The 72089-nt window shown below is 42.6% G+C and overlaps 1 protein-coding gene and 4 long non-coding RNA genes across 11 annotated transcripts; 2 read left to right on the plus strand and 3 right to left on the minus strand.

The window, feature by feature from the left end:
• Positions 1-287: 287 nt before the first annotated feature.
• Positions 288-2946, plus strand: LOC102079908 (uncharacterized). Its single transcript, XR_002059751.2, has 3 exons — positions 288-464; positions 2261-2415; positions 2498-2946. It is a non-coding gene; the product is annotated as an uncharacterized LOC102079908 (long non-coding RNA).
• Positions 2947-8137: 5191 nt separating this feature from the next.
• Positions 8138-14524, minus strand: LOC109199325 (uncharacterized). Of its 4 annotated transcripts, none has more exons than XM_025905958.1 (4): positions 14255-14524; positions 13874-13960; positions 9410-9739; positions 8138-8985 (listed from the first exon to the last, which is right to left on the minus strand). In XM_025905958.1, the coding sequence occupies exons 2-4, from the start codon at positions 13947-13949 to the stop codon at positions 8816-8818; spliced, it is 576 nt and encodes a 191-aa protein (XP_025761743.1). In that variant the 5' UTR covers positions 13950-13960; positions 14255-14524; the 3' UTR covers positions 8138-8815. The 4 variants fall into 4 exon arrangements, 3 of the variants coding, with proteins under 3 accessions (XP_025761743.1, XP_025761742.1, XP_019210170.1); XM_025905957.1 differs by having other exon boundaries at positions 14060-14524; XR_002059745.2 differs by lacking the exon at positions 13874-13960.
• A 118-nt stretch (positions 14525-14642) lies between these two features.
• On the plus strand, positions 14643-16032 carry LOC106098959 (uncharacterized). Its single transcript, XR_002059754.1, has 3 exons — positions 14643-14695; positions 15646-15795; positions 15880-16032. It is a non-coding gene; the product is annotated as an uncharacterized LOC106098959 (long non-coding RNA).
• Positions 16033-28653: 12621 nt separating this feature from the next.
• On the minus strand, positions 28654-40820 carry LOC106098962 (uncharacterized). Of its 4 annotated transcripts, XR_003219388.1 has the most exons (6): positions 40469-40820; positions 39383-39724; positions 38306-38376; positions 32510-34045; positions 32229-32302; positions 28654-28793 (listed from the first exon to the last, which is right to left on the minus strand). It is a non-coding gene; the product is annotated as an uncharacterized LOC106098962 (long non-coding RNA). The 4 variants fall into 4 exon arrangements; XR_001225286.3 differs by lacking the exons at positions 38306-38376; positions 39383-39724; positions 40469-40820 and having other exon boundaries at positions 32510-32580; positions 33816-37504; XR_003219390.1 differs by lacking the exons at positions 38306-38376; positions 39383-39724; positions 40469-40820 and adding an exon at positions 35099-36354 and having other exon boundaries at positions 32510-34930.
• Positions 40821-41255: 435 nt separating this feature from the next.
• Positions 41256-41860, minus strand: LOC109199332 (uncharacterized). Its single transcript, XR_002059753.2, has 3 exons — positions 41817-41860; positions 41543-41743; positions 41256-41462 (listed from the first exon to the last, which is right to left on the minus strand). It is a non-coding gene; the product is annotated as an uncharacterized LOC109199332 (long non-coding RNA).
• Positions 41861-72089: the final 30229 nt, after the last annotated feature.

The following is a 72089-nucleotide window of genomic DNA, read 5'->3' on the forward strand; positions in this document are numbered from 1 at the left end:
AGAGTCCTGTCCTCCCTGTGATGGAGGGAGATGACGTCACTCTGCTCTGTAAAACAAAGACCACTCCCTCCAACCTCCCAGCTGCTTTCTATAAAGATGGCTCCCTCATCAGGAAGCAGCCTACAGGTCACATGACCATCCAGCATGTTTCCAGGTCTGATGAAGGCCTCTACAAGTGTGACATCAGCGGTCATGGAGAGTCTCCATCCAGCTGGATCACTGTCACAGGTGAGGAGCTTCACTCTTATATTTTATTTTACTCTTATTTCATCATGTAGGAACTGTTGGAAAGGCTGTCAGCTGTGGGAGGGGAGCCCCCTTGTGGTGAGAGAGCACAGTTGCTCTACTGAGCACATGTTCCAGTGATCAGAGTTGGAGCTAACACATAGCAAGAGCCACCTGACAGACTGACTCAGCAGGGGATGTGTACACACGGTGTGAGTTGTGTGCGTCGCTAAAGAACTGTGAGTAGACGTGGAGCCCTGCCTGGAAAGGACAGTTTTAGTCTTTTATGCCAGTTAGACATTTAGTGGATGTAGAAGTGCAATGTGTTTTGACCTGTTCACTATGTGGCTAGTTCATGCTACTAATGCTACTTGTTATGCTACATGCTTGCTAGCTGTAAGCTAAAGCCATTTGGTGTTTTGTGATATATTGTTGTTGGGTGTATTGGCAATCAATGTCATGTACTGTAAGGGTTTGGGAGTAGTGTATGAAACTTGTGCATGTAAACGTTCATATAGGAAATCCCATTTGTAGTTCTGGTTAAATTCGAAGAAAGCTAATGAATCATAATTCATGACTTAGATGTTTATTACATTCAGTATTCTGTATATGTTCTGTTCACAGACCACACCTACACCCCTCACCACCAGTGTTGGTCAAGTTACTTGAAAAAAGTAATCAGTTACTAATTACTGATTACTTCCCCCAAAAAGTAATCCCGTCACTTTACTGATTACTTATTTTCAAAAGTAATTAATTACTTAGTTACTTAGTTACTTTTTAAAAACACGATTTACAACCCGAATAGGTGATAAAGCGATAGATCTTTCAGCCCAATTCTACTTTTTCTGCATAATCCATCATACAAAATGTAATCAAATGGAAATGTCTCTTTTTAAAACTTTTAACTTTAAATCTTTTAACTTTATGCATCAAGCAAAAACTTAATTATATGCAACATTCTCTGACTGGAAGAAATTTGTTTAACATTTAAACCTATTTTCTGCACATTCCAGCACATAAAATAAAATATTTTTTTGTGTTTACACTCACTCTTTCAAATAGATGCAAGTAAAACACAGCAGAAAATAAATAAAATCAAAGACTCAGCGGTCCTGTTGCTCTATTTTCACCTGTAAAGCAGGACTGGGGTAGGCGGAGGTTTACCCTGGTGCAGGTGTGCCGCGGCGGTCAGTGGAAGAATCCGCGAGTTTCTCTGTGAATTTCACATTACGTCATAGTACACTCGGTGCTTGCTTGGAAGTTTAGGGTTTTTTTCACTGTAAAAAGAAGTTTTCTTCCCACACACAACGGACACTAATGTTTTTGTCACTTTTTATGGAATCAAACTCAAAATAAGGTCAGTACTTCCACGCTTTAAACGCTGCATGCTACACTCTGTTCCGCACTCGATATATTATGATCTGCACACAGCTGTTGTCACGAACGTCGCACTCGCTTACGTCACTGTCATGAGACGTTCTCGCAAAAAATCACGGTTTTAGTAACGCAGTAACGCAGCGTTCCTACGTGAAAGTAATGGTAATCTAATTACCGTTTTTGCAATAGTAATCCCTTACATTACTCGTTACTTGAAAAAAGTAATCAGATTACAGTAACGCGTTACAAGTAACTCTCGGCCATTTCACCTTAGAACTGAAGAAGCTTCTCGGATGAGAGGTGAAACGTCTTCAAGCAACTCAAAGAAGTCCAGACGCTTTTCTTTGCAAACTCCTTTGACTACAAGTAACGCGTTACTGCCCATCTCTGCTCACCACTTTGTAAGCCTGCAGTTGCATTACTGTGTTGCTGTACTGTGCTGTTAAGCTGAGGAATCACAGTAAAGACGGTATAACCTTTAACTGTGCGTCCTGTGTGTTCTGACCGACACCCCAAGGTGAACACCACTGCTATTCAGCCAACGCCTATACAGTCCTGGGTACAACCCAAATTAACAGGAACTCCAGCAACACTTAGTTGCTGTACTCTTATTTCAGCCACATATTCACTTGAACAGGTGGGATTCTCTCTGCAGGTACACTTACAACCACAACCTTACCACCTACCTCAGCTCTGCCCCCTCACTCATTCTCCCTCCACCGTGTGTTCAGAGTGGTCCTCCACCTGGTGGTGTTCCATACCTCATCTCCACTCTCCTCATGGTGTCTTTGTATCGACACAGAGCCAAAGGTAACACTGAATCATTCACTGATTAATCAAAGTGCTGATGATTAACTTCTCTCTCTGTCTGAACTCTTCTTTTTTTTTACAGGAAATTACCTGCATCCTTCAGTCTCACCCACTCAGCAGCAGGGATTGGATTATAAGAATAATGATGTCACCACAGAGCATCACTCCTGAATCAGAGCTCTATTGTTTCTTGGCGGGTCTCATTTACATTGTCGTCGTCACCTCTGTTGTGGAGATGACTTGAATAAATGGACTCTGATGTACATCTCTGGATGTTTTTATGTAGAATAAATAACAGTAATTGTAAATATTCCAACTCAAAGGAGGATATTCATCATGCGCTGTCTATGTATCACTGCAGCTATAATGTGTTGTGCAAAGCATTCCTTTTATTTCTCGACTGATTGATGGGATTTTCTGTTTTCTCTTTGTTGCTTTAGCTTCTGTACCTTATGATATGAAACGCACTGAGGTCACTGTTGTGGTGATTTTTTGCTATATAAATAAAATTGAAAAGGTGCTGGATCAATACTAGTGAGAGCAATACTTTTTTCTATCCTTTAAAATCAGTATGTAGCCCATTGAATTGTGTTATTTTTAAAAATGAAAATATATACTTCAAACTTTACTATGACAAATGTTTGAACCTTTTTGTGTTGACTGTCATGTCTATTTGATTTATAGGCTATATGAGATTTAAACAACAGAGGAAGTTGACCCAAAGTGCATTAGTGACAGATACATTTACATTCTATGTCTCAAAAAAAAACCTGGCTTCAAAATACATGAAAAGCTGAAGGTGTGTTTTGTTGTGTTCAGTACTTACTGTAGAAAATAATCACATAATAAGAAAATAATCACAGTAGTTTAACGATCATTAAAATGTGTTAAGAATTTGCAAATTGAGGATTTTTGATCTCAATTGTCATGATACACTGCTCTCCCCAGCGTAAGCTACCCTAATGGGTTAAAAATATCAGTATCTGCAAAACTGAAACTGTATTTACTTGGAATCATTAATCCAAGCAATCTATAATCCAAATCTATAGTACTGTGCAGCACTACTCTTAACTAAAATGCTCATGTAGGCTATAACGAATTTTGGTTGCAATAAAACCTGTAAAACTCATGGACACATCTATCCAAAATTGATCCAGCTTTTTGAAGGCTACAATTTTTTTTTAAATAGCCCAGCTACATAACAGTACAGGTAATGACTTGTTTATGTTACGTATATGGTTTGTAAACTTACAGCCTGTATAGCAGGATGCAGACAGACAGCAGAGAGACGCAAACCTCCCAGCACTCATTTGTGAGCCTCTTAGTGAGGACATCAATGTGCTCACTGAGTGTATCGGTGATTACATAACCTTCTGCACCGACTCCATTGCCCCAACTCGGACTTTCCATTGTTACCCAATAGAGCACTTAATGCCCCCCCTCCCCACTGATTTAGCTATAGTAAGCCTGCAATCCACAGCCATGCCACTCTTTGTCCCTCTCTCCACATTGCACTATGGCCTCCTGTGAATGTCATGGCACCTCTTTCCCACCTATCCCTTTCTTTGACAAACTCTTCATAATGAGCGTGAGTCTACAGAAGGTCCCAGTGTTGTCAAAGACATTATGCCTTGTTCCTGTACCAGAGACACCACATCCCATTGGCCCCCAGGATCTCCCAGGATCAGGTTCCCCACCATCGGGAAGCCTGGCGTTAACTTTCATTGAGTGGAAAAAAGTTAGCGTTCATCATCCAGCTTCACTGTTTATATTATGCTAACATAGCTGTGTCGCTAGAGACCACATAGCACATCATTATATACCAGCCAAACTTCAGTAACCCCACAAACGTCACTGCTGTTTGGTTTCTTTTCTTCATTTATGTTGGAAGTGATAGCAGAGCTGTACGTCTCAATTTGTTTCAGAAATCTCTCAGTCAGAACATGCTATATTATACAGGGAGTGCAGAATTATTAGGCAAGTTGTATTTTTGAGGAATAATTTTATTATTGAACAACAACCATGTTCTCAATGAACCCAAAAAACTCATTAATATCAAAGCTGAATGTTTTTGGAAGTAGTTTTTAGTTTGTTTTTAGTTTTAGCTATTTTAGGGGGATATCTGTGTGTGCAGGTGACTATTACTGTGCATAATTATTAGGCAACTTAACAAAAAACAAATATATACCCATTTCAATTATTTATTTTTACCAGTGAAACCAATATAACATCTCCACATTCACAACTATACATTTCTGACATTCAAAAACAAAACAAAAACAAATCAGCGACCAATATAGCCACCTTTCTTTGCAAGGACACTCAAAAGCCTGCCATCCATGGATCCTGTCAGTGTTTTGATCTGTTCACCATCAACATTGCGTGCAGCAGCAACCACAGCCTCCCAGACACTGTTCAGAGAGGTGTACTGTTTTCCCTCCTTGTAAATCTCACATTTGATGATGGACCACAGGTTCTCAATGGGGTTCAGATCAGGTGAACAAGGAGGCCATGTCATTAGTTTTTCTTCTTTTATACCCTTTCTTGCCAGCCACGCTGTGGAGTACTTGGACGCGTGTGATGGAGCATTGTCCTGCATGAAAATCATGTTTTTCTTGAAGGATGCAGACTTCTTCCTGTACCACTGCTTGAAGAAGGTGTCTTCCAGAAACTGGCAGTAGGACTGGGAGTTGAGCTTGACTCCATCCTCAACCCGAAAAGGCCCCACAAGCTCATCTTTGATGATACCAGCCCAAACCAGTACTCCACCTCCACCTTGCTGGCATCTGAGTCGGACTGGAGCTCTCTGCCCTTTACCAATCCAGCCACGGGCCCATCCATCTGGCCCATCAAGACTCACTCTCATTTCATCAGTCCATAAAACCTTAGAAAAATCAGTCTTGAGATATTTCTTGGCCCAGTCTTGACGTTTCAGCTTGTGTGTCTTGTTCAGTGGTGGTCGTCCTTCAGCCTTTCTTACCTTGGCCATGTCTCTGAGTACTGCACACCTTGTGCTTTTGGGCACTCCAGTGATGTTGCAGCTCTGAAATATGGCCAAACTGGTGGCAAGTGGCATCTTGGCAGCTGCACGCTTGACTTTTCTCAGTTCATGGGCAGTTATTTTGCGCCTTGGTTTTTCCACACGCTTCTTGCGACCCTGTTGACTATTTTGAATGAAACGCTTGATTGTTCGATGATCACGCTTCAGAAGCTTTGCAATTTTAAGACTGCTGCATCCCTCTGCAAGATATCTCACTATTTTGGACTTTTCTGAGCCTGTCAAGTCCTTCTTTTGACCCATTTTGCCAAAGGAAAGGAAGTTGCCTAATAATTATGCACACCTGATATAGGGTGTTGATGTCATTAGACCACACCCCTTCTCATTACAGAGATGCACATCACCTAATATGCTTAATTGGTAGTAGGCTTTCGAGCCTATACAGCTTGGAGTAAGACAACATGCATGAAGAGGATGATGTGGACAAAATACTCATTTGCCTAATAATTCTGCACTCCCTGTATTTAGGTGGAAACTAGCGAGCTAACCTCCTACTAACGTCTAACTCCGTTAAATTTAATAAATTCTGTTTCCACGGATGCCTGGATGTTAAACTTAATTGTTACACCTGTTAAAGCAGCAACGTTGATCATTTTATTACAGATGAAATAATTTAGACATTATTTAGAGTTGAAATTAGAGTTTTTCAACTCTCAGTGATGCCGCATTGTTCATTTGACTTTGGGACCTGCAGCAGAGTTTGGGCCCAGACACGGCTAATGACATCAGACTTAAAGACCGGATGGTGAGGCCACACTGGGATCCCCTCAGTTCGCTTAACAGCACTGTCTTGGAGTTGAGGACATCCACCTACATATCTGGATGCCTCTCTCGTTGCCTGGATTGTTGCTTAACTGACAGAAAGATCACAATATGTGCATCTTCAACATTTTGTGTCTAACAAGGCGATCAGCAAAACAGGGGCACCACAAGGGACCGTCCTCTCCCCTTTGTCATTCACAGTCTACACCACAGACTTCAGCCACTGCACAGAGACCTGCCATTTTCAGACATTTCCCGATAACGCTGTGTAAGTTGGTCCCCCACCTTCTTCACATCAAACAAAATTAATGTCAAACATTTGTTCTGCAAAAGTTTTTGTTTGTGCCGCTATCATTTTAAAGATATTAATAAAAGTTTCTAGAGGTCATCCAAGGTCAACCAACCCCTTTCTTAACTGTGAAAAGATTGTGAAACATAAACCAGTGTTTGATATTTTTTTATCATGGCCACACTCTTAAAAGTAAAAAACTCGGTTAACATATAACAGTCAAAATAAACTATGCATTCTGTTTTATGTTTTCTTTACTCACATCAATAAACTGTGTTAAAAACACCACTGCACTCCACGGGAAGAGCGAGAGTCGGCTTTATTCTCCGAGGCAGCTGGGCTCTTTTAACATCTGTCGGACAGTGCCCAGGATTTTCTATGAGTCTGTTGTGGCCAGTGGCATCCTCTTTGCTGTTGCATGCTGGGGCAGCAGGTTGAGGTTTGCAGATGAAAAGAAACTCAATAAACTGACCGACAAGGCCAGAAAGTTGTCAGAAGGAGCTGGACTCTCTTAAGGTAGAGACAGAGAGCTGGATGTTGTCCAAGGTAAGGACAATAGTGGACAATACCTCCCACCCACTCCATGATGTGCTGGCCAGTCCCAGGAGCACGTTCAGTGAGAGACTGAGATTACTGATGTATTGTATTGAATGTACGAATGAACGACACGGGAAATCATTCCTACCTGTGGATTTGTCTCAGTAGAACTTTTGCATCTAATGCACAGGACACACTCCAATAGCTGTACACCCTTGATATTTGCACATCCCCTATTGAAAGAATTAAGTTTTAAAGTTTGGTAAGAGGAATAGTAGAGGGTAATGGTCTTCAGGAGCTGTAATTCTGGCCCTTTAGATAGTGAGAGCAGGTTGGGTTTTCTGTTCCATGATCATTTTAATTAAACCGTCATCAGTGGAGCTCTGATATAAGGATTCCTCGTGGTCACAAGTACAACAACAAAGCCAGTAATTCAAAAAAACGTTTATCCATGCAATCAGTACCTACCTAGCCTAGCTTACATTTTCAAGTTATCAGCAATAACTTTGGATTTTGGACAAAGCCAAAATGGACTTTTTGAGTAAAAATGTCATAAAGTTTTCATGTGTCAGTTAGAATGATTATTTTCTTTGTTCCCTGATTAGATTTGAACAATTAAATAAATATATAAAAATACATATTGTGATTGTACAGGGTTCAGGATGGGGTAAACCCTCATAAACAACAGTAACATCCTGTAAGAGAGTCAGAGAAACAATTTTTAGCTGATTATTCCAGTGATTGTTGCCTCTGTCCTCATTCAGATGAGTATATTTTATTACAAAAATAATGAACTCTTACCTAAAAGACTTAACTCTTTGTAAAGACCCACACTTGTGTAGATTAGAGCTCCGATATCAACCGTACGATATAGGAAATTAGAAAGTCTGACGTGACAGGAGGATTCAAAGAAAACCTGCCTCCTTCTCCTCCTCTACCGTGTCTCCTTCATCCATCCTCAAAACTAAAGCCTGTCTGCTGTGGGAGACCGAACCAGCAGAGTTCACATTAAATGGTCACACTTATGGCTATATAGCATCACACAGACTCTGACATTTTAAAAAAAGACGAATACATCAGAAAACCCCCCCACAAATATTTACTTCAATCATTAACACAATTAGACAACATGTAAAATCAAATAATTTCATTTAAAAAAAACAAAAACAAAGAAACAAATTTCATATATTAGCATGTTTTTAGCATCTTAAATACTACACAACAGATTTCATGATAAGGTGTCTCCATAAGTAAATACATACAGGTTCAAATGTCCACCTTTGCACAGGTATAAAAACAGGTTCATTCTCTCTGGACAGTTTCTTACTTTATACAAACTCTACAGGGGTGATTTTTTTAACATCCACCTGGATGCTGGAGATAAACTTATCAACCCACACATGGAGGCTTTCAAATGTGGAGTCTAACCAAAGGTTGGTGTCACCGTGTCCAAGTCCTTCATTTATACAGTTTATAATTGTACCAGGAAAGTTAAGCTCTCTCCACGACCCGTTGATCATGTGTTTAATCTACTCTTAAAGCTGAAGTTAAAGGAACTCGGAGATGTGTCCGTCCTGCTGCTGTGGTCATCATCTTAATGACAGGATAACGCTGCAGGAAAGTCTGGTTTGTCTGATGTTGAGAGGGCCAAACCCAGAGTGCAGTTAATGTATTCATGAAAAAAATAAAACCACTCCTCTCCGTCTCTTTTCAATTTGTTACACCGACTTACAGAAAAAAAAGGTTTGCTTCAGTCAAACGTCTTGATCAGGAGGAAGGTCGTGTGAATTTTTCTCCTTGCATGTAACGAATTTATAAATTATCCCAGCCAAGACTACAAAGATCAACAAACTACCAACTCCCACTGTGAGTCCAACAGATTCAGCCTCCTTCCCTCCATCTTCTGTGTGTCTTCCTGGTTGACCTGCAGGTGAGAAACAGGTGTGAGGTGTCAGCTGTCAGGTAGGTGATGAGTGAAGAACAGAACAGAATCCATTTCCTCTTCAAACTGCTGTCAGACATTATCTACTGCACTCTGATCACATCACTCAGACCAGCTGTGGCTCAGAAGGTAGAGTACGTCAGGTCGTGATTCGATCCCTGGCCCCTCTCGTATATATGTCAAAATATTCTTGAGCAAGACACTGAACCCCAAAATAATCCGTGCAGCTTTCACTGATACGGAATATTCAGTTCAAATCAGGTTATATCGCCATGGTAACTCATGTTGAACAAGCAATCTTCATAGCACGGAAAGCTCTTGAAATTTATTGTACCATTTAGCTTTGTACTACGTCCACCCAGTGGTATACCCAGGGGAGGTAATGTTGTGAATAAGCCTGTCTCACCTGGGTCAGTAACATTCAGGAAGACAGTTTTATTAAAGAGCTGTCTACCATGGTCCACCACTTGAAGCTCGTATGTCCCACTGTCGTTTCTGGTCAGGTTCTTCAACGTTACAGAGACGGTGCCCCTGATATTGCTACAGTCCATCCCCTCCACCCGACCCTTAAATGACTCCTCCTGGTCACTGGGACGTGTTGGTGTTAAGTCTTGGCAGTAGGAGATATATTTCTCATTGGGAAGTCTTTTTAGCCATACAGATTTGGTGCCAGTGGGAACCTGAAATGTCAGAGTGACACTCATCCCAGGATGTCCTACGATCTGCTGGTCTGAAGCTGAGGAAAAGAAAAAAAAACAGAGTGAGGATTCATCACCTTCACAGCAGCCAATCGGTTTCTGTTCAGAGCCATCCACCAAACTACTGAGCCAAACTTTAACACTAGAAGTGATGTCTGCTTAAAAGTAAATCACTTTTAAGTAGACATCTGATGACCCTCTAATGTACTTGTACTGAAAAATGCCCACTTTGCATTGCCAATGTAAAAGGTTAAAATGTATGTTTAATAAATTTGGATTAAATTAATAGTTAAAGAGTTACAAGATAAAAAAGACTTATGGGGATTTTAGTTCAGTTCATGTCTTCATACAAGAAAAAAAGGGAACACCCCAGTTATATTTTTTTGTGTTTGTTATGTCTTGCCGATTCAGTATTTTCCCACTACACTTTACATCTTCCATGGTATTACTTAAAAAGGCCACTAGGTAGCGCATAGCGCTCAGGAGGAGCGTGAACCCCCCTTGGAGGCAAATCTGCAGAATAAATCCTGCAACTGTAAACTAGTTCATGATCTGTGCCTCTTTATTTTAATACACAGGTGGGTTACTAGTCCTCAAAGTGACTCATAGATAACACAGTAGAAGCAATAAGACTGTTGTGAACATGTCATTCAAAGTATAACGTTATAAGTTAAGTAATGCCGAAGTATTGTGCTTAGAATGAGATCGTAACGTGAACGTGGTCGTGCTAGGCTAATGGACTTGCTGCTAGCGGGGAAAGTGAGCTTCAAATACCGTAGCGATGCTAATGAACGTTTTCAGTTGTAGTGTGTTTTCTATATGTCTTGTTGAGGTAAGAAGAGATGCAAAGGCTGTAATTACTGCTTACAGAGCCCACTAATGTGCTGTATATGAATGGTTATTTGCTATTCACTGGCTGTGAGTTACAGTATATTGTTTAGTGGTGCAATATGTATGTGTAACCTGAACAAAGGCTGAGGTACCACGGCCGGTGTGAGCCAATGTTATATATTGTTATGATGGTCAATGTATACTTGCTAACGTTATTCCTGTACTTTTGGACAATTTATTGACAGCTGTTATGCCACGCCCCCGAAGAGACTGGAGACTGCACTGCACAACCAAATATTGTTCACCTTCTGTGGTGTTTGGCCACCATGTTGTTGCGAATTACTTCCAGTGTGTACAAGGCTTCAGTGGAGAGTTAAGAGACAGGATCTGCTTACCCTGTGATCAAAACCCCTTTCCAAGGCAGTCATCTACCTGCCAATTAAAACTCTGAATTGCAATCCAAAATACCTCACTAACCTATAAATCTCTCTTTGAGGTGACAGTTCACAGGTCTCAGTGGATCATGTCATTTAGACTGAGATCCTACTATTCAGATCAGTCACAACATTAAAATCAACGCAGTATTATTAAACGGGTTTCTTTAGATAACGTGTTTTACAGTTACGACAATCTGCCTTACCAGTGAAGGCAGCCTTACCAGTACTGTGCATTAACAGCACAGTACTGTACATGCCCTCTGGTGTTGTTTCAAAAACTGGTTTCTGTAGGTGTTTTTTTTTCTCTCCCTTTTGCATACGTTTCACATTTTTTAGGCCAATAGTTCATTTACAACCATAAATACCGGCAATCTTCTTGTGACCAATACCTGAATTGATATTGGCCAATATCCAATTTTGACACAAGACCCATTAGTAATGCAAAACCTGCTCTTGTTTTAAACAGGAACAGCCACAGACTGAACGGTTTCCGTGACTCACCGTCTGGAAATGTCCACTGAAACAAGTGACATTAGAAACAGGACTGTAAGCAATCTGGACATAGTCTTTAGTGATCGTGTGTTGAGCCACGGGTAACTTATACCTTATATATATGGGGACTTGTCTTTAGTTCTTTTTTCTAGACGTTTCCTTTTCCACCAACTTTAGGAGAACAGTTTGATGCATTTTAAAGCCTGAGTTTACTGCTCAGATTAATATTTGGATTGACATTTGGATCAGTGGAACTCATGTAGTGCCTAGTTTACCATAACTCTGTGAATATGAGCATCCAGTGTAACGGAGAAGAGGCGTCCCTCCAACTTGTCGGGCGTGGGGGATTTGATACAGTATAACATATCATATCTAATGGAAACCTCAGCTGATACTAGAGGCGTTAAATGGAAGAGTCACGTCATCTCCATTCACTCCAATGGACCAGTTTTGTTTTTTGTTTTTCCTTTTACAGCAATGGCAGACTGAGCACAAGAGAGAGGATTTTATTATGGATTTCTAAATCTTATCTGGTTTTCTTATGTACCTATTTTTAGTCATACCAACTTTAACAACAAGAAATTAACTAGGTACATATTTTTCTCTCTCTTTTTTGCCATATTTTTAAGTAACCTATATTTGACAAAAGCGTAATAACTAGGGGTGGGTTTTAATAATCGATTCATCGATTAAAATCGATTCTGGCTTGGATAACGTGAAATCGATTCATTAAAATCCTGAATCGATTTTTTAATATAAATTTATTTTGACCGAAACGCCAGAATCTCAGGTGAAACCTCACAAAATTTCAACAACCACCAAACAGCTAAGACAGTAAATGAGAGCAGGTACACGGATTCTGCACAAGGACGTAAACACACAGCGCGGACTCGCGGATCAGACTCAGTGAGATGTCGCCTTTCTCACCCGACGGGCGCTGCAGCTTTAAGCGGCTGCGCGCGCTCCCGCGGACGGCAATCACTTTCTGGCAGACAATCACTTTTTGGCACAACAACTGCACGGACACGGTCGGGGCTGAAAGCCGACAGCTCGCTGATTCTGATGTTTCGGCGGGTCCGCGCTTTGTGTTCACGCCCTTTTTGCGCTGATTCTAAAGCTGTTAGTTTTATCTCTCTCCAAACAATATTGACCGAACCAGCAGCAAAAGAAGATCCAAACTACGCTTCACATAAACATCGTCATGAAATCACTCTGACTTTTACTGTTTTGCTTCCACCATGATAAAAATCACACTTCATGCACAGCTCTCTCTCTCTCTCTCTCTGTACTTCAAGAACAGTTTCCCGTCTAAAAATCTGTTTTCTGCATTATTCGCTTGCTTGTTACGCACCAGTCTACCGTTGTTTACAGCGCTGTCCGCCGCTGTTTTTTCCTTTTTTTCATTTTACATACTTCCGAAAAGAAAACCTAATTTCTGCCGTTCAATACTGAACAAATTTAAACTTTTTAAAATGATGCAAAATGCAAAACGCTTAGCCGTGTCTCTAATAAAACCGCTGTAACGTCAGAGGTAACGTTCATATGTTGATTAATGGTTTTCTTTTGTTTTTGATGTACTGCAGAATATTTTTATAAAATCCCAGGCCAGGAAAACCACCTTCATGTTTTTCTGTGTTTTATCTTCAGCTACTTTGACACAAAGGCATCTGCTGTGACGCTCACACCTTTGATAAAGTCTTGCGTATGTCAGCTTCCTTTTCATAGATACAAAAATATGTAAATGTACTGATCTGAATTATAATATTTCTGACTGTCAAAATTTCCCAGATTTAAATCGAATTTAAGTGAATCGAATCGATTCGGGACCTTGTGAATCGGAAACGAATCGATTCTGGAAATCAGTGACGATACCCAGCCCTAGTAATAACACTGGAGCCCCCATATGGCCACCTCTATGAAAATTTCTGGAGGCGCCCCTGTTTGCAAGCATATTTGTGCCTGAGGCTTTTTTTAAGCCAATTAAAACATCTTTAGCGAATTAAAGAGATATTGTATATTGGCCCTCTTGAAAGGCGTTTTTTTATAGCTATTAAAGTTTTTAGTTGGAAAAAAAAGGATTGGGAAAAAAAGACACTTTGCCAAAAATTGATTGCAGCATCTCCCTTGACAGCAATGTTGTTTGTGGCTCAATATGTTTGACATGTTTCAAGTAACCACTGTAGGGAACTATCTGAAGGCTCCATGTTTAATGTCGCGACTCTTCCATTCAAAGGCTCCCAAACTTAGACCAACACGCCATCTACGAAGACGTGACGTCGCCACAACTTTGAGATTTTTGGACCATTTCTATAACCAATAAAAGTCACCGAATACTTATTCACACATAATGACTTTTTCACAGTCAGCGGAGTGATTTGTTTTGTTCGGTTCGGCGCCAAGGCGAAATCTCACCGGCGAAAGTGGACGCGGTGGCGACGACAACGAGCATTAAAATCCAGCAGGGCCACGAAAACGTTACAACAGCCATTTGCGCTTAACCTAAAAAAGCAAAGAATGAGGAGGGAATAGACGCAGGATTAAAGTCACGGTTAGTTTACATTGCACAGTAAAGATTTACTGAAATATCCGTTTGTTTACCGTCGTTTTACACTAGGGCAGGAAATGATGTGACGTTGCTGTACCAGCTCGTACCGTGAACCCGTTTAAACGTTAGCGCTTTACAGATTAATGGTAAATAACACGGTAAACATCGACGGCCACGTTCAATGTGTCAGTAAAAACAGAGGAGCCGGTGAACGTTTATCTTTTAAAGGTTTTCCGATTGTTACTCACGAGCTCTCAGCCACGTACCGCCAACACGACCACGGTGAAAACTACTCTGAATGAGCGCGCCGGTTCCGGTGAAACTTCTTTACCGGCTCCAGAACTTTCCGGAGTTTTCCGGACCAGCGGAGGAGCCGAGACTGCTGCGAGGGACCTTAACCGACAGTTGTTTATTCGGTTAGATTTTTATGTTGCGATTTTACATTAAAGTAAACATGTTTCGTTTAAATAGCTGATTGATGTCGGTCCTTAATTTTTTTCAATAAAAAACTAAACTAATCGCACGGAAATCGTTCTGGAAGTCTGTGGGCGGTTCCCGTTCATATAGGAAGTAAACAAACCGCTGTTTTTTTCTCCTCTTCAAACCACGTGATACCCCGCCCCCTCCCCTACAAAAACAAACAAACAAGAAAGCGCTTGCCGTAAGGTACAGCACTAAGAGAATCACTTGTAAGTAAAAAAACAAACAAAAAAACAAAAATATTTAATTTATATCATAGACAGGGAAGAGTTTCATCTTAAATAACTTTTAAACTCTTGGTGCTCCAGTTCTTAGCACTGTTGCCTCACAGCAAGAAGGTTGTGAGTTAGACTCCTCCACCTGTGCTTGTGCATGCTCTCCATGTAATTTGATTACAGATTTAAAAATGCCACTGTTCCCATTGGCAGTAATGTTTCAAAAATAATGTAAGCATTTTTTGTTTTTTCTGGACACCAGTCCTGACATCAAAGACAATCACATTTTGGCCTCCATGTGATATGTGTAACTGCTTCTATGCTTAATATTTACTCTGTGACATGATGATGATGATGATGTTGGTGTCCAATGTTTGATGGAAAATAAACATTGTTTTCAGATTTACAGGTTGTCTACAAAGTTATTACATCTGCATGTTACATCTGTCAAATATTTAAGTAATTGTAACAACTGTATATGCATTAAGTTTTTTACAAACAGTCTTTGGCTTTCTCCTGTGCATCAGTGTCCAAACATGGATTACACCAACAAAAACAAAGCAGGAAGAAAAAAGGATTATCTTTCTGTAAAAGATGATGTTTTCTGTTCTGACTGTTCTCCCAGGAGGGTGTCATTTAGTGGTGATCAAATCACTGATTTATAACCATTTATATTTCAGATACAGTAAGAAGTGACTTCTTAGCAGCTCATCTAAAGTGTGATTGCCTGTTTGATGACACAGGTTATTCTTGTTTTGATAGCAGGAATAAAATCTGGCTCATTTCCTACAGGGAGACACGACTTGTTTCTATCAATCTGCAAAACTGTCATTAAAATCAATCCTTTCAATAATGTAGTTAAGATTCTTTTCTATTTATAAAGAAAAAACAGCAACACACATCCCTCTGAGCAACCACAGAGGTTCTGCTTTTTGTTTTTGTAGAATTTTTGGGGGAAAAAGAATGCTGACTCCCAGTCAAAAAGAAAGAGGTAGAAGAGGAGAAAGAGGATGGTTATACGTGAGCAGATCTCAGAGTTGGTTTGATATCACTGAGCAGCAGGATGGAGGAAACGTCTCTGCTGTGTCTGCTCTGTAAGTTCACTCTGTGTTTTTCATGCCTCTGCTGTCTTGTTGAATGTGAAACTTTGAACTAACCTGAGTTTAATTTCTCTTTAGTTCTGATCTCACTGCTGAGCTGCACCACAAACCAAGGTCAGTAACCTTCTTCTGTCACACTGTAAACCTGACTCACTCTTCCAGGAGACATTTAGTAAGAACATGGTGCAGCGAACTGCAGACAGACTCCTCCTCAATAATATCAGTGTTATCTTATTTCTCCTTATAATCTAAATGATTTAATGTCCTACTTCAATCCAATACACAAACAAGTCATGCTTTTTGACAATCAGCCTAGTTTAAAAAATTGTGTCTGCTTCATTAAACATCTAATACAAGGATAGCTGATGTGAGCAGTTCAGTCAATCTGAAAGGTCTGATTATTGAAAAAAAGTAAATATATCGATGTATCTTCTTCCTCACAGCTCGTCTGACTGTGAGTCCCAGCAGCTCTCAGCTCTTTAAAGGAGACTTTGTGTCTCTGAGCTGTGAGGAGGACGACAGCTCTGCTGGATGGACTCTGAGGAGAAACACAAGCAAACAACAGAGGACTCAGTGTGGAACAGATGGGTTTGGACAACCAGCTGGTTCCTCTTGTAAGATCACACTTTTCCCATCAGACAGTGGCGTTTACTGGTGTGAGTCCAGAGAGGGTCCCATCAGTAACATGGTTAACCTGACAGTCACTGGTAAGCTGAGTGTGTGGAGTTAGTGTTGATGAAGCTGTGTGTAAATGGATGAAATGCTGTAGTTTGTCTCTGTGTTGAGGTGGATCAGTGATCCTGCAGAGTCCTGTCCTCCCTGTGATGGAGGGAGATGACGTCACTCTGCTCTGTAAAACAAAGACCACTCCCTCCAACCTCCCAGCTGCTTTCTTCAAAGATGGTGTCTTCATTGGGAAAGAGCCTACAGGTCACATGACCATCCAGCATGTTTCCAGGTCTGATGAAGGCCTCTACAAGTGTGACATCAGCGGTCATGGAGAGTCTCCATCCAGCTGGATCACTGTCACAGGTGAGGAGCTTCACTCTGATTTCACCTCTTATTTCATCCACATATTCACCTGAACAGGTGGGATTCTCTCTGCAGAAAAACATACTACCACAGTGATGCCATTCACCTCAGGCCCACACCCTGATCTCCCCTCCCTCCAGCTTGGGTTCAGAGTGTTCCTCACCCTGGTGGTGTTCTGTCCATACTTCCTCTCCACTCTCCTCATGGTGTCTTTATATCTACACAGAGCCAAAGGTAACACTCTCAATCATTCACTGATCAATCAATACTGTGATGGTTACTCATCTCTCTGTTTAACCTCTTCCTGAGTTTAGACCTGATACTTCTTTTCTTGTTTCTTTTTTAAACAGGAAATGACCTTTGTGCATCAAACCTGGCCACTCAACCTGAACAGGGATTGGATGATGAGTATGATGATGTCATCACTGATGTCACTACAGAGCATCACTTCTGAATCAGAGCTCTGTTGTGTCTTTGAGCATCTCACTATTGCCTCAGATATGCTTCTGTGGGAAATCTTGCTGTAAACATCCACATGACCTGATGTGCACCTCTTGAGAAATGTAACTACACACACAGCCTGCAATGACTTGAATAGCGTGGAAGATTGTGTTATGGGGATAATAGGAGTTTCCAGTGACTAGGACGTTGAGTTCCACAGACTTTTATATCAAGTTTAACTTTGTCAGCCTGTCACCTCTTTTGTGGAGATGATTTGAATAAATGGACTCTGATGTTCATCTATAGCTGCTTTTATATAGATAAAGTATTCCTGCTCTGATAAACTACAAACATATAAATATATGAGTTAAACTAGACATCTTAATCATTTCTTGGTTTTGATTCTGGTTCTTTAATCAGCACAAATCCCACAGAGTTTGAAAAGACAAAGTGGAATTTGAAAGGTATTTGATTCACGTGTACAGTCTGCTTCCACCTGCTGGTAATACTGGTGTATTACAGCAGAGCTGCAGCTTTTCAGTGTTTCTGCACTTGTTTTAAATCCTGAACCTCTCCTGGTACTAAAGAGCTGATCTGCTTCAAACTGCTGTTTCGTTTCTTGTAGAATAAATTATTTTTTTCTTTCTGTTCTTTAATAGTAATGTAGTGTTTCACTGCCAAACATGTTGTACTGACCAGAACTGACCATGTTTGGATAAATGAGTAGTATGCCTTACTAGCTCAGCTAGCATATTGCATCTGTAACCAGGCTCAATCACTTTGCTGTGACTGGCTGTTCAAAAAAAATCACTTGTCTCTGTGTTGTGTAGTAAATGATGAACGAGACTTGCTTATCTTTTAGTTCTTATTAACAGTCATCAGTGGAAATTATTTTATTAACAGTCAGACAATATACAGTGGTCATATTCTCCATATAGTGATAGCAATAATACCAATATGTAATGGTGCCAGAAAGTGTACTGTGATGCAGAGTGCTGTGATCTACAACTCACTTCAACCTTGTCCCTGGTAATCTGGCAATGTTTTAATGCTGCCAGTGGCATTTATTCACTGCTTATGAGAGAGGGCGCTATTGTGCCAATAACCCTCACAATACTGTGGTTAACCTGGCATACCACATAAACATACAACATAAACACTGTTACATGTCCATAGAAAGTGTAAGCCCAACATACAGACACCTGCTGGTCAGTGGTAAACAGTAAGTACATCAGCTTCATTATTCATCTCCAGATCTCACTGTTTGGTAAGGCTGTGACACAAAGGATAAAAAAAAAAAACAGGCTTTTGAGACAAATGATAAAATCATCACTTTCCATAATATATTCTACATTTTTACTAGTCTAAAAAAAAAGAAAAATGCAAACACTCCCTTCAGGTCTGGTCAGTGAAGGCATCACACAGGTGTTGATGTTGCCTTCAGGTTCTGCTGTCAGTTGAGAATTTTCCTGCTGTCCATCATCATCATACTTCATGTTCTGGTTCAGTTTTAACATTTAAAACTTTATTTTTGGAGAAGCAGAACCAGTTATACACAAAGAGTAGGAGGAGGAGGGTTTTATTTATTTAGTCTGAACTAACCTGACTTTAATTTCTCTTTCTTCTCACTGCAGACAGTCTCCTCTTCAATTATGTCCTGATCTGTTTCGGAAACACAATCTCCTCTACATGTGTGAAAATCTCATACTTCTTTTTTTTTTTTTTTTTTTTTTTTTTTTTTTTTTTTTTTTTTTTAAACCTGTCCCGTTTGGTTCTTTTGCCATCAGAATTATTGTCTAAAGGCGAAGAAAGATGCCCAACGGATTTACTTTACCAAATGGACCATCCCAGCCTTGCCGTAATGGTCCATTTGATTCACCTTTTATTGTTTATTTTATTTTGACTTGCTGAATACGGGACAGACTTGACTGGTGGAAAGAAAGGGGAGAAAGAAAGAGGGAAAGAAAAACAGCTGAGAAGAGGGACGGGGGAGAAGGGCAAAAACCAAAAACCAACAGAATAAGCAGACAAAAAATACATATATCGATCACCTGGATCACCTGTTGAGAAAGAAAAAAAGAAAGCAAGCAGAAGAAAACGAGAGTAATAAACAACATCACAATGATATATGGGAATATGACAGTAAATACTAAATATTAAACATTATTGTGCAGCACGTAGGATCGACAGCGCACAGTGTGCTTTGAGGTAGGAGCCAAAAAGGGTGTAGTTTGTGTGTGTGATCACCCGTGTGTGCACCTGTGAGCATGAACGCGCTTGTTTTTAAAAGGTTCCTTCATGTAATGATCTGCTAGAGGGTGTGGGGGGCCACTGCCCCGTCCTCCAGGGCATGAAGCAGGTATGGAGGAGATCAAAACTCCAGACATCCAGAGGCCCCCAGAACACAAGAGACCAAGGAAGACCAACAGAGGGGCAGCCGCGCCACTATCCCAGAAAGAGCTGAGGAGAGTCCCAGATGAGGGGTCACTCAGCAGCCGCGGAGCAGAAGCCGGGGGGGTTGCAGTGACGTGCCCGTGAGCTCCGCCGGCAGCCAGCTGTGCCTGAGTGACCGAGCCCCGGGCTGAGAGGCCGAGGGCACCCCATCCCCGAAGTGGCCCGAGCGAGCCCCAGGCTCCAGGCCCCGATAAGCAGCCGCCAAGGAGTGAGCCGGTGGGTACCTGGGCGCCCACCCCCGGACACAAAGAACCACCAACGCACCGATGTCTGAGGGCGTCTGCCACCGGCAGGGGAAGTGGTGGGGGGAGATGGGCCTCCAAACCTTGGAGGGCCTGAGATGTCCCCAGAGAGGTGGCGTCTGATACCCAACCTGACATAAAGACACAGACAAACAGGCACACACAGATACAAACATCTATTCCCACCCTCATGCTCTCATATACAATTACTCAACACTCACCCAACGTGGAGACGGACATAAAGAGACGCTGTACACACAATCACACTCCCCAAGCGTACTCTAAGCCCCGGGTCTAGGTACCCTTGCCCCTGGAGGGGGAAACTGCGCCCAGACCCAGGTGATGTTACCCTTTTCCCTGCGGTGGGGAGAAGCAGACTGCCCCGACTCCGCAGCAGCAGGGAGGCCCCACATTCCAGACCCCAGTCGGACGGCCAACTCCTCCTCCTAGCCCCCCCCGCTCCAGCAGGCCGCAGAGAACGGGGGTGTAGGAAGACTCCAAACCTCCCTCCACCCGCTCTTATGTAGTGTTGATGTATGTGTGTTCTAAGGTGCATTTAAAACCCAGGAGGGCATGGAGCTACCTGCCAGAGCAGCAGGTAAGCGTATAGCCCCTCCTGCTAGCCCTCAATGTCTACGTGTATTTAAAATTGAGAGGTGGGCAACGACGCCAGGGGTGAGGTGTACACCCTGATGGTAATTTGGAATCCGTGTAGCGTGCCCACCCCCAAGATCCTATATGTATGTGTAATGAGAGTGTGAGTAATGTGAATGTCTAAGTTGTGGGATAAAATTGAGGCAGAGGCAGCCAGAAGGGGACAGAGGGGGGGGATGTCTCCTCTGCACCCTGGTGACACACCCCTACCCCAAGGCCCTGCATGTGTGGGTGATTGTGGTGGAGCGGGAAGAGGGAGGCAGCTGGAGATGGGGAGGGAAGGAAGGGAGGGGCAAGTGACCCCTCCCTGGGGCCAGCTCCCCCGCTGACCCCAGTAGGCACCCCCATACTCTGCAACCCGCCAGGGAAAGGGGGGCCCAGGCCCATCCGGACCGGGGCCCAGTGCAGCAACGCCGCCCAGCCCCACAGAGCCCGGGACAGTCCACCCGACCCCACCACAGAGAAAACTGCACCCACCCCATCATCCACTCATCTTCCAGACTACACAAGACAATAGACGCCCAGGCTGAGATCTTCCTCCACCTCTCCTGTATCTCCCCCTCCTGCAGAGAGAGTTCCTGAAGAGAGGAAATCTCCTGCAGGATTTGACAACCTCCCCCACCAGTTGAAGAGCCCCCAGGTGGTTCGATGCACAGGCGGCACCCTGCGCCAGGACTGGGCCCCCATACACCCACCCGCCCACAACCCCGGCAACACACCAACCAGGACCCAAGCCCCTGAGGCTTGGCCAGGGCCCCAGCCCAGAGACGGAGTGCCCCCAGAACCTCACGCCCATCCCGGACCCACCCAGGGGCAGCCAGGCTACCAGGTCAGTAACCCACGTCCGTCAGCACAGACCCTCCCCTAGCCCTGCTGCACGCAGCCACGAGGAAACCGTCACCTAAGAGCCAACAGAGCCCCTAATTGGCCATGACCGTTATCCCGGGTTGAGCCCCCCAAGGAAGATGCTCCCGGGAACCCCCTGATGCCCTAAGCCCGTCCCTACCCCCACACCAATCACAACAGTGAAGGTGGGACCAAACTAAGACCCCCACCCCCACTAGGTGATGGAGCTGATCAAAGGAGCCCAGAGCAATTGATCTGATGTGGTGGCAGAGGCTGTATCAAGACTAATGTAATCTAATAGATAATTTCTATATTGGTTAGAATTAAGATTATTTTTATTTTTCCAGTTCATGAGGACTGTTTTCTTGGCTATGCATAGGGCAGTGAAAACCATATGGGCTATATTCTTTTCCGGAGTGACATTATCTAAGCTGCCCAACAAACATACTAAAGGGGAAGTTGGAATGTTACATTTCAGACACTTTGATAAGTCTTCACATATCTCACGCCAAAACTTCTGAACTGGTGGACAGAACCAAAGAGCGTGGATATAATTGTCCGGTGAATTGGTTTGGCAGTGTGAGCAGTTGTTGGTAGACGTAAAGCCCATCTTGAACATCCGATGGCCTGTATAGTGCACTCTATGTAGTATTTTGTATTGAATTAATTGAAGACTGGGATTTCTAATTAGATGAAAGGTTTTTAAGCAAATCTGAGACCAGAAGTTTTGGTCAAAGTTAACTGATAAATCCGCTTCCCATTTTGCAATAGGAAGTGATATTGATTCATCTGTTTTAGAAAGCATTCTGTATATTTTGGATAGTAATTTGGGGGTTTTAAGAGTAAGAAATTGAACCACACTTGGTGGCGTTTGTAGTTCAACTTGACCCGGTTTAAATCTCTTTTTATTATGGATTTAATTTGTTGATATTCTAAAAATCTTTTCTTGTTGATCCCATATTGTGTAACTAGTCTGTCAAATGAAATAAATTCTGTTCCTTCTAGTATATGTTCTAAGTATTTGATTCCTTTACTACTCCAATCTGAAAAGTTTATCATATTATTGTTTTGTAATATGTCAGGGTTGTTCCAGATAGGTGTACGTTTGCATGGGATTAATGAAGACTCTGTCAACTTCAGAAACTCCCACCACACTGTCAGAGAAGAGCTGATGTTGATGCTTTTGAAGCATTCATGTCGTTGGATGTTTGAGCTGATAAATGGTAGATCTGAAATCTCTAGATTATTGCAAAGTGCTTGTTCTACATCTAGCCAAGGTTCATCTAAGAGGGTATGTTTTTGCCATCCTGAGATAAACTGAAGCCTGTTGGCTAAGAAGTAGTGCTGAAAGTTAGGTAGTTCTAATCCTCCTTTATCCTTGGTCTTTTGTAGTGTTTTTAAGCTTATACGTGGGGGCTTATTTTTCCAAAGGAATTTGGACATATATGAATCTAGAGATCTGAACCAATCTTGCGGCGGTTTAGTTGGGATCATTGAGAATAAATAATTTATTTTTGGTAATACCATCATTTTTATAGCGGCAACCCTTCCCATGAGTGATATGGGTAGACATTTCCACCTAGCCAGATCACCTTCTACCTTCTTTAAAAGTGGGATATGGTTTAATTTAGTTAGATCTGCAAGCTTGGGAGAAACATTAATACCTAAATATTTTATATTTCCCGATTGCAGTGGAGTAGAAGAGGAATTATGGAAGGAGCAATTAATCGGAAGGACTGTAGATTTTGACCAGTTAATTGAGTAATCTGATATTCTTGCAAAAGAGTTTATCAGTTCAATCACCCCAGAGATATTGGTTTGTGAATTTTGGAGAAAGAGTAACACATCATCCGCATAAAGGCTGATTTTATGTTCTACATTCTTGCATTTTATGCCCTTAATTACTGAATTCTGTCTAATTGCTGCTGCTAGTGGTTCGATAAAAATTGCAAACAGTGAAGGGGAGAGTGGGCATCCCTGCCTGGTGCCCCTCAGGAGACAGAAGCTGGAGGATGTCTGGTCATTTGTTCTCACACAAGCTGTTGGGGAATTATATAATATTTTTAACCAGTTGATGAAAGAGGATCCAAAACCAAATTTGTGTAAAGTTGCAAATAGAAATTTCCAGTTAACTCTGTCAAACGCTTTTTCTGCATCTAAAGAAAATATTGTAGTTTCAAGGTTTTTACTGTATGAGTAGTCTATCAAATTAAGTAATCTACGTGTATTTGTTGATGAGTGCCTACCTTTTATGAAACCAGTTTGGTCAGGATGAATTAAGAGGGGGGTTATTTTCTCTAATCTCTTTGAGAGAGCTTTGCAGATTATTTTGAGGTCTACATTTATAAGGGATATTGGACGATAGCTTGAGGGATATACAGGGTCTTTGCCTGGTTTTAGTAAGAGATTAATGTTTGCAGAATTCATATTTGATGGAAGTCTGCCATTTTCTTTGATTTCCAACAACGTTCTGTATAAAACTGGTGCTAGAATCGTCCAGAATTCTTTGTAGAATTCTGCAGGAAAGCCATCTGGGCCTGGAGCCTTATTATTGGGCATACTTATCAGGGCTTCCTGGAGTTCACCTGGTGTCAGTGGCGAATCTAGTGCCATTGCTTGAGTGTCTGATAATTTTGGGAGAGTTATGTTGTCTAAAAACTGATCAATTTCCTTTTAGATGGGTTTATTTGTGGTGAATACAACGTTTTATAGAAATCCCTGAAAATGTTGTTTATTTGTTTCGGGTCATATACTGTGTTCCCAGATGAATCTTGAACAGCACATATAGTTGTTTTTTCTTTATTTATTTTTAGCTGGTTTGCTAGAAATTGACCGGATTTATTACTATGTTCATAATTTTGTAAGCGTAGTCTTTGTACTAAGAATTTTGTTTTTTTATCAATTATCTCATTTAATTCTAGTTTTGTTTTGCGTATTTTGTTCAATGTTTCCTGATCTTGGTGGTACGCGTAGGCTTCTTCTAGGGATTTGATGGTTTTTTCTAATTCCTGAATATTTTTGTTTTCTTCTTTCTTTTTATGTGATGAGAAAGAAATTATTTTACCTCTCATCACAGCTTTCCCTGCTTCCCATAGAACAGAAGCTGATGTTCCGGGAGTGTCATTAAAGTCTAAATATGAAGTCCACTCTTTTTTAAAATATTTAATAAAGTCTTCATCTTTAAGCAGTGAAGTATTAAATCTCCAGTTTTTACTTGGCGTAGTATTATTCTTGTGCATTAGTGTTAAAGATACAGGAGCATGATCGCTGACAGCTATAGGATGAATCTCAGTGTCTGAAATGTCACTCAGCAGTGAGCTGCTGACCAAAAAATAATCCAGACGAGAGTAGGAGTGATGAACATGTGAGAAGAAAGAATATTCCTTACTGTTGGGGTGGAGGGAGCGCCATGCATCGCAAAGACCAAAGTCGCTCATATACTGTTTGATTATATTTGTGGACTGCCAATTACGCTGAGTTCCTGCTGTATTGAGCCTATCCATTTCTTCATTTAGTCCAAGGTTGAGGTCGCCTCCAAGAACAAGTGTGCCATCTAAGTGTTCAGAGAGTGCACTGAAAAAACTGTGAAAAAATGAGGGATCATCAACATTTGGACCATATACACTTACAATACATAGCTTTTTATCACATATAGATAGTTTAATGATTAAGAATCTGCCCTCTGGATCTATAACTGTATCGAGTACTGTGAAATTAATATTTTTATGGATTAAAATTGCTACTCCCCTTTGTCTAGAATTATAACAAGCTGAGAACACATTAGGAAACTCAGGTGTTTTAAGTTCATTCGAACCTTTAAGAGGTCTGTGGGTCTCTTGTAAAAGGACAACATCTGCCTGTAGTTTTTTGAGTTGGTTAAATATTTTTAACCTCTTTTCTCTGGAGCCAGCTCCATTTACATTCCATGTAACGAATCTTAGTTCACCCATAGATATGTTTGTATAACTAGGGGTGTATGCTGTGTGTGTGGCTTAGACAGGTGGAGAGAATACATCACCAGTTCATAAATAAAGAGAGGGAGAGAGAGAAAAAATGCGTGGCGAGATGCTCCCTGAGTCTGATTATGTGTGTGCATATTTACTAATATGAGTAGTACGCTTGACTTAAGTGTGTGTATCCTATACTGTGTGCGCTGTCTGTCTGATGTAAATGTGCTGCCGTTGAGCGCATGATTGTGTGTGATCGTGCTGTGCATATGTGTCGAAATAAAGTTTGTGGATGAGTCTGGAAGCAGGTGATCGAAGCAGTGAAAGAAATAAAGAAAGAAACCAAGTACAAGGGTGAGCAGCATAAAAACAGGAGGGGGAAAAAGAGAGAAAAAAAAACGAGAAGGAGAGAAAAACAATAGCAAAAAAAACAAAAAAAAACAAACAAACAAACCCGGAAACATTCCAATCATACCGTTGACGGAGAGTGACGGTGTTAATTCTGCTATGAAATTAAGATGAGCCGATTTGATACTGGTAAGTTAGACAGATGTTAATGTTAAGTTAATGCAAGTTAGTGTGCGTGGATAGGGAAAGGGTGTAGCGGATTCTTATCTGGTGTGAAGTTAATACAGCCACGGAGTGATGTCGGGGTCGCGGTGGAGCTGTCCGTCCACGTACAGCCGGTCCACAGCGATGACAGCGCGGGAGCCCTTCTGGATGAAGCTGCGTCGGATTGGGAAGAGGACCCTGCGTCGTTCCAGGATCTCTTTGGGGAACTGGTCGTTCACGCTGAAGTCCGTTCCTTTTAATTCCCTCCCGCGGCTTTTCACCTGTTCCTTTTGTTTGAAGTGGCCAAATTTGGCCACAATAGGACGTGGTCTCCCGGCCGGCGTCCTCACGGCCCCCAAGCGATGCACTCTATCGAAGGCAATGTTCTTTACGGTGTCCTCCGGCAGCTTCAGGTGGATTTTAATGAAGCTTTTCACCGTTGCCTCTGCATCCTCTCCGGCAGATTCTGGAATACCGGAAAATACAAGGTTGTCACGCATGCTACGGGCTTGTAGATCGATAACTGACTCTTTTATTTTTTTATTTTCAGTGTTTAGCTGGGTCACATTATCGGTGAGAGATTTGACCGACTCCCGTAGCGTGGCATTTTCAGCGGCAAGCGTTTCCACTTGCTGCTGGCTGAACTCCAGGGATTCTCGCAGAGATTTAAATTCCTGGTGTATAATCTCCACCAGGGACAGCCTCGCATCGAAACTGGACAATCGTTGGTCGATTGACTCCAGGATGTCTGCAATGTCTTTGCCGGCAGGTGATGTTGTGCCGGGGGAGTCTGCCGGGCGACATCTCTTCGATGACGGTGTCTCAATTTTGGCCGGGGAAGATGCACTCTGGGCCTTCTTCATGACTAAATCTTGGAAACAGCGGTCGATGTAATCTTGGAGAGCGTCTAAACTCTCCCCGTTGTCCTCCAGGGTGTTAGGGATGATAGGACAGATGTTGTTAGTTATGTGACAATTGATTATTATATTTGGTAATGCTAAAGCTTAAAGAAACTTTGTTCAGTTCTAAACTACCATTCGCTTAAATTTTCCGCCAAAATCTCCGGCGTCTGACGTCAGTTACAGCATGTGTCGCTTACCTTGTCCGTCACCTCTCATACTTCTTGTCATCTTTACACATTCAACTAAACCTTCTTCTTTCTTCCACTGGACGTATAATATTCACATAAACCTTAATGGTAATAAATAAAAATGAAAGCTGTATATTACTGCTTATTAATACAAAGAGGTCTTCTTTTTCTTAGAGTTACATTAGATTTTTTTTAGTGACACCCATGTGTTTTGTAAAGAAAAGCTCAGATTTAAGCCACAAACAATATTATATTTATATGTGCAATGGTGGAGAGCAAAGCTGTTGCAAAAAAGTATGGAATATACAAATGATGGATAACTGGTTGATATACATATGTAACCCTACCAGTGCAGGAGCTTCACTCTGATTTCACCTTTTATTTCATCCACATGTTCACCTGAACATCTGCTTCCTCAGACACCACATCTGTGTGTTTCTGAAGGAAACAAACTGAAGGAGGACGTGCTCTCTCTGACATTTTATGTTGTTAAAGCATCATCTGGTCCAGCTGCTCTCCACTAGACTGCTTCAAGAACCAGTTCCAACAACATGGTGCAGGAGCCTTACTGCCCGTCCTCCAGTCCAACCATATCTCTATAGTTTACCTTTCCAACTGCTACATGATACACATTAACTAGTCAACATGATTCTGCATAGTGAGTACTTTTACTTTATCTGCTTCAAGGAAATTCAGATATTAAAACCTTTGGACTGTTATGTAAGTGAAGAGTCTAAATACTTCTTCAGTTCTTCAACATGAAATCATGTTTAACCTTCAGATCACCAAATGGGTTCATTTGGGTTCAGATGTTTGTGTGTTTGTAATTTTTTTGATGGAAAAATGTTTCCTACATCTTTTCATAGTTTTGCTGGGATGTAGTGTGAAATAAATTATATGTATATTTTGTGAAATTAAAGATTTTATTTATTTCTTTTATTTGATTGTAATTTTTCCACTTTGTATAACTACGTTTTGATGTTTGATTCATGGCTGACAGAAGTGTCGAAGCAGATAGTTTGAGTCCAAAGTGACTTTTCGGTAGAGATGGTTGAGTTGGTTTAACCCCTCTCTGCATTAAAAATGATTGAAAAGGTCAAATAAGTAACATTTTAAAACGAAAGAACCAGTACAGGCATGATAATCACAAATAGAGTAATTACATGTCACAAACATAGCTCGACAAATTAAAGAGTTAAACTCTTGAGTAGCCACTTATTTATAACATGTCTGTGTGATGACAAAGGGTCCAACAGGAGCCTGGAAAATGTTTTTCATTATCATAATTTTACACTGCATTTATTTCTGATGTGACATCCTGAGCGGTGTTTAATCTGGATTCATGTCTACTTACCAACTTCTTTCATCGCTACACTAAGATACATTAAAGTCCACAGAGTCTTTTAAAATGATTGTGAGTGCCTTGAGGTAACTGTTGTCATTTGGTGCTAAATACAATAAATACATAAATAAAAATGTTACTAATCTCTTTCTTGTTGATGCATTTGGGGATTTAGACCAAGACATTGAAATCAGATGAGGAATTCCTCCACTCGGTCATAACTAACGGACTGACTGCACTCATAACACAGACTTGCAGGATTAAGTTCAGTGCGTTTATTTACAGTAAAGTAACAACAGAATGTGACAACAGAAGGACTTCCAGTTAGTGAATCCAAAGCTTCAGTTCAGGCAGGTCCACAGGAATTCTCTCTCTCAGTGGGTCCCAATTTCCTGCATAGAGAAGGTAAGATGAGGTGAATGAGCCGAAGCATGCAAAGTTTCAGACTGAAAGAGTCAACTTCCATAACTGTTTCTGAGTCTAATAATCCAGCATCTGATGAAATCCCTCCTCCATCGTAAGTAGTGGGCAGCTGATCAGAGCTTTACCAGTATGTGAGTTAATGAACCCAGGTGTGCAGAGCTGAAGCACAAGAAGCAGAGGAAGAACCTGCCCTTTGAACACAGGGTGTGGTTAATTTAGTCACGCTCTCTATGAGTCAGCATAGGGGGAGGGCCATTACACAGCCTGTCTCAGCCTCTTAATATGCTGGTTAGATAAGGTAGAGTGCAAGATTTATCAGGTGTAGTCCATGAAGGGAGATGACTGAATCCATTTAAACAGGCACCTTACCAAATGTTAAAAAAAAAAAAATGACAAATTCGAAATTATTTACCCACAGAAGGATGAATAAACAGAATGAAATATAAGAGAAAAAGAAGGCCTGTCATTTATTTTTAGAAGCCACCCATCTAACATGAGTTGAGGAAAAGCACCAAGTTTTTTTAAATGGACAAACAATGAGGTGGAGTTGTTGTTGTGAGTAACACAAAAGCAAAATGTTGCAAAAGCGAGTGAGAATTAAAGAATTTGAAGAAAAGCTATCTGGAGCATGTACAAACTGATATTAATCTTTAATAGGGCTGTCAAAACTGAGCGCAACCAAAACAACTGCTGTATAATGCCCTCTGTTGTCTTTGTTCAATTGGTCACATGACTGCATCAGATGACTAAAATGCGTCATCGTTTTAGAAAGTGTCCGTTTTCGCTGTCCAGACTGTGAAGCAAATGCACCATCTTCAAATGTATTCATTTTCGAGAGCATTTTCAAAACATTGCATTTTACTTCAGGGAAAACGCCGCCTGAGTGTGGACAGGAGGCCAAAACAGAGAGAAAACTATGCGTTTTAAACGAAAACGCATTAGTGTGGACGTAGCCGTAATGACAGGTATCAAAATCTAGTCCTCAAGGGCCGGTGTCCTGAAACTTTTAAATGTGTCCTTGCTGCAAACCAGCTGAATAAAGACAGGTCATTAGCAAGACTATAGAACTTGACTGCATGCTGAGGTGGCAATTCAGCCATTTGATTCATGTTATTTGCACCATGAGTGAATGAACATTGTGCAAAAAAAGTAATTAAAGAAGTACACTTTTCCAAACACTTACTTATATTTATTTAAATTTACTTGAGTAGGGTTAGGGCTTGCCATCTCAGCATTCAGTCAAGTTCTATAGAGTCTTGCCCTCGAGGACTGGAGTTTGACACCCCTACTCTAAATGGACCTCTCTTCTGTAATGAAATTACAATTACTCACAGGGTTCCTACGCCTTTTTCAGGGTCAGGTCTAGGGTTAAATTAAGCACCTTTGTTCCCCTTTTGTTAAGACATAGAAAAATGCACCGCACAAAAATACTGCAAAAGGAAACGGTCGCCTTATGTGCATATAGTGTATAAACTCAAAATGCACATTTCAATTAAAAATTAAGATGTGAAAATGTGAACAAATCAACTTGTTAGAGATATTCATCTCCTGTTGCTACTGCTGCTGCTTCTTTCCTGTATCACACAAAAAAATAGGACAGAGATGTTTGTTTGTTTGTTTTTTAAGTTAATTCCCAATAAAACTGTTTTATTGCTAACTACATTGCTGTCTGTATTGTTGCTGAAGTCCTAACTGATCCCCTTTAGAGTGTTTGTGCTAATAACATCATGTACAGTCAGACAGGCATGGAGAACAGCACTGACTGGGATGCTTTGAACAGATCACATAGTTCAATTCAACCTATAAGACTATAAGAATGCACAAGCATCTACTTAAAATCTATTTAATTTATCATCCCTGATATTATTATGTGCAATTCAGTCCAAATTCATAGACTCCACCAAATGCATCCTCCTTTTCCTTGAATTTGAAGGATGGGTCGGGTGTATCCATGGTGGCCCACCATATCCCAGAATTCCTAGCGCGGCCCAGCCAATTCCAGTTTCCCTCAATGTCGGCAGCTACTAAGTTTTAATATTACTCCAATTACTCTTTCTGAGTTACAAAATAAACTTTTAAGATATTTTCAGGCGAGAATGTAGCTGTCTAAACTTCAAATATCTGCTCAGTTTATCAAGACATCACATATTTTCAGAAGTGCTGTGACGTTTTCAGAGACGTCTGTTAGCAACCAGCTCGACTGAGATTAAAGTTATAGTTTTCACACAGCTGAATAAACGTCAAACGGAAAACTGATTATCAGAAATGTGAGATGATTGAGAATTTATGCCAGTGTCCTGTTATATTTTAGACAGAAAGGAGCAGACGGCCGAGTTTATTAAACTCCACCAAGACAGCTGGTGATGCAAATCTGAAGGCTAGACCGTCCAGTTTCACAGCCGCTCACTTATGGCCTACCTGGCCTTCGGAGGACCAGGCCCACGTAGACCACGAAGGCCAGGTCCTCAGGAGGATGCAGCCTATGGATCTGGACACCCCTAATATCATACATGCATGTCCAAGTAAATCAGGGGATGGGGGAACTCCAGGCCTCAAAGGCTGGCAGCCAAGGTTTTGGGTGAGCTCATTGTGAAACCTAGCCCCACCCTATCGTGTGATTTCCTGAGGTCAAACCCTAGACAACACAAAATGTGATGTCCACATATGTGGACGCCAGGTCCTGGGAGGTTGACACCAACACTCTCTACAACCATTTATATTTCAGATATAAAAATGGTAAATGGCCTGTATTTGTACAGCGCTTTACTTAGTCCCTAAGGACCCCAAAGCGCTTTACACTACATTCAGTCATCCACCCATTCACACACACGTGATGGTAAGCTACGTTGTAGCCACAGCCACCCTGGGGCGCACTGACAGAGGCAAAACTGCCGGACACTGGCGCCACCGGGCCCTCTGACCACCACCAGTAGGCAACGGGTGAAGTGTCTTGCCCAAGGACACAACGACCGAGACTGTCCAAGCTGGGGCTTGAACCGGCAACCTTCCGATTACAAGGCGAACTCCCAACTCTTGAGCCACGATCGCCCCCAACTAATCATTTGATTCATGTTCCTTGCAGCGTTTTCCTTCATTTTTGCGTTTATGTGTGGACGGGATTTTTTTAAAACAAAAACAGAAAATCTCGGTTTTCAAAAATACCCGTGTACGTGTGTACATAGGCTGAAACCCTTTAGGCCTGGAGTTCCCACCCCTGAAGTAAACCATGAAAATGTTTCAGGATTATTTTCAAATAAAGTGGAAAAAAATGATTTTTTTCTGTTCTTGGCCAGGTAGAGTTATCCAGGTATTGCAGTATAGTATGCTGCAGCATATTTATGGGTGGAGCCTAGTTAGTGCTCTGTGTGTGGCTTATTTAGTGATTCAAATACACAACAACACACCATTAAACTTTGAGGCGCTGATGACTCTTGTTGATTCCTCATGAGGCCTCCTCACTCCTGTGACACCAGCTGGTCTGCAGAAAGAGCAGGAGAACACATATCTTTAGCAGGTCCATGCAGAAATTTTAAAAGGGTTGATGCTTAAAGTTAAAAAGGGGCACACAGATCCAAGCTGGAGAACAACAACACACATTTATCAAGAATCTAATATGGAATCATATCATACTATATCACTGTCATCAGGTGGGAACAACGCAAAGCAAACGCAGCCTATGTTTTACCTGATGGGGTGCAATGTTGCTGTTGAGGGGTTGCTGCTGCTGATGGTGCTGGAGGGCAGGGCTGTGTTGATCTGAGGCATTAAAGAGTCCATAGGAAAGATGGTAGCTGATTAAACAAGTCTTATGACATAATAATAATAATAACATGCAAAGATTGGTGACAGTGCTTGGAACCATAAGGCTTGTTGCCTAATGGTTCCAAGCAGTGTAACCAACTGTGAGAAATAAACTAGGCTCTGCTTGTGAATCACTTATTGCCTCTCTACCTCCTTTCATCTCCTCGTCTCATGTATCATATCCACTTGCTGTCCATCTGAGAACAAGGCACAATTTGCTATTGCATTGATTTATTATTTAATTATCGCGCTGTTGCACACACAGCACGCTCAATTGTTTCAATTCGTCAGCTGTCACAAGACAGTTTACCAACGTGTACATAATAACCTAGTACTGCTGTGTGTTGTAGACCAGCAGTCCCCAACCTTTTTTGTGCCACAGACCGGTTTATGTCCGACAATACTTTCGCATACCGGCCTTTAATGTGTCGTGGATAAATACAACAAAATAAAACCAGTACCGCTACCAAAAAAAAAAAAAAGAAAAAAAACAAGGAGATTTATTCATAACACACAGGAAAAGACCCAGGGAAACTGAGTTAATGATAAAAACGATAAAAAAAATAATGATAAAAACCCTGAAAACCATAAATTTCACACCCGAGCCTCAACTCTCACGCCCGGTACCAAACAACTCATTGACAGGTGGTTGGGGACCGCTGCTGTAGACTACAGTGTACGCTGTACACATCAGTCTGCGTCTCCCAATTAACTTGTGTTTCTCCTACAGCTCCGCACTGCTCAGACGGCAAAAAATGTGCGTGCTCTTTGCGAGCTTGTTCCCGGTTCATAACCGGAGCGCTCTGCCGTCAAGGGCGATCATTGGTTAATGGTAATTATGTGACTGATGCAAACCAGATCCTTTTATTTAGCAAAACTGTGATTAATAGTTAAATATTATTGTTGAGGGCACAGGCAGGACTCTACATGCACACACACATAAAAAAAACATTTGCCTCAAGAAAAGGGCACTTGGGGAGGAAAGGAGAAAACCTTCAGGAAAGGGGCAGGTGCTTAAGCCCGTCCCCCCCACCCCCTGCACGTACTTGATCTTTAGTAAGACTGATTTGCATTTAGGTAAAACTAGTAAAGGTACATGCTGCCTTACTGTTATTGGAAGAAAAAGGAAAATGTTATGCAACCCCTCCTTACACAGCTATGGATGCTTTAATACGATTATAAAGCCTTACCCTGTGTGTTGCCTGCTAAATTATGCTTTCAGCTGTTGTTAGGTGGCTCTAGGCGGTGTACCTGCACTCCAAGCTGACCTGGCCCATCTGGTGTCATGGTTTGCATGGAAGCCCACGTCCTCAGGAAACCTGTTTCATTATTTTAGCCCTGTTGAGGTTCTAGGATTTAACTACATACAAACTTCACTGTCATGATTTCATGTTCTAGATGTTGTCGGATCTGAAAGAGACTGAAAAACAAACAAAAACAGGTAGTTTTACCCTTTTCTTTTCCAAACATTGTTTACTAGCAAGCATAAACCACTGCACACACACGCACACACACACACACACACACACACAGTTCATGTTTTAAGTCCAGATGAAATTACACATTCGAGTGGTTGCATCTGGCCACTTCTTCCAGATCATATGCGGGACACACAGTCACTCACAATCTAGCCATGATACACAATCTCCTCTGTCAAACCCGAGGCCTCCTTCTGGTTGGACAAGGCTGGAAACACCTTAATGGGCTCCTTTTGATGTGAAGGAGCAGCAACTTTACTCTCAATTGACCAAGCTCCTCACCCCATCTCTAAGGGAGAGCCCAGCTCCTCTTTGAAGGAAGCTCATCGATCCACATCACTGCAGATGTGTGCATCAGAGCACCAGGACCTCTGCCCGATCCACAAAGCCCAAAGTAGTGTCCCACAGAAGAACAGACCCATATAACTTCTTCAGCTTGAGCCCGGCTGGGCCAACTGATCTTCGCCCTTGAGCCTTCCCCCCAGGCTTGGCTCCAGGTTAGGACCCTGGTAGCCATGTTCCAGGCAGGGTACGCTGGCTACCTTGATTTTTTTGGCATAAGAGTTACCCAAATCACTTTTTGCTGCATATTCTTTTGTTTAGATCATGATCCACCATGCTCATAGGACTACAGATGTCAAATACACAACGTATTTAAAATAGACATTTATTTTAGTTTTGCAGTAGTGGAAAATAAACAGCATGTCGCTGCATTCCTTGCTCTTTTATTGTCGTGTGGCGTAGATTTCCCAGACAGTGGCGTGTTGCATTTCCCAACGGCCGACCTCCTAGATGGCGACACGTGCTTGTATTCTCCAACGGCCGACCTCCTAGATGGCGACACGTGCTTGTATTCTCCAACGGCCGACCTCCTAGATGGCGACACGTGCTTGTATTCTCCAACGGCCGACCTCCTAGATGGCGACACGTGCTTGTATTCTCCAACGGCCGACCTCCTAGATGGCGACACGTGCTTGTATTCTCCAACGGCCGACCTCCTAGATGGCGACACGTGCTTGTATTCTCCAACGGAAGACCTCCTAGATGGCGACACGTGCTTGTATTCTCCAACGGAAGACCTCCTAGATCGGGGGTGGCCAACCAGTCAGAGACCAAGAGCCACTTTTTTTTTTACTGTGTTACCGCAAAGAGCCACATCATATGCATGGGTACACATGAACATCACCCATCCTTTCCTCCCTCTCTCTCTCTCACACACACACACACACACACACACACACACACACACACACACATCTCTGCTCAGCCAGATTTATTGTAAATGTCACACACCAACATGATAATGACAGAAATGGACTCCTACAGTACTAAAACCACAGGCCGGTCATTTTCAACAATGAACACTGTGTGCACTGTCTCACACACACAAACTCTCAGTTCAACCAAGTCCACAAACAAAAATATAATAATCTACAACAGCATTTTTCTTTTACAATGGATGTTGTTTAGTGGGACTTCTGGCATTCCTTGCCTTGAACAATCCTCTTCAAATCTGGCTTGTATTCCGTTGTTGCCACTCGAAGCAATTCTTTCACATGAGTGTCAGTCAGAACAGATCGATGCTTTGATTTCACATGTTTTAGGGTAGAAAACAGACTCGCAGACGTATATTGACCCAAACATTGACAGTATCTTAAGCGCAGCCCATTTGACATTGGGGTATTTTTCCATTGGCACACTTTTCCAGAACTCAATGGTCCCTTCCCTTAAAGCAGGTTTCAATTGGTCCTCCTCACAAAGATCGATCATCTCCAACTCAGCCGCAGCTTCATCTGTGACTAGCGGGACTTTTAAACAGCCGGTCTCTGCATTAAATGGGTCGAAGAGGAACGTAATCTGTGGCCTTTTCAATTGTAGATCATGGAACCGGGTCACAAAGCTTTCGTGCAAGTTTTCAATCAGCGTTGCATATCTGGCTCTTTGCTTACTCAGGGCGGCGCTGGCGACTTGCCCGCTGGCTTTTAGCAGAGTGGGAAAATGCGTTAAATCTCCCTTTTGAATATGTGTCTTGAACAGCTTCAGTTTGTTGACAAACGCAAACACACTTTGCACCAGGTCAGGAAGCATTTTTAACTTACCCTGCAGGGTCAGGTTCAATCTGTCCAAGTGACACAGCATGTCGACCAAAAAGGCCAGATCCATAATCCACTTGAGGTCCGAGAGCTCGGGATAGTCCTTGTCTTCCATAAACAGTTTCACGGCATCCAAAAGCTCAAAGAAGCGAGAGAGTACCTGGTCTTTTGACAGCCACCTCACAGTTCAGTGCAGCGGCAGGTCACCCGGAAGCCCTTGGTCCAGCTCAGCGATGAGATTCTTGAATTGCCTGTGGTTAAGCGCATGTGTGCGGATATAGTTGACGATTTCCATCACAGGCTTCATGACGTTATCTAAATTCAATGATTTAGACACGAGTTGCTCCATGTGGATGATGCAGTGGAAATTCCAAAAGTCAGGAATAGTTTGGTCAGCTTTGCACCCCCACAAGCCCGTTCACAGATCCCATCATGGCTGGTGCTCCATCCGTGGCTATTGCAGTTAATTTCGTTATGGGCAGATTTGCTTTTTCAAATGCAGCCATCATGGTTTCTATGCCACGGGTTCTGTCTTTTAATGGCACAATATCCAGGAGTTCTTCTTTGATCACACAATCGTTTGACACAGACCGTGCAAATATTGCCAACTGAGGCTTGTCTTGTATATCACAACTCTCATCCAATGCGACACTAAAGTACTCACACGCTTGAAGGTCAGAGTGCAACTGTGATTCAATAGCCGTGTTAATGTACGATATTTTGTGTTCAACAGTGTGGTGGGACAGTTGGACGTCTGATACCATGCGTTTTAATTTGTTGTTTTCAGGAGACAAGATTTCAACAACGTCACTGAGGCATTTTTTTTAACGAATTCCCCTTCATTGTATGGCTTTTTAGCCCGTGCAATGTTCCAAGCCAGCTGATAGGATGCGAGCATTATGGTCTCTGACCGCTTCGTAAATTTTTGGAAAAACTGTATCTGCTTTTCTGCCTGACTTTTCAAAGTGGCCAACTCGTGCTTGCGAAGTTCAGTCCCTTTTGGAAATTCCTGGTCGATGTTAGCATGGAGTGAGCTGAAGTGGCGCTGAAGATTTGAAGCTTTGAAATGTGCTAATGACGTCTGACATATAAGGCAGAATGGCTTGCCATTGCGTTTAACAAAAAAATATAAACTCTCCCACTCTGTTAAAAACGTCCTGTGTTCATCTTCATATTTTCTTTTTGCTGTGCATTTTTTCCCTGCCATTTTAAGGGCGAACTTGCTCCTACTGGGAACTTTGCGGTATTTTCATCTCACACACATGCGCATTTGATGAAAATACCGTATTAAACTCAAGCGAAGCGAACGCGCAAATTTTAAAACAACAACACAAAAAAACAAAAAAAAACAAAACAAAAAAAACCCCCCACAAACACAAACTTTGATATGAACGTAAGAGCCGCATGAAACCAGGCAAAGAGCCGCATGCGGCTCGAGAGCCGCGGGTTGGCCACCCCTGTCCTAGATGGGGACACATGCTTGTATTTCCCCATTCACTGACCTCCCAGGCGGGGTTCGGCTTGCCTTCCTCATCTGCCAATGTCCCAGAACATTGGTGGGTTCAGATGTAGTGGTCACCAGTCTGCTAGAGACTTGTCTTCGCTAGGATTGTTTCCCCTTCATTCAGATGCACTGAGTTCTTTCAAATTGCATCAAGACTAAATTTGGGTTGGGGGTGATGGGTGGGGGGACTTATTGGCCTATGTCAGCTTATGACATAAGGTAAAAGATGACTGGTGACTCTAGACGGGTCACCAGTCATCAGACTGGGAAGAAGCTGTAGTACCCATCTGTCAGGGACCTTTATGCTGTGAGGATGCCGTTTTTAAATGCGGTAAACTCAAAATCCCCTCCACTTTACTGCAGTGGAAAGGTTTTTGTAGAATTTGAGCTTTGGACAAGAATGTGTTTGTGGTCTCACTTAGAATTTTTAGACCACTGAATTATTTGCAGATTATTAATGTTATTTGCTTTGTTTCTCTGTCAGATTCATTATTAGAAGGAGGAGAAAAGGGTGAATTCTTTTTACAGCAATTTGTAAGACACTTTATAGCAGCTGGCGCACATACACAACCACACACACCCACACAAAAACATAACAGACTGACTGCCAGCCAAGTATGTTCTCTACTGGCTCCATCCTCCTTCTCTCCATCCTCTCTGCCTCCTCCTGTCTGACCTGCAGGTGAGAAACAGGTGTGAGGTGTCAGCTGTCAGGTAGGTGATGAGTGAAGAACAGAATAGAATCCATTTCCTCTTCAAACTGCTGTCAGACATTATCTACTGCACTCTGATCACATCACTCAGACCAGCTGTGGCTCAGAAGGTAGAGTACGTCAGGTCATGATTCGATCCCTGGCTCCTCTCATATATATATATATATATGTCAAAATATTCTTGAGCAAGACAATGAACCCCAAAATAACCCGTGCAGCTTTCACTGATATGATGATATTCTAATATTCCCCACCATCTATTATCCATTTGAATAATTTCAAATTATGGAAAAGACTTTCATTTACATAGTGCTTTTTATTTAAACATGGCATTCAGTCAGGTCTGTAGTTTTGTCTCTGTATACAGTATTATATCATCTGCCATTTTTAAACAATATTCTGTTTTTCAGTTACAGAAAATATTTTGCTTGTCCAATTACTTTACTCTGGCAAACAAAAAAGGGGAGAAAGAAATACAAGTTCTCTCAAAAGATATTTCAAGAGATGAAAGTAGGGGTGTTTCTAGACATTTTAGAGAAAGAAGATTAAAATAAATCTTATTGGTTAAAAGCGTTACAACAGCAACAGAACGGCATCACAAATTTTGGATATAATTACTAACCATTTTCCCTGATCTGAAGTAATTTTCTTGTGATTATTGAGACTGGTGTGACTTTAACTGGGGTCAGGCAACATTCTGAATGTCAGTTTCTTTGGTTCTAGTTTACAAATTTAACGTGTGACTTTCACAAGAAACCACATCTCAAAAAGATGAGCTGGCATTTGGATCCATTCAAAGCAAAACCAACTAAAACAGCCTCCAAATCAGGTTATATCGCCATGGTAACTCATGTTGAACAAACAATCTCTGTAGTAAGCTCTTCAAATTTATTGTACCATTTAGCTTTGTACTACGCCCACCCGGTGGTATACCCAGGGGAGGTAATGTTGTGAATAAGCCTGTCTCACCTGGGTCAGTAACGTTGAGGAAGACAGTTTCATTAAAGTATCTTCCACCATGGTCCACCCCTTGAAGCTCGTATGTCCCACTGTCGTTTCTGGTCAGGTTCTTCAAAGTTACTGAGACGGTGCCGCTGATATTGCTACAGTCCATCCCCTCCACCCGACCCTTAAATGACGCCTCCTGGTCACTGGCATGTGTGGGTCTTAAGTCTTTGCAGTAGGAGATATATTTTTCATTGTCTTTATATTTCTCAAGTCTTTTTAGCCATACAGATGTGGTGCCAGTGGGAACCGGAAATGTCAGATTGACACTCATCCCAGCTTGTCTGAAGATCTGCTGGTCTGAAGCTGAGGAAAAGAAAAGAAAACAGAGTGAGGATTCATCACCTTCACAGCAGCCAATCGGTTTCTGTTCAGAACCACCCACCAAACTACTGAGCCAAACTTTAACACTAGAAGTGATTCGCTCGCTGTAAATCACTTTTAAGCAGACATCTGATGACCCTCTAATGTACTTGTACTGAAAAATGCCCACTTTATGTTGCCAGCACTGCACAACCAAATATTGTTCACCTTCTGTGGTGTTTGGTCACCATGTTGGCTTCAGTGGAGGGTTAAGAGACAGGATGTGCTTACCCTGTGACCAAAACACATTTCCAAAATAGCCATCTACCTATCATTTAAATCTCTGAATTACAATCCCAAAATACCTCACTAACCAAAAAATCTCTCTTTGAGGTGACAGCGCACAGGTCTCAGATCATGTCATTTAGACTGAGATCCTACTATTCACATTTCTTAGGCCCAATAGTTGTGTTTTACACAGGAACAGCCACAGACTCTAAACGGTTCCCGTGACTCGCCGTCAGGAGCTGTCCACTGAACCAGTGACATTAGACACAGGATTGTACACAATCTGGACAGTCTTTAGTGATCGTGTGTTGAGCCACGGGTAACTTTGCGGATTTTACCTATTACCACATGTGGGGACCTGGCTATAATTATTTTTTCTAGACGTTTCCTTTTCCACTAACTTTAGGAGAACAGTTTTAACGTTTTAAAGCCTGAGTTTACTCCTCAGATTTGCCTTACCTGCAGAGCCCAACGAGACGCAGACGGCCAGTAAACTCAAGCAGAGACCCAAATATGTCCCAGCACTCATGGCGAGGTTGTGAGTCTTTCTTCTTTGACAATAAAACGTTGATAGATCCCCCGCGATAAATAAGTTTTTTAAAAAATATTATTATTACTAAAAACTGAAAAATCTTCCCTGAGCCTATCCTCCGTGCGTCGTCCTTAACGTCGATGGGTCCACTGAAAACCGGTGAAAACTGGATCCTCACCAGTTCCGCATACTTACACCCGCCTGTAAACCAATCAACCGGGGGACCTCGATCAACTTATACTACCTGTGAATAAATATTGGTTGAAAGTACACGTGGATGTCTGGGATAGGTCAGTCATCCCACTGTGCTCTCTGCAGAGGCGGTCCTAGGCTGTTTGGTGCCCGGGAGAACACTCCATCTATCTATCTATCTATCTATCTATCTATCAATAAGCCACATCAGTGTCTACTCTCTGTCTACTGTTTACTATCATAGCCAAGTAGCTAACAAAGATAAACAGAAGTTTTCACTATCCCTACCAATAAATGTTATCTTGTTTCAGGATGCATGTCCTACATAATATCTGCCACTATCCAGTGACACATCTGCTTACTTGTATCTTCTGCTCCTTTCTTCTCCTCTTCTTTTTTAAAGAAGAAACTGAGCATCTGATGGCTTTGATGTTCTCCTGGCTTGGATTTACAAACATTACATCACGTTACAATATATTGCACAAGTTGTGTGTGAGACTTCAGCACAGCAGCAAGCTGTCACGGGACCGAGTGGTCTGTACAGAACAGGACTCAGGTGCAGAAACCCAGAGCTGAGACAGCAGATGATGTAACAATAATTTATTAGGCTGGAGTGCAAGAAACGTAGCAAGGACAAAAAACGATAAGACGTGGAGTTTGACGTGGCGTGGCTAGGGCGAGGGAACAGGGCCTGAGATGCAGAGTGGAGCTGAGCAGAGAACAGTCACACTGAAGAGAGAAGACGGTGGAGTTAGGGAGGTAGTGGAGGTAGCTCTGGAGTGATAAGTTGTAAGAGTAGCAATTCTTACTTGCAGTAGGGGACATAGAGTGTTGAGAGGGGGGTGATGAGAATCCAGGGGGGCTGAGTGGTGTGACAAGGCTGACCTGAGATCCGGGGTCTTCAGTGTGATGGCAGGAGGGCAGGCAGGTGAGGCACAGAGTGATTTTCAAAATGTTTGCTTGGTATCCTGAGTCCAGAGGTAGCGCGTGAGGCAAGGTGAAACCAGCAACTGCAGCACAAGAAGGTATTGTTAGTAAGATAAAATCACAGTGAGAACTTGAAGCATAAGGCCTGTTACCAACATGAGTTGATGACGAACTGGCAGTGAATGAACATCAATGTGTTGGGTCTGTTCCCACAAACCCCGATAGTTCTAGAGACTTATTCATCATGAATGAAAACAAGACAGTCAGCGATCGATCGATTACTTGCGCAAGGGAGGCCTCGTCTATGTCCAGCATGGAAGTGACCCTGATGAGGGCCTCCTCTCGCTGGCTTTTATTGACAAACTTCAAACAATAGTTTACAAAACACCTCCCCTCGCAACCCCCTTTGGTTACAAAGACAAGGCACTGTATGTATGTATGTATGTATATGCAGGTATGTGTATGTGTGTGTGTGTGTGTGTGTGTGTGTGTGTGTGTGTGTGTGTGTGTGTGTGTGTGTGTGTGTGTGTGTGTGTGTGTGTGTGTGTGTGTGTGTGTGTGTGTGTGAGAGACCTCCTGCTGACCAAAGGGTCGTAAACGCAGGAAGCTTACATCAAAGGAAGTAGATCTTCCAGATAGGATGTATCTGCAATAAAACCTCCCCCAACACAAAGTGGTTAGAGGTGCTCAGGATCAAAGGAATAGCTTTGATAATACTGCTTGAACTAAGACTGTACAAATTTAAGAAACACAATGGCAACATTCAACAATTAGACCTAACATTTCCCCCCTTTTTGTCATTGTATATACTTAAATTTCAACTTATGCACCCTTTGTTTGGACAGTGTCAGTGTAGATTTCATTCATACACAACTCCTCTTCATTCACCTTCTATCGATGCAAAAGTTCACAGTTAATACATGTAAGCAGTTAACCTGCTTCTCATTGATCTCATACACAGTAAACTACATCCTATACGTAAGCAAATCAGTATCAACACTCCAAAAACAGGAATTAATATTTTCAAAAGAAGATGCCACCAAGGACCAGACATTCACCAAGTTATCCAGCCTTGTGGTGCATCTACTCCTGTCGTGCAATTCATTATGTATTCCTGCAAGTAAACAACTGAATGTAACAGTCAAACAAGAAGAATCAACATTCTCAAAAATCATGTGTCACTACAATACAACTGTATACAGACATAGACATTCAAACACATCAGTTGACTTTATTGTTTGTCCATGTGGCTCTCAGCTAACTTCAAAGCTGTAGCCTGGTCAACACCCTTCTTTATGACTCCTATCAACCCCCAAATCTTCTCACTGTAGGCATCCTGTGGGGGTTAGAGTCAACTGGTAAATTATCCGCATTTACAACTTCTCCTGTCCTGTTGTCACCACAGGAAAACCTTTGTAAAGGAAATTGGATCAAGGTGTTTTGATCTTCTTGGCTCAAAACCTCAACCAGCTTAGAAGTGTTCATGATGTAAATGTAGACAAAAGGCTTCTCTGTTTGCATCCTTCTTGCAGAGGACACAAAGAATAGGTGACGTTGCTCAGATTTCATGGTAAATCTCCAACTTGGACTAATCCATTGCTCTTCATACACATAGGCAACTGGCCTATTTCCAGTTCATTTAGCTGTTCAATGTCCTGCAGCAAGTCTAATACTTGGAGTCGGACTAGCAGGTCTGTCATACCAGAGCAGTTCACCTTCCCGGCTACTGGTGAATCAACCGTCAGGTTCAGAAGTTGAAAAGTTGGCAGTGTTCCAAGTATGTTTACTCCTGGATGTGTTGCTACGGCAACCAACAAACTGTCTCACTCTCAGTGATGCTATATGGCCACAGTCCAGAAGAATGTGTAGACAGTGGCTTCACAAGCATAACCATTGGTCTCGTTCTTTATGTGAGCGGTTGTATTCACAAACTGCCACCAATAGTTGGTTGAAAACCCCATGCGGGTACTGGGTGTGGTTTGCTCTGTCCCAGTGCGCTCCTGTCATCCCACTCTGGGTCCACAGGCAGAAGAAGGCGCACAGCACATTCCCAGCCATCTGATGAGTACCTGTGGCTCAGTTGGTTTCTTCACCGGATTGAGACGAGGGGCCCTGGAGGCTTTCCCCCCCCTTTGTACCCGGTCTTCCTGCCACTTACCCCGAGCTGGCCTGGATGTGTGTCACCTTCTTGCAGTGCGCTTGATGTATCCAAGTGTTTCTTCCAGCAATCTTCACTGCTGTGGTCGTCGTCAGCAGCATCCGATATGGACCTTCCCACCGTGGTCTGGACCAGCACTTCCTCTCCATGGGCTTAACATCCAATCTCCAGACTTCAGACTCTGCTCCTGCGGAGAAACAGAACCATCTGGCAGATCATTTGTTCTCAAGACTTCTTTACTTTTAAACATTTTAAGCATCTAATCTGCTAATATGCTCTCTCTTCTGCTCTCCTATCATCACTACAGAAGACTAGAACTCTAAATGCTCTAACATATATAATCTCAACGAGTCAGACCATTCTCTGTTGGAGTAATCCTCATGTACATTCGTATACCTCCTAACTAATTCTATACAGTCTAACCATGTCCTGCGTGTCTCTTCCAAAGTCTTAACTTTACTGTTCCATTAGTTCTCTCTACCAACCCTGCACTTTATGGGTGATATGAACAATGATGTTTTTAGTGTTATCCCTAGATGTTGTGCCATCAATCTAATCACTTCATTTTCAAAATGTGGACCATTATCACTATAAATGGTCTCAGGAATCCCATGTCCCAAATGATATTCTTGCATATTGCTTTGGCAACCGAAATGGCATCTGCTTCCCTAGTTGGTACAATTTCTACCCACTTTGAAAAAGGACACTATCAATAAACAGTACTCATAGTTATTACAGCTGGACAGCTCTATAGTCCATGTGAGTAACTTGAAATGGGTGACTGGGTCTGGGGAATTTCCCTCTCTTAGGTCTGAAATTACCCCGAGAATTATGCTTGCAACATATCATACATGACCTGCAAAATTTTTTTTAAAGGGTATTTAATGTTAAAGTATAAACTACTCATTATCTCCCTCCTGTTGCGACATGGCAAAGCCCATGGCGCAAAATAGCAGCAGTCTTATACAAAGTCTAAGGCAGTATTGGTTTATCACACAGATAACAAACACCATCCTACAGGCTCGCTCCTACTGTAAATCACAACTGTTTCCCTGCAGTAGATGAGTGGCCCTGCATGTCTGCCAGTGCATCCCGCATAATAGCCAACGTCTGCTGGCGGTGCACTGCTAAAACGTTAACACCATGTTCTCCTAAAGTTGCCTCTTTCGCGATCTTATCTGCAAAAGCATTCTCTAATGCATCGGGATCTTTCCCTCACATGTGTGCTACACATTTACAAACGGCAATTCTACTGGGTAATAACTCTGCCTCCAGCAGATTTTGCAAGAGTTTGGCATGTTCTACAGGTTCCCCTGTAGAGGCTGTCACACCTCATCTCACCCACTGTACCACAAAGAAATGTAATGTAGCAAATGCATACTGGCTATCAGTGTATATCGTCACATCTTATTTCTCTGCAGAATTAGACACTTCCATTAAAGCTAGCATCTCTGCTACTCAAGCAAATATAAAACATGCTAGTTGTCCTGCATAAATAACTTTCTCACCATCTACTACAGTAAACCCGTTTTAGTCTGTCCCTCTACTGTTGTAGAACTCAACCACCAACAAACCAAACCTTTCCCTCACCAAGTGGCACATCTGTTAAGTCATCCCTCGGCTTATACTCCTCTCTACGCGCTGTCTACACTCATGAGAAGTGCCCTCTTCCTTCGTTGGCAAAAGGTTTGACGGATTCAGAATTATGCATCACTTTATGGTTATATGTGGTTGTGAGAGTAACAGTAACATTAAAGACAAGTGTCTTGTAGGTGACGGAAATGTAATTTTAGTCTGCAGTAGTAGACATCTACCTCGTGTGAAACTAACAATGTCAAAAGGTGAAATAAACTATTTCCTGAAACATTGTACAGCTTAAGCTGCTGCACATACTGATCTCACGCATGGAGGTAAAGCACAAGCAACTAGAGCTAATCTGTTAGGATAGTAAGTTACTGGCTTCACTTGTGGAAAAAAAAAAAAAAAAGTGCTGTTAGTTATATCACAGTCACCTGGCATTTATGCTGTTCACAGAACCACAAGTCCATCGCTGGACCTCCTCTGCGCTGTCACTTATGGAGCCTGGCACGCTCCCTCAAATCCTCATGATTCAACGTTGCTGAAGATTTTAAAGGCAGAGCACGTCGTACACCTTAGTTGTCTTCCTCAACGTCAACGTCGAAACTCTTTCATTTTATTTTAAGATTTTGCTGTGCAGAGTCTCCTCATGATGATCTCCTGGAAGCTCAGTAGCACAGCTCTCTGTGCTGAAGGCGATCTCTGATCCTCCTGAAGACTCTCTCCAGGCCTCAGCTTCCGTCTTGTGGACGATCCTCTCAGTCACTTCTCTCGTCATGGCATCTCACGACATCTGCAAATTAAAATGACACTCCTCTTGCCACATGGCTTCCGCCACGTGTCAACTCCCCAATGAGACATGTACAAGAATGTTGCACATTCTCCCTAAAACAATCTCCAGGGTTTGTCCCTTGGAGCAGCTTCACTCCAAGCTGTAACCCTGTGTAAAAACATTAGTCAGCAATTAAATGTTTAGCTTGTCTAACTCTCAGCTCCACCTGGAGCCTGTATCCTGGAAGACAAATCTGTTAAATCAAACTTCACATTTTCAACCGGCTATAGATCATATGAGTAATAAGGTATTCAGCATAAAAGACAAATATCATGTGCAGGTTTTCTCCAATCATTAAATCACTATTATTATCACAATTTGTCCCAAATCATGAATCATCCCAATTTATTCCACAATTTAATCGGTGACTTTCCTTAAGCAATGTCACTCCACTCATTTTATCACTATGAGCTCAGTAGTGGCCAGCTAATGAGCCCCATATTCAACTATTCTGTAACCACTGCACAGTTGTTCAATTGTCACTTGTCTGTCTGTGCTGAATCCTTTACAAGCACTCTTAAAGAAAAACAAACATTAACACACAGTTCATCCTGGTGGTCAGGCGTGGGCCATCCAGATTCCAGAGAAGCTGTGAAAAGTCATAAAGTTAACACTCGCTGTGGAAAAAGTAACAATGGTTTCATCACAGTATGTCTCAAACTGTATTCACTTCTCCCCTGTAACATTCATATTTTCTCCACAACACAGTGTAATTTCATCATCAACACACAGCCTGTAACCACAGTTTTCTTCACACAAAATCTCAGTAATCCTGTGGTAGAAAAAACACATTAAGTTGTGTCCTGCTATAAATCACATGATCAAATCACATGATTAACCATCTGCTGTAAAAAGAAATGTTAATGTTAGCGCTGCGCATTCGTATACACTCTTTCTCACAGTAATCTCTGTGAGCAACACAAAGTAGTTAATAACACACCCATGGTGAATTCACAGACACAGAAAATTTTAAACCAAAAGGTTAAATTTGCAGAGTTCACATAGTCATGTGACCCAAGTTTCCTCCTGTGGTCTCCTTCTGCTCCTGCAACAGACACACACAGAGATGCATCCACACCTTCGTCAGGTGGGGGTTAACCTCACACAATGGTGTTGTCAGTCAGTCTTGTCAGCTTTTGTCAGTCAGTTAGTTAGTTCCCCATTTATTTTAAAATTCTCACTCATTCACACAGTCATCCATTCTTTCTTTTTGCTGATTGTGGAATTTTATCGTCGCATTTTCATTTTCACCCACAGCAAAATAACGTCATTTCAAAAGGAAAAAGAAAAACTCCAAATTGGATTCCCTCTCTGAATCCTTTTTGGCAGGGACTTGTTTTCTGATTGTCCCAAATAAGTGGCTTTCTCCCGAGCCCATTTTAATCTTTTGGAGAAACTCACTTTTGCAACAGTTTTCTCGACGACGAGTCGTATAGCGCTTCTGTTCTAATCGTGCATGCCTGCTCAAACAGAGATCATCAACCGAAACCTTCAGTGCACCATGAAAGTAACAAAATAAAAAAGAAAGGAAAGCAAAGGAAAGAAAGACCTTGTTAAGTCATGACACGTGTTCTTCATGCCAGGGGGATAAATCGTAACAACCCATTTGGCAGGCTCAACTTAGTAACAAAAGACAAATCAACAGCTAGATCAATCTCAAACATTCATCCAATCAGTCACACACACACAACATACAGCATAACCCTGTTGTCTCATCACATAATAAGTTTCTTCTCATGTAACCAAAAAAATGTTTGCCGTGGTAAAACTTCTTCATACACCAGAAACTCACAATCAGCTCACTCAGTTAAAACCCCTCATCAGCATTCTGTTTTCCTCTATGATGCAGTCATCTCTCCTCCCTCTCTCTCTCTCAAACAGAAAGTAGCATTACAGCTGTTTCAGGCTGAGAAACACCAAACACTCTTCGTGCTATCATTCACCACACAAATTATGTTATTTCTTTGTCCGCTGGGCAGGTGACCTGCAGAATCACGTCTGCCCCAGCTGGATACCTTTTCACACACACCGTGACGTCAGACACACTCACACTCACTTCTGCTTAGAGCACAATTTCACTTCATTCATCAACGATCCACACACCACGTGCTGCCCAATAAAACTTTGCAGTGTATTTCATCCTCTTTCAAGGCAGACTTAAACACCATGTGTTTTTTTTTTTTCTGTTGTATCACGGATGGATATGTGGTTGCAACGTTTATGTTCACTTTCTTTCCTTTCTGTCTCCTCTCCTGCCTAGTCTGTTTTGGACTCAACGCTGCTCCTAATGCCTCTCCATACTCAGCGTTTAGTCTCTCCTCCACCTCTGCCTCTCACGCTCTTCTCTGGCTCTTTTTTTCTGCTAACATTCTTGCTCTTTCTAATGCTTTTCCACGGTGTTGTTCCACAACTTAGCGACTGCTAACTGCAATTCCTTCCTCTGCTTAGCTGTCCCCGTTTTACCTGCTGCACTTAGTTATTCTTTCTACAAGCATTTTACACTGAACTTCCACTAATATCCCTTCAAATACACCAACAACCTACATACTGCATGCTGCCCGGTGAATATTTCTCCATAAATTTTACATCCCCTTCTAAGGCAGCCTTACACATTTTATTCTCACACAAGACAACAATCAGCCACACTCACGCAGACCACGTCTGGCCCGCACACACACACAACATAGGCCTATCGCTTGCGTCTACACGCACAGCTAGCGCGCTCTGTTGAAAACTCTCAAACGCCCCATATGGCGGAGAATTCAACCGTCGGACACTCTCCAAACGCCCCAAATGGCGGAGATTCCGAACACTCCTCACGGCGGAGCTACCGAACCTAGGTTATCTCCACGCCCCACACGGCGGAGAAGCCTGCGTCTCTCTCACGCGGCTAGCGCGCTCCTGTACCTGCGATCAACGCAGGGTCACGTAGCCGCTCTCTAAGGCCTTCTGTACTCACTGTTCGTGTTGTTTCCGTTCATGGGAAGAGTCTCTGTATCCCGTTAATCGCCATCCATCCCGAGGGGAGTTCAGACGCAAATTATCCGGCCTGGTGACAAACAAAGCACCAGGACTTTCCGTCCATCATCCCAGACGTTGCGGTGGCGTCCTCTCCCTCTCCCCGCGGTGGATGCGATGTGTTAGGCTCCGGCTCCGAAGGACCAAATAAATGTTGGGTCTGTTCCCACAAACCCCGATAGTTCTAGAGACTTATTCATCATGAATGAAAACAAGACAGTCAGCGATCGATCGATTACTTGCGCAAGGGAGGCCTCGTCTATGTCCAGCATGGAAGTGACCCCGATGAGGGCCTCCTCTCGCTGGCTTTTATTGACAAACTTCAAACAATAGTTTACAAAACACCTCCCCTCGCAACCCCCTTTGGTTACAAAGACAAGGCACTGTATGTATGTATATGCAGGTATGTGTGTGTGTGTGTGTGTGTGTGTGTGAGAGAGACCTCCTGCTGACCAAAGGGTCGTAAACGCAGGAAGCTTACATCAAAGGAAGTAGATCTTCCAGATAGGATGTATCTGCAATAAAACCTCCCCCAACACAAAGTGGTTAGAGGTGCTCAGGATCAAAGGAATAGCTTTGATAATACTGCTTGAACTAAGACTGTACAAATTTAAGAAACACAATGGCAACATTCAACAATTAGACCTAACACAATGTGTTGCTTAAATCCCTCTGGCTTGATTGCCTGCAATAGGCTCCAGGTGTGCAGGAGCTGGAGGAGTTGGCCCTGCCCAGGGGCGGATCCCAGGTAAGTTCAGGAGCCTTATGGAAATTCCGGCCACCCACTGCAGACCATGACAGTACCCCCCCTCAAGGGACGCCTCCTGGCGGCCGATCGGTCCCCAGCCCGCGACGTGACCTGTAAAAGCTAGAGATGAGAGCAGGGTCAAGGATAAACGAGCGAGGAACCCAGGCACGTTCCTCAGGCCCATACCCCTCCCAGTCGACCAGAAATTGGCGACCCCTACCACGGCGGCGGACGTCAACGATCCTCTGAACCATGTAGGCCGGATGACCATCGATGAGCCGGGCGGGAGGAGGGGGGTCGGAAGGTGGGCACAGCACACTGGACAATACTGGTCTGACTTGGGAAACATGAAAAACTGGGTGAATCCGTAGACTGGGAGGAAGCTTGAGTTTCACAGCAGAGGGCGAGACGACCGAGTGGATGACATACGGCCCAATAAACCGAGGAGCCAGCTTGCGGGAGGAAACCTTAAGGGGAACATCTTTAGCCGACAACCACACCTTCTGCCCTGGAGTGTACTGAGGAGCTGGTGATCGTAGAGGAGCTGGTGATCGTAGACGATCCGCATAGCGGCAGTGGCGGGCAGCAGCTTTCTTCAGTGCCTCCCGAGTCCGAGCCCAGACGCGGCGGCAGCGCTGGAGATGGTGCTGGATGGAAGGCACAGCCAAATCAGCCTCTTCCTCAGGGAATAGGGGAGGCTGATAGCCTAGGGACACTTCAAACGGGGAGAGACCAGTAGATGCAGAAACATGAGAATTGTGCGCATACTCCACCCATGGGAGATGTGCTGACCAAGTAGCCGGGTTATGGGAAACCATGCAGCGGAGCATGGACTCTAGTTCTTGGTTGAGCCTTTCAGTCTGTCCATTGGTTTGAGGGTGATAACCAGAACTGAGGTTGGCTTGTGCACCTAGAGCAGAGCAGAAAGACTTCCAAACCTGGGATGTAAATTGAGGTCCCCTGTCAGAAGTGACCTCGGCAGGAATTCCGTGGAGTTTGAAGACGTGGTCAACCATCAGTCTTGCGGTTTCCGTGGCAGTGGGTAGTTTTTCCAGGGCAATGAAGTGAGCTGCTTTAGAAAACCTGTCGATTACAGAGAGTATTACTGTTTTACCTGCTGACCTAGGCAGTCCAGTGACAAAATCCAGGGAAATGTGGGACCAAGGACGAGAAGGTACGGCTAGAGGTTGTAGAAGACCGGAGGGTCGCTGATTTCGGGTCTTGTTCCTGGCGCACACGTCACAAGCAGAGACGTATTCCCACACATCACGTTCCAGAGTTGCCCACCAGAAGTGACGACGTAGTAGTGCGATGGTGCGGCCGATTCCAGGATGGCAGGAAAACCGGGAGGTATGTGCCCACTTAATTACAGCCGAACGGGTTGCTGCGGGAACGAAGCGGCGGCCTGGAGGACCCGTGCCAGGGTCTGGTTCATCCTGTAACGCTCGCTGGATGGATTCCTCTATGTCCCAGGACAAAAATGCTACGCGGCAGGAGGTAGGAAGCACAGGAGCTGGTTCGGTGGGTTCAACATCTGGGTCATAAAGACGAGACAGGGCATCGGCCTTTGTGTTCTTGGAACCTGGACGGAAAGAGATGGCAAACTTGAAGCGATCAAAAAACAGAGACCAACGGGCCTGGCGGGCGTTTAGACGCTTAGCAGTTTTGAGGTAAGTAAGGTTTTTATGATCTGTGAAGATGGTGAATGGGTGTTCAGCTCCTTCCAATAGGTGCCGCCACTCTTCCAGGGCTAACTTAATAGCCAGCAACTCTCTGTCTCCTACATCATAGTTGCGTTCAGCTGACGAGAGTCGACGCGAAAAAAATGCACATGGGTGTAACTTGGCCTTGGGACCTGAATGCTGTGAGAGGACCGCTCCGACGCCAACGTCGGATGCGTCTACCTCCAGAACGAATGGTTTGGAGTGGTCTGGGTGACACAATACAGGAGCTGAGGTAAATAGTCGTTTGAGTCTACTGAATGCTGCCTCAGCTTCAGGTGTCCAGATGAACTGTCTTTTGGTGGATGTGAGTGTAGTGAGAGGAGTGGCTACCTGGCTGTAGTTGCGAATAAACCTCCGGTAGAAATTGGCAAAGCCGAGGAAACGTTGTAGGTGCTTGCGTGATGTGGGCGTGGGCCACTCCAGAATGGTGCGGATCTTGGCTGGATCAGTCTTCACCTGCCCTCCTGCGAATATATAGCCAAGAAAAGTGACGGATTGTGCATGAAACTCACATTTCTCGGCTTTGACGTAAAGTCGGTTTTCCAGGAGGCGTTGGAGAACTGCTTGGACGTGGACATGGTCTTCCTGGGGGGTTTTGGAGAAAATGAGTATGTCATCAAGGTAAACAAAGACAAACCGGTTCAGGAAATCACGGAGCACGTCGTTGACCAGGTTCTGAAAGACAGCTGGGGCATTGGTTAACCCAAACGGCATGACCAAATACTCAAAATGACCTAGGGACGTATTGAAAGCCGTTTTCCATTCGTCCCCCTCCCTAATGCGGACAAGGTGGTAGGCATTGCGGAGATCCAGTTTGGTGAATATGGTGGCTCCATGGAGGGGTTCAAAGGCTGAGCTGATAAGGGGTAAAGGATATTTGTTTTTAATGGTGATTTCATTTAACCCTCTGTAGTCAATGCATGGACGGAGTGATTTATCCTTCTTTTCCACAAAAAAGAAGCCGGCGCCTACTGGAGAGGAGGATGGGCGGATGATACCTGCAGCTAGTGACTCGTGGATATACTTTTCCATCGACTCTCTTTCAGGTCTGGAGATGTTGAATAGCCGGCTAGAGGGAAGCGGAGCACCAGGTAGAAGGTCGATAGCGCAGTCATAAGGTCTGTGAGGTGGCAAAGATGATGCTTTGTCTTTACTGAAAACTTCCTGGAGGTCATGATACTCAGGTGGGACGAGGGTGAGGTCGACCGGATCTGTGTCTGAGGTGTTAGTGTCAGGGGTACCTGGCGGTAGGGCGGACGTGAGGCAGTGAGCTAGACAAAAAAGGCTCCAACTAGCGATTTTACTCCCAGACCAGTCTATGTGAGGGTTGTGTTTCTTTAGCCAGGGGTAGCCTAGGATGAGTGGTGAATGGGGAGAGGAGAGTGAACAAAGTGATGGCTTCACGGTGGTTTCCAGAGGTGACAAGGGTTACTGGGCCAGCCTGATGGGTTATCTGAGAAAATATTTGATTGTTTAATGCAGTAACAGGGATGGGAGGATCGAGTGTTTTGAGTGGCAACTGAAGGCGTCTAGCGAGAGCTAAATCTATTAAATTTTGCTCCGCTCCGGAATCAACGAGAGCGTGGAGAGGGTGAGAAACCTGATTTAGACAAAGGGAGACTGGTAGAATTAACCGGGGTTTGGAACTGAAAGAGGATCCGCCCACCTGTATCCCCGAAATTACCGGCGGGCGGAGTCTTTTGGCTGAACCAGGCACTGTGCTAACCTATGCTCTACTGAGCCGCAGTAAAAACACGCACCTGACCGAAGCCGTCGCTGTCTCTCCTCAGGTGTGAGACGAGAGCGGCCGATTTGCATAGGCTCCGGAGCGGTGTCCGTTTCTACGGAAACGGGGGCGGACGTGGACACTGGACGTGATGGCGGAGGAAGTGAAAAAGTACGAGGCGCGGGTTTACGATGTGTATGACTCTTTTCAGCTTCCCTTTCCCTCAAACGATTATCTATCCTAAGGGAAAGGGAGACCAGGTCTTCAAAAGACTTGGGCTCATCGCGGGAAGCTAGCTGGTCTTTGAGCTCATCGCTTAAGGCATGACGGAACACTCCCCGAAGGGCATGATCGGGCCAATTGGCCTCAGCGGCTGCGGTACGGAAGTCAATAATGAACTCTGCGACGCTCCAGCTCCCCTGCTGTAACCTTAGCAACCTTTCATCAGAACTGCCCTCAGATTCTGGATGAGTAAAGGTCTTTTTAAACTCACACAGAAAATCATCGTACGAGCAGGTTGGGAGTGGATGAGCCGACAGGTAAGCCTCAGCCCATAACAGTGCCTTGCCCTGAAGCTTAGCCACCAAATATGCTACCCGAGCAGAATCGCTAGCAAAAGAACGGGGAGAATGCGTGAATGCGAGAGAACATTTTAGTAGAAAGGCAGTACAGCGACCCTGCTCCCCGGAGTAAGGCTCTGGTTCTGGGAATGCAGCATCGCGGAAAACGGAGCCTGAAGGGGTTGGAGCTGGGGAAGACTGGAAAGGTTCTGCCACGGGTGCAGGAGACGCAGAGGATGGGTACGGAGCAGTGGAAAGAGCTGACTGAATTTCCTGCAGGGAAGCTAAGATCTTGGCCTGAGTCTCGCCTATGGCTTGGCACCGGGTGTCGAGGGCCTGCAATGCTTGCTCATGAGCCCCTAAAATGGCTCCCTGCTTGGAGACTGCTGCACGTACTGGGTCTGCTGAGTCCATTTTCTGGCCAGTTCGTACTGTCACGGGACCGAGTGGTCTGTACAGAACAGGACTCAGGTGCAGAAACCCAGAGCTGAGACAGCAGATGATGTAACAATAATTTATTAGGCTGGAGTGCAAGAAACGTAGCAAGGACAAAAAACGATAAGACGTGGAGTTTGACGTGGCGTGGCTAGGGCGAGGGAACAGGGCCTGAGATGCAGAGTGGAGCTGAGCAGAGAACAGTCACACTGAAGAGAGAAGACAGTGGAGTTAGGGAGGTAGTGGAGGTAGCTCTGGAGTGATAAGTTGTAAGAGTAGCAATTCTTACTTGCAGTTGGGGACATAGAGTGTTGAGAGGGGGGTGATGAGAATCCAGGGGGGCTGAGTGGTGTGACAAGGCTGACCTGAGATCCGGGGTCTTCAGTGTGATGGCAGGAGGGCAGGCAGGTGAGGCACAGAGTGATTTTCAAAATGTTTGCTTGGTATCCTGAGTCCAGAGGTAGCGCGTGAGGCAAGGTGAAACCAGCAACTGCAGCACAAGAAGGTATTGTTAGTAAGATAAATCACAGCGAGAACTTGAAGCATAAGGCCTGTTACCAACATGAGTTGATGACGAACTGGCAGTGAATGAACATCAATGTGTTGCTTAAATCCCTCTGGCTTGATTGCCTGCAATAGGCTCCAGGTGTGCAGGAGCTGGAGGAGTTGGCCCTGCCCAGGGGCGGATCCCAGGTAAGTTCAGGAGCCTTATGGAAATTCCGGCCACCCACTGCAGACCATGACACAAGCAGGTGCACCGAGGACCCTCACGCTCACTTTTCGCGTATATGTGTGTGATAGAATTTACAAAACACATTATGACATTAGCACACATTACAAGTTATAAGTGTATATCATGATGTGTGGTGTTTTTGTGTTTGTTGGCCCCCACCACAATGCCACCCTGGGCAACTGCCCATATTGCCCATGTAAAAAACCGCCACTGGCCCTTCTGGTGAATAACTGGATTTCCCCATAATTCAGTTAAAAATCAGTGACACACAAGATGCTTTTCGAGCAGGAACTTAGAGGGTGGAAGGTCTCATTATGACATTTAAACATATTCAAGGTATCAGTTCATCCAGAGAGTAACATCATCAAGTCCACCTTAAAAGTTGTTGGGGGGTTTTTTTTGTTTGTTTTTTACGGTGTTGTGCCAAAAAATGCTTGCAGGATTTTAAACTGTTAGAAATGACTTGTTGGGAAAACATGTCAAACATCTCTCATGAATGATATGAGGTCATTTTGAGCCAGAAAGGATATCCCGTTCTCCAGATAAAAAGTGTCATCAACAGTAAAAGTGTCTTTTTCCAGAGAGCTCGGACTAAAAGTGCAGTAGAAACTAACAAATACAACATCACAGACCTATAAATATACTTTAAGTGTCCACAAAGATAACACAGTCATAAAGATACTTGTTAAACAGGTAAGTTATTTATTTGATATATAACCCCCATTTCGATAGAGGTAAACAAGTCATTTCTGCCTGAAGCTTTTATTGTGAAATATTTGCAGGAACACTTTACAAAAATATAAAACCATTTCAAGAAAAACAGCTTATAATGATATCTATGATTGTGACATTAGCCCTTGGACAACCTGATGACTGCCACAGCAGACGAAATGTAAGGGTCAGGTAAACAGGTAATGTTATCTCACAGAGATAACACAGTAAAGATGGAGGTAGAGCAGGCAGATGGCAAGCGAGAACAGCAGAAGATACGGATGGAGACAGCCTGATGACTTTAAGATCAGAGCATGAAGTCGGTCTAATATTTAATCTTATGTTCAGTTATACTGACTAACACAGGATCAATGCCAGAGCACTGACTGGACAGGAAACAGTCTTTAAAGGAGGCACTTTACTTATTTTGGGATTAATTAAAAAAATACATCTAGCTATCTAGCTATCTATCTATATACGTTTATATATATATATATATATATATATATATATATATATATATAAACATATATAACATAAAAAAGGAGAGTGTGCACTTACAGTGTTATTTATGCTTGCACTCATACAAGCAGTCCAATAAAGAAAAGTTACACAGCTGATTGTCTTTGTTGTAAAACTGACTTCACAACTAAAGCACATTTAAAAACAATATTACTGTAAAATTAGAACAGTAAAAGTTTGTCATCTCGTCCACATCTGATAACCAAACCTGCAGCCTTTCATCCACCCTCCACTGTGCTCCGCCTCAGTGTTCAACTTCACCTCCTCAGCTCTCCTGCTCAGGCCTGAACCTGGATTTCACTCTTTATTTGCTCGGATTAGTTCTCCACACTCTGGACTCTCTGCTCAGGTCCACTTCCCAGCTGCTCTGCACAGCCAAGTGTCACGGTCCTGGGTCGGTGATCCAATGTTCTGACACCTCCATGAGCCTCATTTCAATTCTGCACCTGTCCTTTCTTCTTAACTTTATTCCATATTTTACGGCCTCAGATCACATACCAATGAAACATCTCAGTAAAAGTCTGTCTTTATTTCTGTCAAGAATGGTGCAGAAAACAGCTAAAGCGTCCAGATGTGTTGTTGCAGTGCAGGAATGGTTCTGCATGGGAAAGAAGTTAATATTTACTCTATGAAATCATGATAACATCCACTGCTTGATGGAAAACGCTGACATTACATGGAACGAATTTTTCAGATTTAGAGATTCTCTACAAATGTTTAGATAATTTTAACAAATGTATGTTCCTATTCTTCATGAATGAAGTTTTTTTTTTTTTAAACACTCTGGGGCTTTCTCTTTAATAAATGAACAAACCCTTCAATCCTTAAAGGTGGCTGCCCCCTGTTGCCCAAACATGTGCTACACAAACACAGAAGCAGGAAGAAAAAGCAACATCTGTGTGTAAAAACTATTTCAACCTGGGAATGATCCACTAAAGAGACAGACTGCTCTGTCAGTCCAGAGTATTTTGTAAAACTGGCACAGAAAATACATCTTTGTGTTTGCATAGTATCTATAGAAAACCCACTCAGACATGGAGACTGAAAGTGGAGAGCATGACATGTCCACAGAGAGACCCCAAATGAGGAGACTCATATCAGGATCCTTCTACCTGTGATGCTGCAAAAACCTGGAGCAGAGAGTAAGATGAATGGATCTAAACTGCCTGATCCAAATCCTGGAGGTTCCTCAAATCTGTCATGACCCGTCTGTTAAGGTCCACAAACATTTTAAAGATGGATGCAGCATGTGTGATGACACCCTCTGGTTTTGGTCACATTTTAGCATCAATGATGTCACCACATTGTTGTAGTTTTTTTTGTTGTTGTTTGTAAGCAGAAGTGACCATATTTGGACAGGCGTGGGTGCTAATTTATGAGCTCATGGTGCCAAGGTTAGTTGCTTAGCATGCAGATTGAACAACTTCCAATTCACGAACGGCTGGGTGCAAGATTTGTCCATCTTTATGCCTCCACGCTGCGACAACTGTACGTTGTCGTTAAGACAAAGGTAAGTCGGTTTGAACATGATAACTTTCTAAACAACTTCCTTGTTACAGTTTTTGATTTGCACGTACAGCCAAACCATCTATATTAGCCTTGGTTCATTACAGACCTTTTATTAAAAGTGGTTTTTGTGTGTTTCAGGTACTGCACTCACAACGACTGAATGAAACTGCACTGTGACCTCGTTGTGTGGACACAGAGAGACCTTCTGTCATACGCATCTTCCCTGATGTGGATTTCTGGGAACCACGTTTAAAGCAAGCACAAGAGTTCTTTCTTAAAGTGTGTCTTCCTGAACTTGTTGGGAAATACTTCTCCAAACAACGTGCTGCTCTAAATAGCCTGTAATGTTTCATTTTGTGGTTCAAGATTGATGCCAGCTGTGTGTTGCCATGTAAATAGTTTGCATTTCATTTTTATGTTCTTGCTAAGTACATGTGATAAGATCAAGAATAAAAAAAAAAAACATGTATACTATTCTTTTCTGTTTTATTGAAACTACTTCACACAAAGTACAATTATTTACAATGAACTACACATGCAACACAACAGCTTTATGAATACTCAACAAGAGCAAGTTTCATTTGGCGCTGGTTTGACAACCACACTGGGGCACATATTCACCAAAACACAGCAAACCTTAACAATCTTATCAAGCAGTGTTGTGTTTATTTCTGCTCTGCCCTGTTCATTGCACACACAATGCTTCGTCTGCCCTTTAGCTTCTGTGATGCTGTCTGTCCGATCACCACTGTCCACATTTACAGGTGGTACCTCAACCTCCACTTGTCCAACACAACTGCTGTCCACAGCTTTGACATTGTAATTTTGTTGTTGTTCTTCTGTCAGATCTTCATCGATTACTTCTGCACGGGGCACACCTTCAGACTCTGCAGCTGCATAAAAGCCTGTAAGATAAAATTAGTGCACATGACAGGTGTGTGATTCATCTGGAAGTTATGTGCGGATTAGTGTACAATGAGAGCAATTTAGTATGTTTTTAGCGGCCCATGAGCAGTGTTGGTGCACAGTCTGGATTTGTTACATCCATTTCATATGCTGGTTTGCCTGCAATAATGCTAAATCATAAGCTACTCAGTCGACATGATGACATGACGTGGTTCTGCAGCATCACACATTAGCATGTTTTATCTCATTATCTATGACCTCAGCACATTGAAAATAACACTAAAAGCATTTTAATAGTGATATGAATTAATTTAGAACTCACCGGAAAGAAGATGCGGAGACCAAACCAACAAAAAGCTGGGGATTGCACAGAACTCGATCCGCTCGTCTCACCGCTGCAATGCAAGCCTGACGTCTTTGTTTAGTAATATCGGATACATGGGATCCCTCACGTTGCCTCCAGGTTGAAAAACGATGAAAAGAGAGCCCATTATCCAGCTTCTTGCCTTCACGATCGTGTGATCAAACGTTGCAACTGATAACACAACACGTACGAACCATAGCTGAAGCTGTATCCTGTGTCTAGCCTACTGTCATGGCGGAAAGGGGGCGTGGCCCACCTCCAGTGACGTTAACTCCAAAGCCATATTTATGAGCTCATGGTGCCAAGCTTAGTTGCTTAGCATGCAGATTGAACAACTTTTAGAGAAAGCTCCTAGTGGACATCAGAGGAACTTCAAGTTTTGGCACTTAGGTGCAGGCTTCAGTTTACAGCTCTGCAAGTTGATGCTTTGTGAGGTAATGACAAAAAGGTAGGAAACACTTTTTGCAGCCTGCAGGAAAATGAATCTTGTGTCCGTCAATATGAAACAGGATTGATGAAGAAATCAAATATATTTTCAGTAATGCAGTCATTAAGTTCAGTTTATCTGTGAAAAAAGAGCTGAAACACACCGCTCTGATCTATTTGAAGTTTAAGTGAAGGCACCACAAAGGTTCTGCTTTTGTAGAGTTTTGGGAAAACAAGAATGTTGACACCAAGTCAAACAGAAGGAGGAAGAAGGTGAAGAGGTGGAGCAATGTTTTACTTGAAGTGACAGTGAACTGATCTCAGAGCTGGTCTGATATCACTGAGCAGCAGGATGGAGGAAACGTCTCTGCTGTGTCTGCTCTGTAAGTTCACTCTGTTTTTCATGCCTCTGCTGTCTTTGACTGGGATGGAGATCCTGTGGGCTGTTTTAAGATTACTGTGGGTGCCTAAAAATAGACAGTGGGTCCCAAGAACCTTCAAAAAGTTTGAATGTATTTCTTTGAACTGTGTCTCAGGGTTTGCTTCTGTTTTTAATTCAAAGCTGAGATTTTTGTTGAATTTGTTTTTATTTATTCTGTTCTTATTCTGATGAAATAGCACAATTCAATGCATATAAACATATTTCATCATATAGTATTCATCATTTTCAGTCACATGACCGACTCACCACCGTTGTGCAAAACATTACTTCATTGTGACAGCCAGCAGTCCTGCAGTCTTTTTCTTTTTCACCTGCCCTGAGCCAAAACTACTTGGATCACCTATCCATGGAGGAAAAACAAAGATATGAAAAGAAACTATGAATTTCTGGGGCTGTGATAAAAAGACATAAGCTTTCATAGTACGGACAGCTAAGTGTATTTTCAATCTGGATGGCTAAATAATACCACTGTATAAGAAGACAAGAACAAGAAATTGTTTATCGTTAAAGCACATGTAAGCTCTACCTATCGCATGCAAACCTTACTTTTTATTGACTTGAACGTTTACAGTGTACGGCCAGAAAAGTTCTGGTTTTCTTGCCCTACTCTGTTATAAGGAATAGTATGTGTTGCTATAGAGAAGCAGGCATTGGTGTGATTTGGTCTGTAAGGCAGGGTTAGGAGAGGTGTGCTCACATGTTGATGCCATACTCTACATTCTTCTGACAGCTGTAAATAAGCACTGATTAGTGAATCTGACAGCACAGCAAACATCTGGCACTTTGGCTAAGTACAGTTTTTGCCCTCCAGGTGGGCGTGTCCTAATAGCTCTGAGATCACAAGAAAATTATGAATATCAGTGAGTCTGTGGGTGTGGCCAGGATTGACCACAAATATTGCAGGAGTGGGATTAGAAATACTCCCACATGGGGCTCTACTCTGAACTAACCTGAGTTTAATTTCTCTTTAGTTCTGATCTCACTGCTCAGCTGCACCACAAACCAAGGTCAGTAACCTTCTTCTGTCACACTGTAAACCTGACTCACTCTTCAAGGACACATTTAGTAAGAACATGGTGCAGCTATCTGCAGACAGACTCGTCTTCAGTCACATCAGTGATATCTCACAGATGTAATATTATCTACAGATACTTTCAGTAACATTGATATTCATTTAGACTCTTTTTCTCCAATTGATCTTTCTGAGTTAACTTCAATAATTACTTCCTCCAAACCATCAACGTGTCTTTTAGACCCCATTCCTACAAAACTGCTCAAAGAAGTCCTGCCATTAATTAATTCTTCAATCTTAAATATGATCAACCTATCTCTAATAATCGGCTATGTACCACAGGCCTTCAAGGTGGCTGTAGTTAAACCTTTACTCAAAAAGCCATCTCTAGACCCAGCAGTCTTAGCTAATTATAGGCCAATCTCCAACCTTCCTTTCATATCAAACATCCTTGAAAGAGTAGTTGTCAAACAGCTAACAGATCATCTGCAGAGGAATGGCTTATTTGAAGAGTTTCAGTCAGGTTTCAGAGCTCATCACAGCACAGAAACAGCTTTAGTGAAGGTTACAAATGATGTTTTTCTCTGTATGTATTATTGTAGAAAGAGAGAGCACATTTTTCAGTATAAAGCTCCTTGAGGCGACTGTTGTTGTGATTTGGCGCTGTACTGAATGCAACTGAAGTGAATCTTACTCCTCATAGTCCAAAGGTTTTCATATCCTACTTCCTTTAAACGTACTAATATTTCCTGTTTTTGATAATGAGCTAGTTTAAGAAATAATGTCTGTTTTATTAAACATCCAATACTCAGAAATGGCAGCTGATGTGAGGAGTTTAGTGTTTGTAAAAGCTGTCTGATTACTGAAATAATTCTGTTTCCTCTCCATTTCCTCACAGCTCGTCTGACTGTGAGTCCCAGCAGATCTCAGTTCTTTGAAGGAGACTTTGTGCTTCTGATCTGTGAGGAGGACGACAGCTCTGCTGGATGGACTCTGAGGAGAAACACAAGCAAACAGGGGACTCCATGTGAACCTGGGTGGGCAAGATCAGCTAATTCTTCCTGTTCTATCAGGAGCCTCTTGGCAGCTGACAGTGGAGTTTACTGGTGTGAGTCCAGTGAGGGTCCCATCAGTAACATGGTTAAGCTGACAGTCACTGGTAAGCTGAGTGTGTGGAGTTAGTGTTGATGAAGCTGTGTGTAAATGGATGAAATGCTGTAGTTTGTCTCTGTGTTGAGGTGGATCAGTGATCCTGCAGAGTCCTGTCCTCCCTGTGATGGAGGGAGATGACGTCACTCTGCTCTGTAAAACAAAGACCACTCCCTCCAACCTCCCAGCTGCTTTCTATAAAGATGGCTCCCTCATCAGGAAGCAGCCTACAGGTCACATGACCATCCAGCATGTTTCCAGGTCTGATGAAGGCCTCTACAAGTGTGACATCAGCGGTCATGGAGAGTCTCCATCCAGCTGGATCACTGTCACAGGTGAGGAGCTTCACTCTGATTTCACCTCTTATTTCATCCACATATTCACCAGAACAGGTGGGATTCTCTCTGCAGGTAAACCTACAACCACAGTGATGCCCTTCACCTCAGGCCCAACCCCATCCCCTGATCTTCCCTCCCTCCAAATTGCATTCAGAGTGGTCCTCCACCTGGTTGTCTTTTGTCCTTACTTCATATGCACTCTCCTCGTGGTGTCTTTATTTCGCCACAGAGCCAAAGGTAACACTCTAAATCATTCTCCAATCAATCAACATTCCGATGATTAACTCCTCTATTTAAACTCTTCTGGAGTTTAGAGCTGATACTTCTTTTTTTTTTAAACAGGAAATTACCTTTGTGCATCAAATCTGGCCACTCAACCTGAGCGAGTATGATGATGTCATCACTGATGCCACTACAGAGCATCACTTCTGAATCAGAGCTCCGTTGTGTCTCTAATGCCTCAGTTATGCTTATGTGGGAAATCTATGCTTTAAACATCCACATAACCTGATGTGCACCTCTTGAGAAATTTAACACGTCAGGTTGACACAGCCCACAATGACTTGAATAGTGTGGAAGATTGTGTTGTGGGGATAGTGTGACTTTCCAGTGACTAAAGTTACATGTCCATAGAAAGTGTGAGCACAACATACAGACACCGGGTGATCAGTGGTAAACTATAAGTACATTGGCTTCATTATTCATCTCTAGAGCTCACTGCTTGGTAAGGCCGTGACACAGGGGATGGAAAAAAAACTTCAAACACAAATGATAAAATCAACACTTTCCATAATATGTTCAGTATTTTTATTTGTCTAAAAAGCTGCAAACACTCCCTTCAGGGTTGGTCAGTGAAGGCATCAAACAGGTGTTGATGTTGCCTTCAGGTTCTGCTGTCAGTTGACATCATGACCTTCTCCATCACCTGCTGGTTCCACTCCCTCAGCCTTCAGAACAGGAACAGACTGCAGCACACTGCATCAGTGTACTCTAAAATCATTGGATTGCCTGTCAGAACTCTGGCACAGGTTTTCAGCCAACAGGCCCTTAGACAGGCAGCCAAAATCATCAATGACCCCTCTCACATTCTTCACCCCGCATTTCAATGGCTCCCCTCTGGGTCACGCCTCCCCTGCATTTCCTGCAGGACTGAGAGGAGGAGAGCCACCTTTGTCCCCAAAGCCACCCTGCTTTTTAATTCCAGCCAATAAGAACATTTCCCACACCAGAAACATAAACTACTCTACACTCTTCTTATACTACCGACACTTTATTCACTTTTAGTCACTTTAATTTCAAAACTGTGTATATTCTGTGTATTTATTATCTCACTCTTATTGCCTGTTTATGCCCTGTCCTTATCTTCAATGTCATGCTGCTCTGTTGTATGTTAATTGCCCCTTGGGGATAAATAAAGTCTTTCTGATTCTCATTCTGACTTTTCTTTCTGTCCATCTTTACTTCATGTTCTGGTTCAGTTTTAACATTTAGAACTTTATTTTTTGAGAAGCAAAAAAAAAAAAGAAGCACTCCAGACAGTCCTCTCTTTAATTATGTCCTCATCTGTATCGAAAACACAATCTACACCTCTACATGTGTGAAAATACTTATACTTCCTGTCATGGTTAAACATTAAAATAAACCTTTTTCTTTCTTCCACTGGACGTATAATATTCACATCAATTTCAATGGTAATTAAGAAAAATTAAATGTGTATATTATTGCTTATTAATACAAAGAGGTAATCTTTTTTCCTCACAGTTAAAGTTGATTTTTTTCTAGTGACTCTCATGTGTTTTATAATGCAGATATTTATATTTAAGAAAAGCTGGGATTTAAGCCACACACAATATTCTAAGGAGCTTGGATAGAAAAGCGTCTGGCTTTCCTTAAGTTGCTTGAAGACGTTTCACCTCTCATCCGAGAAGCTTCTTCAGTTCTAGAGTCAAATGGTGGAGAGTCCCAGATTTAAGTCCAAGGGGAGTGTCCTTCAAGAGGGACATGGACCCCCTGTTGATCCTCTACCTAATCACACAAGCCAAGGTGTGAAAACGGGTGTAGGTCACAATCAGCCAAGGTTTTGGGTGAGCTCATTGTGAAACCTAGCCCCACCCTATCGTGTGATTTCCTGAGGTCAAACCCTAGACAACACAAAATGTGATGTCCACATATGTGGATGCCAGGTCCTGGGAGGTTGACACCAACACTCTCTACAACCATTTATATTTCAGATATAAAAATGGTAAATGGCGTGTATTTGTACAGCGCTTTACTTAGTCCCTAAGGACCCCAAAGCGCTTTACATATCCAGTCATTCACCCATTCACACACTGGTGATGGCAAGCTACATTGTAGCCACAGCTGCCCTGGGGTGCACTGACAGAGGCAAGGCTGCCGGACACTGGCGCCACCGGGTCCTCTGACCACCACCAGTAGGCAACGGGTGAAGTGTCTTGCCCAAGGACACAACGATCAAGACTGTCCGAGCCGGAACTCGAACCGGCAACCTTCCGATTACAAGACAACCTGCCAACTCTTGAGCCACGATCGCTATAAAAAGAACTTGGTCACACTGTTTTCTCTAAACACGATGGGCTGACTGTGTTTTGACTGCAGCTACATGAACACAGCTCAGTGTGTGTTTTACTGTTTCTCTGAGACATTTAAAGCAGGATTTCAGTGAGATCAGAGCTGTAACAACATGCAGGGTAAACACTTACAAGATTTACAACAAGTCTGTTTGTACGGGAGCTGAAAGACGTGATGATCTCATCACTGCTTATCTGCCACTCTTTCCAAATTTAACCAGAGTGAGATGTGAGGGATGTTTTTTTCTCTTTCTGACTGGAAGTGAGGCAAGCAGGAAGTGAGCTGGTGGTGGGGGTTTTTTTTTCCTGATGTCCGCTACAGTGTAACAAAAGTTTAAACAGGATTAATAAAATTAATTTTTTAAGAACATAGCCAATCCTTTTATTTTATTATTGAAAAAAAGAGCTGCAACACACATCCTTCCAATTTATTTGGTCTGTCAGTGAAGGCACCACAGAGGTTCTGCTTTTTGGTTTGGAAGAGTTTTGGAGGAAATATGAATGATGAAACAGTTACAGAGGAAGAAAAGGAGGGTTTTACTTGAAGTTACTCTGAAATAATTTCAGTGTTGGTCTGATATCACTGAGCAGCAGGATGGAGGAAACGTCTCTGCTGTGTCTGCTCTGTAAGTTCACTCTGTGTTTTTCATGCCTCTGCTGTCTTGTTGAATGTGAAACTCTGAACTAACCTGAGTTTAATTTCTCTTTAGTTCTGATCTCACTGCTGAGCTGCACCACAAACCAAGGTCAGTAACCTTTCCATCCATCCATCAAGCCATCAATTCACTACTGCCTCTACTCTGATCTCCTCCTAAATTACGTGATTCTATTGGCTAAAACGATTAAAAGAGGTGTCAATCATGAAAATCGGCCAATAGAAGACGAGCCCCTTAGAATTTAAAGGGAAAAGGGACATAAACTGACTATAGCACAAGGAAACCCATGCACGTTTGATGTGAGTGTGTCGGTAATTCTTCAAACATATTCAAAAAAAAGCATTTTTGGCATCTAAATACAGTTAAATAATTTCTATAAGAAATAGTATCTTTTTTTTAAAAAAATATGGTGTTAGAAGTCTGAAATGCAAGACAGGTGTTGATGGAAGCAGAGCAAATGTAAGCAGAATGGGCATCTGGTATGGGGAGTTCAGTAGCTGTAAAAGGTGTCTGATTACTGAAATATGTGCATGGCTTATATGGCATCTATATATGTGTGCCTCTTCCTCACAGCTCGTCTGACTGTGAGTCCCAGCAGCTCTCAGTTCTTTAAAGGAGACTTTGTGTCTCTGAGCTGTGAGGAGGACGACAGCTCTGCTGGATGGACTCTGAGGAGAAACACAAGCACACAACAGAGGACTCGGTGTGGAACAGATGGGTGGGGAAAACCAGCTGGTTATTTGTGTAATATCAGTGTGCTGTTCATCCAGGACGCTGGAGTTTACTGGTGTGAGTCCAGAGAGGGTCCCATCAGTAACATGGTTAACCTGACAGTCACTGGTAAGCTGAGTGTGTGGAGTTAGTGTTGATGAAGCTGTGTGTAAATGGATGAAATGCTGTAGTTTGTCTCTGTGTTGAGGTGGATCAGTGATCCTGCAGAGTCCTGTCCTCCCTGTGATGGAGGGAGATGACGTCACTCTGCTCTGTAAAACAAAGACCACTCCCTCCAACCTCCCAGCTGCTTTCTATAAAGATGGCTCCCTCATCAGGAAGCAGCCTACAGGTCACATGACCATCCAGCATGTTTCCAGGTCTGATGAAGGCCTCTACAAGTGTGACATCAGCGGTCATGGAGAGTCTCCATCCAGCTGGATCACTGTCACAGGTGAGGAGCTTCACTCTGGTTTCACCTCTTATTTCATCCATATAGTCAATTGAACAGGTGGGATTCTCTCTGCAGGTAAACTCACAACTACAGCCCCCCTTCCATTTGCATTCAGAGCTGTCCTCTACCTGCTAGTTTTCTGCCCATGCTTTATCTCCACTCTGCTTGCGGTGTCTATATATCGACGCAGAGCCAAAGGTAACACTCTGAATCATTCACTGATCAGTAATTCTGCTGATGATTGACTCCTCTCTCTGTCTGAACTCTCCATAAGTTACAGCTGTTTTTTCTATTTTTACAGGAGATGACAATTGTGTTTCAATCCCACCCACTCAGCCTGAGCAGGGATTGGATTATGAGAATAATGATGTCATCGCTGATGTAACTACAGAGCATCATTTCTGAATCAGAGCTCTGTTGTGTCTCCGTGGGTCTCGTTAGCTTCAGCTCTGTTGAGGTGATGATTTGAATAATGTTCATATCTGGATATTTTTATGTAGATAAAAACCAAACATTCCTGCTGAGAGGCGGATGCCCACCATATTCTGTATGCGTATCACTGGAGCTCTCTAAATAATGTATTGTACAAAGCATTCCGCTTGTCACACTTTACAGGGTTTTACATGCCACATCCTGTTTATTTTGAAATTTCCTTTCTTACCTTTTTTTTCTTTTTTCATTTTCTAATTTCTGTAAATTTCTTATCATGTGTGTAAGACTCGACTTCTGAATCATTTTTCCATTTTCTTATCACTTCCTGAATCAGCACAAATAGACTCAGTCAGTAAAGCTTGAAATGACCTTTTTTCTCATGTAAACTCTGCTTCCATCTACTAATAATACTGGTGTATTATAGCAGAGCCGCAGATTTTCTGTGTCTCCCACACTTTTAAATGCTGAACCTTTGTTAGTTCTGAAGAACTGATCTTCTTCATCCTGCTGGTTATATTAACTTATATTCTAATAAAATAAACACATTTTTAATGATTTTTAATAATACTGATAGCATTTCACCACCATAATGTTGTATTTTTGGAGCCAGAAGTGGCCTTTTGGACAAAAGGGTGGAGCACTCAGTATTGAATGGTAGCCAGTTCATTTATCATGCTGAATCCATGAATGGAGCATGGACCCATGGCACACTGTTTCCCCTGAAAATTATGGGGAGGCAGCGGCTGACTCTGCCTGTTTTTCTTTTTACCGGCAGGTACATTAACACAGTTCAATGTGTTTGACACAGTTTCTATGAATTTCAGTGAGACTGGAGCTGTAACAAGGCTGACCAATCAACAGATTTACAAAAAGTCTCTGTGAAAGCAGAAGGAAGTCATTTCATCACACCTCATCTCTGCTTCACACCTTTGCAAGTTTTAACAAGAGTATGATGGGCAGTTCAATGTCGCACAACAACACTTTTTTTTCTTCCATGTGTGCGTGGTTGATATAGAGCAGGGGTCCCCAATCCCAGTCCGCGAGGGCCGGTGTCCCTGCTGGTTTTAGATCTCACCCTGGTTCAACACACCTGAATCACATGATTAGTTCGTTACCAGGCCTCTGGGGAACTTCAAGACATATTGAGAAGGTAATTTATCCATTTAAATCAGCTGTGATGGATCAAGGACACACCTAAAACCTGCAGGGACACTGGCCCTCGTGGACTGGGATGGGGGACCCCTGATATAGAGGAAAGCTGCTTATTAGAAGAAAAAACCTCCAGCTCACTTCCTGTAGCTGAGAGCAGGTGAGCTATTAGCTACAAACAAAACGTGTTACTATCAATTGACAACACAAATAATAAAGCTGATATTTTCAATAATACTTTATTTTTATTTTATTTGTCAAAAAAAGAGCTGCAAACACTCCCCTCAGAGGTGGCTGGGAAGCAATGTTCCCTCTAAGCTGCGCGCGTGCGCAATTGCGCACTGTTGGCACAGTCTCTGCGCAGAAAAAATCTGCGTTGCGCACAGATTCTAACCTGAATTGAAATTAAAGTAAATATGTGCCACTGGTGACACCGGTGTTTTAGCTAGCAAAGCGGCTGATGTGGAGTGAAGCCACGTTAATGACAACGTGTACAACCATTGGAGATGTGAGCAGGACAGACGGAACAATTGACGGAAAAAGTGTGGACTTTATACCAGTTTTTAAATTGTGTTGATAGGACACGAAAAACCAGAGTTATGATAAAAAAAATATGCAATGTTTGGCTTTCTTCCTGAATACTATTGTTGTTCATATTTACTGCGCGAAGAAACGGTGAAAACTGCGTTTTATAGGGAAAACGCTCGAAAGCACTCTCCGCCTGTGAGCAAAGATGAAACCAAAACACCTCCCACCCTTTCCCATTGGTCGAAAAATGTACCATGTCCACCAATCAAAACATGGCATTTAGTTGTTAAGAAACGGGAGGAAGCTTTAGGAGTGACGGCGGTGTTCTGAGATGTGAGACATTTGCAACGTTTAGCACAAATGTTGTGTAGTTAGTGTGTAGTTAGTGTGTAGTGTAGTCAACAGTTTTGTTGTGTGTGTCAGAACAATGAGGCGACTGCTGAATGTTACAGGTGTTACAGGAGTGATACATCTCCTGTTGTCAGGCCTGCAGGTATCAGGCTGTTGTTCTCCTTTATCTCATAGTGGACAGAAATTATTTTTTGGAGTGGCACAAATAATTTGTGTGGCATCAGATTTGATGCAGAACAGCTGATTGTTCTGTAAATATTTCGAAATGTTTGTTTAACCCTTTAAAACCGGTCGGAGCGGGCACGCTCCGTTTTGCGTAACTATTTTTAAATCCCGGTAGCTCTGCAACCACGTAAGCTAGAGCAATAATGTTTTTTGCATATGAAACCGGAGGAGTTGTACTTACATCTTATGCCATCAGCTTGCCCTAGGTCACGGTTTCCTTCCACATATAGCTTTGCAAAAACTGCATAAAAAGCGCTTGCAGCAACAAAAACATAATATTCCAGAAAGACGTTTTGCCAATCCGATCAGCTGTTCATAACACTTCCTACGTTGGAATAGACGTCAGCGCGAACTTTCACATGTCCGCCATTACCTGCCCGAAACTGGAAGTGACGTCATTTTCGCGGAAATGTAGTTTTTTTTTTACTGTCAGGGCCTCAGAGCCTATACTGGTGTTTTTAAAAGTTATCTTTGACTTTATGACTTTCTGTGTCGTTTCTGGGATGCTTAGAACTCAAATTGCACAGCTGGAAATAGTTTATTTTGATGCATATGCTGCTTTTTTGCAAATTTGCACTATAATATTTATTTTCGTTTTTTCTGCAGTATATAAAAATTGGTGTATTTCAAAAGTAAAACTATGAAGACACTTCAAATAAATTTCCTGTGGTGGGAAACTAGTTTGTGCAACTTTTTTGTATTTACAGTTTTGAGGGATAAGCCTCTTAAATTTCTCTAACTAGAAATATATGTTAAAAAAACAAAAACGATTTTCAATTTTTTTGTAGTTTATTGCACTTTTTTGCAATTTATGTAATTACTAAGCACTTAATGCATACATATTATTAAAATTTGGGCTATAATGGTTGTATTGATGTATATCAACTTGAAATGCTCCCAAAATTGGCACTACAGCATGTAAAAATATAATATAAGCTCTGGCAGACTTGGTTCTATGGTAGGTCTTAAAGGGTTAAAAAATGCCTTGGCTGCATTTTTAGGTAAACAACTGCAATAAACTTTGTTGTTTGCAAAACTCAGTTACTTTTTTGAAGAAGTAACTATATAATTAATTGCCCAACATTGGCCATTATATTCTGTATTTTGCAGACAGAGAGTTACAGGACTCTCTCCCAGACCACAGACTCATAATACAAGTCAGAGCTTTATATATAAAAAAAAAGAAGTTGTGTTTTCAAAATTGGAGTTATTTTTACTTCCAATCCGGTTGTTCAGTGATGACGTGACGAATCCTACTTCCGGGCCTAAAGTAGTCTGCGTTTAATATGGCTTTTGTGTTGTTAACATGTTTAATGTTTTGTATTTTCTTCTATTTAATCTCAAAAAGCTCCTAAAACAGTCAGTGATCACTGTTGACCTCCCTCGGCTTTTATTACTGCTAATCATTTATTTAAGCTCAGTTTTTAAAACCTTACGATGTAACTACAGCACAGCCCATGCAGCAGTATATGAATAACTAACCTCGTATTGTGGATGGATTATCTCACTTGTTCTCCTGGCTGAAGTTTGGTCCTTTTACAGCATCCCGCTATGCGATTACATTTGTTCCTGACCACCGAGAACACTCACGTTAACTTTTATCGAGTGGAAAAAAAGTTAGCTTGTTTATGTTATGCTAACATAGCTGTGTCGCTAGCGGTCACGTAGCACATCATTATATACCAGCTAGCCAAACTTCAGTAACCCTACAAACGTCACTGCTGTTTAGTTTTCTGTCTTCATTTATGTTGGAAGTTATAGCAGAGCTGTACGTTTGAATTTTTTTCCAAAACCCCGCAGTCAGTACATGCTATATTGTATTTAGATAGAAGCTAGCGAGCTAACTTCCTGCTAACTTCTAACGCCGTTAAATGTCATAAATTCCATTTTCATGGATGCCTGGATGTTAAACTCAATTGTTACACCTGGTAGAGCAGAACACTGATCATTTTATTAAAGATGAAAGACTTTAGACAGTTTTTCAACTCTCAGTAATGCCACAGTGATCGTTTGATATATGGACCTGCAGCGGAGTTTAGGCCCAGACACGGCCAGTGACGTCAGACTGAACAACCGGATAGTGTTAACATACTACACAGGTAATGAACAAGATTTTTTTTTAATTTTCATTGTAAGTGGGCTAAAGCAGTTAATTAAAAGTAGTCTAACATTAAAGTAAATGCTGTAATTTAACTTGTAACTTGGATGGATTCGATGCTGGCGTGACCACAGTGCACACGTCTGCTGTTGTTCACAGTGGTCCAAGAGATCGCTCAGGGAGTTTGTGCGTTCGCTCAGACACATAAAAAATTAGAGGGAACATTGATGGGAAGTCAGTGAAGGCATCACACAGGTGTTGGTATTGCCGTCAGGTTTTGCTGTCAGCGGAAGATTTTGTTGCTGTTCATCTTTACTTAACATTCTGGTTCAGTTACAACATTGAA

This window comes from Oreochromis niloticus, linkage group LG3, assembly GCF_001858045.2.
Source record: "Oreochromis niloticus isolate F11D_XX linkage group LG3, O_niloticus_UMD_NMBU, whole genome shotgun sequence".
In the NCBI taxonomy this organism is placed as follows: domain Eukaryota; kingdom Metazoa; phylum Chordata; class Actinopteri; order Cichliformes; family Cichlidae; genus Oreochromis; species Oreochromis niloticus.

What these genes read in the sequence shown, in the direction of transcription:
- LOC109199325 (XM_019354625.2), bottom strand. Translation starts at nt 11,287, where the DNA reads ATGCAAAAGGGAGAGAAAAAAAAACACCTACAGAAACCAGTTTTTGAA. An exon ending in TGGTAAGGCTGCCTTCACTG is followed by an intron (nt 9,740 to 11,172) that starts GTAAGGCAGATT and finishes TCTTTTCCTCAG; the next exon opens with CTTCAGACCAGCAGATCGTA. An exon ending in CCTGAATGTTACTGACCCAG is followed by an intron (nt 8,986 to 9,409) that starts GTGAGACAGGCT and finishes TCTCACCTGCAG; the next exon opens with GTCAACCAGGAAGACACACA.